Raw genomic sequence first — 72,089 nt, 5'->3', positions numbered from 1 at the left:
TTGCTAATATGCTAATGCCAGCTATGTGGAAATCCCAGATAGTGCCTATGGTAACAATTACTTGCCCTATATACCTATATAGTTGTTTAGTGAGAAGATTTAGAGTTTAACGTTCCTCAATAGGGATTTCTCTTTCATTTTTGGTGGCTTTGATGATTCATAAGTGTAATTAAGTATGAACAATTCTATATATGACAAAATGATACAGGATATAAAGTTATAAAGACTAATTAACAGAATCACACACAAACCTCAGTAAATTATCATGGGATATTCCCTTTTTTCCAGTTTTAGAACAATACTAAAGGATGAGTAATTACTGTTACCATTACTTTCACTCAGCATATGAAAGTAATGCCATTTCAGTTCCAAAAAGAAATGTAGGAAGTAAATCATTTCGGGAATGAAAGCTAATTCCCAAAATATGTTTATTTTATCTGTGAAGCAATACTATCCAGTACTTCTAAAATTTTTTCCTTTTTATGGCAAAATGATGGCCAATAGAAAATTCATAACAGTTGCACTAATTCACATTGATCTAGAAATACTTAAATCCCTCAAAATCCACCTCTATTAAAATGTGCGTGTAGTGTTTGAGGTTACGACTAGACATATCTGACTATATAAAATACAGTAAGCAGGTGAAAAGGACAGTCACAGCAACACACATTTTACAGCCACAGTTTGAAAAGCTGCTTTGCCCAAGATATGCATATCCTGACAATGTTGCTCTCTTAGCAAATCCTGGGTAAGCAAAAAGTACCAGGGAAATAAAGTAGAGGAAGGGAATAGGAAAGATCTACTCGCTAGCACATGCTGCAAACGCATGGACAGTTTGACACTGGTAGGAGAGAATCTTTTTAAAAAAAAATTAAGTTGACACAGGCTCTCAAAAACCTAGTCATCTGTCGCTAATTTATGTCAGAACTAAACTTCAGATAGTCCACCGAGTGCTGAATCAGGTATCAGTTATATAATGGGTGTTCTCAAACTTTGTTTGCCTGGATGGCCAGGAACTTGAGATTGGATAGCACAGAGACCTGGGACAGAACAAAAAATGACTGGGGAAAAAAAAAAGTCAATGAAATGATTCCTAATGATTTTCTACCACACTCAGACTGTTTCTTAGTTCAGTCATCATCAGAGAGGCTTCCTCTAGCAACGGGTAGAACCAGGTGCAGAGACCCACAGCCAGACATGCAGAGAGAGAGAGAGAAAGAGAGAGAGAGAGAGAGAGAGAGAGAGAGAGTCAAAACTGGAGGTCTCCATCAAATCCTCTCCTCAGAGATAGGGTAACCCATGGGAGTGGGAGGAGAGATTCTAGGAGTCATAAGGGACAAAGGACACCAGGAGAACATGGCCCACCTTATCAACTAAGCAGGGTTCAAATGGGCTCACAGAAACAGCAGCAGCAAGCACGGGACCTGCATGGATCTGTACCAGGTCCTGTGCATATATATTGTGGCTGTTAGCTTGGTGTTTTCATGGGGCTCCTAACAGTGGGACAGGAGTATCTATGACTCTCTTGTCTGCTCATGGGCCTCCTTTGCCTTGTCTCATCCAGTCTTGATGAGAGCTTTTGCTTTAACTTACTGTATCTTGTCTTGTTCTGTTTGCCTGTCATGTCTTGGAGGCTTGCTCTTTTCAGAAGAGGAGATGAAGGGGCAGTGGATCTGGAAGACAGGGAAGTGAAAGGGAGCTGGGAGGATGGGAGGGGGTCGAACCGTGGTTGGGATGTATAGTATGAGAGAGAATGTATTGTATGATTTTAAATAAAATAAAAATAATTTAAAATGGAATTTAGTATACAAAATTCTATGACAAGGGTAAGTTTCATGTAATAAAATTATCAGTTCCTTATAATAGTTTTATCCTAATTTTCTAATTAAAAGAAAAAATCTATCTTTTTTTTTTGCAAGGCACAGGTGTTTATTGAATCCTGGCCCAGCCTGGCCTACTGCTTTAATGGAAAGTCCCTCCTCCCCCCAATACACCATCTGGGATGGGATAGATGTGGCCAGGGCTGGCCCCAGGACAATACTGAGCCTGTAGTCTGTTACCAAAATATATATCTGTCACCATAAAAAACTGCTGCACAGCCTCAGCCCCACAGGTATAAAATCATAAATATTTACACTCTTCCACGCCTTTCACAGAACCAGGGTGCAGGGAACCCCTCACAGAGAAACAGGCTAGGATGGAGGTGGCTGTGCAGGAGGGGCATTAAGGCCTAGAGGTCAGCCCCTCAACTGGGCACAGGCAGAGGTGGGCAGAAAACAAAACTTTAGTCCAAAATTTTGAAGGTAGAAACCCACAAGTCTCAGAGAAGAAGCTCTATCTTAAAAATAAGTCAAATTAAAGTTCCTGCATATCTATTTACAAAGTTCCTTATTTTTTCAAACTTTTATGATATATTCATTATAGTTGATTAACCAGCACCACCACAGTATTGACCACTAAAGCCTTTATTTCACTGAAATGTCTCACTACTTACCTCCAGCCTGCTCTATTGAGAAGTTCATTACATTGTACCACTGTACACTGTAAGGCACCTTGTGGCTGTGAACCTATCACAGAACTTATTGCTTGCAATGATACCTTGCTCTAACAATCTGATGTGAGTAGAACATTCTCTAATTAGGATTAAACTATTGAATGTTACCATTGAACAGTTTCCACAGAGACTATACACTGAGATATTTTATATTCCCTGTAAAATATTTTATAAATACCATCATTTGATCTATAATGATAAGATTCCTGTGTTTAAAATATACAGCATTCAGTTTGAAAAGTGCATGCCTTGTTGGTAACCATCATCCACCGCTCACAATAATGAGCAAAGCTGTCTATTATTTCTCCAGGAATCGTTTGGAAAAACTAGAAGTCATTTTTCTGGCAAGACCATCTTGGCTGTCAGAGATTCCTAGATGGCAGATGGGCCGGTTCGGGAAGAATGCAAATCAAATTAGCACAGTCAGAGGAAGACTTTTGCTGACACTGGTAACTTGCATTTAATAATAGTCCTGGAAGCCAGAAATAATTCCACAGACAAAATTAATGTTAAAAGACAGCAATTCTGGGTCCAGAATCTCATTTAACAGACTCACTTCACGGTCCTAGCACTTGGCTCACAGTTCTGAAGGAATTGGCAGAACTGACTCCATAATAAAATGATGATTCTCCAGTTGAGTGTTCTCTTTCAAATGCCAGCATTCTGCCACACAGGCACAGTGCTACCCTCTTGTATTTCTAGGCACCGAATCTGTTTCCCTTTGATAAGACAAAAGCTCCGCGCATGAAAAGATGACAGCAATTGTAAGAATCAGCAACCCTGACCTCTTCAGCTTAGATTTTCTTCTTCTCATTGAGGAAAGAAACAACTGTGGTATCATTGTGTGATCACAGACTCACTTATAAAATCCCGATCCAATACTATGCGTTGGATTTCAACGGATATTCCCATGAGAAAACGTACTACCCATCAAGACTATAAGATGTAATCCAAGTGAAAATATTTCCTAGTTTATAACAAGGGTAGGTCTTAGCATTGTACATTGACATGAGATTTATGGAATTTCTAAAACATGAACACAGCCTGAAAACCACACAAGTGTATCAAGATTAAGGTTTTATTGCTTGGATTCTGCTATAAAAAGAATGAGAGCCAGGACGCCCCAAATGCAACAAGAATTATAACACAGAAAATGGACTTAAGTAGAACTTTTTTAATACAGATGCTTAACATATTTGTCACTAAAAGAGAAAGTCACACAAACATCTTATGTCAGTTTCTTCAGTGTATTCCATTCACTCTAATTCTTTTACATGGTTATAGTAATATATTTTTATTTCATATACTTTTTCTTAAACTGGAAAAATCCAGGTTTATGACATATGCAATTGTAAATGAAAATAGTCTTGGATTTTAATTATCAGGATATTTGAATATAGAATTACTGGCAAACGCCAGATTATGTCTGTCACTATGTCAGCAAGTATGTGATTATACATGTTGATGGAAACTTGGATTCGTATCCTGTGTATTTATGTCTACTCTAATAAATTAGCACTCAACATCAGCACTCTCTCAACATCCTACACTTTATATTTTATTTGATTTTTTCTTCTTTTCATTATGCCATTGTTAGTTGAAATACTCTAAGCTTTATCTCGTCCCTGTTGCAAGATGTATGACAGGCTTCACGCACTGTGTCCACACACTTATTCCTTTAAATATTTGGAAGCCATTTCATGTCTGTTTGACTTAGCACCCTAGTGTCACTTGGTGACATTACTACTGACATGTCCTAGCAATCCAATCAATAAAGTGTCCAATTATATTTCAGATTTTCTATGCCATCTGAAAGAGAATGAAGATAAGCAGCTATGCCCTGAGTTCATGTACATGTGTACTTTAAGGTAACTTTTGTGCACCTGTCTCTCATTCATCTACAGATTCATCATTTTATCTTTTAACTGACATTTAATGAATATATACATGAGCATTTTGGATTTCAGTATTGTCCTAGATATTTTATTTATCTTCCTTTCAATGAAGTTTGGGCCTAAAGGATAGGTTCTTTATAGAATAAATTTGAATTTGGGGGAACATTTTGTATTGTAATTCTTTATATTTTGAACAAGCCTTGAAGTTTTCAAAATTCCTTTTCTTCCCCTATTGTCAGTCTGATCTATGGAAGTCCCATGGGAGATGGATGCCTGGCAGCCTGATCTCCTTTCAGGAAAGATAAGTATATAAATGTCAGAATCATGTTTCAAATCACAGGTTTGCTCAGGGATGGCTTAATTATACAATTAGTCCTTTAACAATTCTTTGCTTCCTATTTGTGTGCATTTCCACATCTGTAACATTGCAAACATAATTCTTGACCTTTTAAAATGCAACTGAGAAACATCTGGAAATATTCATTTGATAATACCAAAATTATATATACTGTCCCCTTAAAAGCAGAGTCCATAGGAAAAGGCAAAGACAACCCTGGTGATAGAATCTACCTGGAATACAAAGGTACAGAATATATCCAGATATCTACCTCACTCTTCTCTCTGTTCTTGTGTCTCCTTGGATCTCTCTTTATCTGTCTTTACAGCCCCTTCTCTCCTCTAATACCCCTACTCTTTCTCATACACACACTTGAATAAATGTACATTTAAAATAAATGCAGTTTTTTAAACTCTTGTCAGTAGTTGGATAACTCTGTGTGAGGGGAAAAACACAGCACAGACATTAGCAAAAAGGACTTCATAGTCACTCTCTCGTGATATTATGGTATCACTAGTGTAGGTACCGTGAAACAATGTTAATTACTCATTCTCAGAATCTAGACTAATCTAGATTTTACCAGATATGTATTCAATTACTTAATTTCCAAATGAGTTTTACTCTTAATTAGTTAAATTTTAGGAAAACTTCACAGCTTAAGTGTTGTCTATTAGCTGGTAGTTGTGCTTTGGTAAACTCTTACAACAAACTCTCACAACAAACTCTGTTAATATTCTACAAAAGTACAAAAAAGAACCAAAAAAAATATTTTTGAGAAGTTTACAGCAGTTATTCATAGGACAGGCAGAACTGACTTCAAATATGCCTGACTTAAGAGGCACTTCTTCTATAGAACCATGGCTTAAAGTAATCTGAAAGATTTCCTGGCATTAACTCCTTCACATCTGTTGCTTAACCTTCCAATGTAGGCGCACATCCGATGAGCCAGGAGGAGTACTTTCCTGGGATCATTAGACAATGAAGACCAAACCAATAACTGGTGAACCAGTAATACCATCTGTAGAGAAATTTTAATCCATCAATATGGATGTTCTGATCACTTCGAAAGACCTTCTAGGTGTGTGTAATCCATCTAGAATACAAATATGCCATATACCTTTAATCCTTCTGGTTGGAATACAGGTATGGTCTGAATCTCAAACAATGTTAATTAAGCATTGTTTAATCTCAAACAATAATGTCTAATTGAGGGACAGAAAAAGTGGCAAAACAGAGAAAGATCTGACAGAATGAGTCATATATAGGATATACACAACTCCCAGAACAGACAGGAGAGGAAGACTATTTAAGAGCAGTGCAGGAAGAGTCAGTTGAAAGTCGGGGCAATGAGTGCAGTGCACTGGAGTTGAGTTTGTTTGCAGTTCATGCAGTTCAGTGCAGGTCAGCATAAGCAGAAGGGCCCAGAAGTTTGGAACTAATCGCCAGAGTTAGTTCTAGCCCAAAGAGAGCAATTCAGTGAGAAGCTGAGAGAACCCAGATTTGAATCAGTCAGCTTGGAGAGGAGATTGAGCAAGGGCAGATATGTTGAATCAGATAGCCAGAGTTCAAAAGGAAACAAAACGGGATTAATTTATTCAGTAGTAAGCCTGAGATGACAATTACAACCTTCCAAGAATAATTTTCAGAGACAAAAGAAGGTGTTAGAACTGAAATAAAATCACACTGGGCAAGATAATTCTAGCACTTGGGATGCTGAAACAAGAGGTTTGCATAAGGCTTCATGTTGACACTTTGTTACAAAACAGCAAGATGGTGTTGCTTGTAAGAGCCATTATGAAGGTAACTAAAAATAGAGAAGCTATGAAAAAAATAGTTCTTAACTAAATGTGTTCTAACCTTTTCCCCTTCTATTTATTCTTTTTATTTCACACAGACAATCCAGATAAAGATTGAGGTATTAAAACAGAAATTTAGAAATTGTAACAAGCATGGAAAGAATGGATATATTCTAAAGAGACAGATGTGTACATCAGTCTACCAGACAACTGAAACAACAGATGCCCTGAAATGGGGACCTCTTTTGGAGAAAGCAGAGTCCAAGTTAAGTTTAATTGCTATGGACTAAGTCTCACTATGCCTGTGAGATAGAGCTATGTGAAGGCTTTGTGTTCCTTAAGAGAGTTTTCCCTCACACACTGAACAACTCAGCAAGCTTGCCATTATAGTACACATTGCAATGTGAATGGACCCAGAGAGGCTGTTATCAGAACTTTTCAGGAAACTGTTTGGAGAAATCCTGTCTTTAGTTTCACTCAGTAATAGTGGAAGTCAACTGCAAAAATGTTTTTCTCTTAGCAGATAAAGTCCAACTTTGCAAGTACATTTTTTTTATTAAACTGTCAAGAACAGTTTATGTAGACGAGGAAATGGACTTACCAATACCACTAAAACAATCCTATCTTTAAAATTTTAAGTTTAGAAGGTATGTATTAAAATGAACTCAGAAATGACGGAACTGTAACTCAGTCATTTATTGCAGCTGTTTGAAAAAGCCTTTTATCCCTAATCAAAACGTGAATGTAGTGTGTATCTTCAAATTAGAGCTTCATTTTTATCTCTGGGAAGAAGAAATGGCAGTGAGAAAATATATGACAATTTCACCCAATTTTTAAAGCACCTCTTTTTCTGTATGTCATATCTTATTAGCAGCATCAGCTGCAATTTCAAAATGCAATAACCTTATTTTTCTCCTTTGAATACTCTTATTCAACTAAAAGCAAATTTTAATAACCTACCAGGATTCATTTTGAAAATGCATTTTTAAAATTATTCTATTTATTATAATTTGCATAACTGTTTTCAGGCACAGTAGAGTTTCATAATCTACTAATAATAACTAAAAAAATCCAGAGTGTTTCTAAAGGTGCTTAAATGTGGTGATATAGCAACAGGCAATGCTTAATATAGCCAACTTTAATAAGAGGGAGAAAAGGAGCTTTGAAAATCAAGAGCTTATCAGGTATAAATTTAACTCATAAAACCAGTAGAGAAAAGCTTCTGCATAACAGGAAAGATAAGAAGCCCAGTGAAAACCTACAGAAACTGAGCAAATCTTTGTCAAGTTACTTCTCACAGAATACATAAAGGACTTGAGAACTTAAATACTGTAAACTGATTGTTTCAAAATTGGGCAAAGGAATGGAACAGATATTTCTCAAAAGAAATGTAGATGACCCATAAATATACTAAAAATGTTCAACATCCTTAACCATCAAAACTGCAAGTGAAAAATGAGATTCTTTCCATATACAACAGGATAGCACTGATCACAGAAACAAAGAAAAGTGATTGTTAACGGGGATATAGGAAAAGAAGGAGTTATTTACTCATGATACAGATGTAAACTAGTGCGGCCATTAGGGAAAACATTATGGAGGGTCCTTACAAACCTGAAAACAAAACTTCCATTTAACTCCTAAATGGACACTCAAAGAAACACAAGTCATCCTCCAAGAGAAGTTCTGATACATTCATTTTTTTTCTTTTTCTTTTTTTTATATTTTATAATATTTTTATTAGGTATTTTCCTCATTTACATTTCCAATGCTAGAATTGGGAACAAAACACCCATGGAAGGAGTTACAGAGACAAAGTTTGGAGCTCTGACGAAAGGATGGACCATCTAGAGACTGCCATATCCAGGGATACATTCATTTTTAATGTACAACTGTTAGCAGTAGCCCAGGTATGAATGCAACCTGAATGACCACCAACAGATAAATGAATTTTTTATTATTATTTTATTAGGTATTTTCTTCATTTACATTTCAAATGCTATCCCTAAATCCCCCTATGCCCTTCCCCCGCCCTTCTCCCCAAACCACCCACTCCTGCTTCCTATCCCAGGCATTCGCCATTACTGGGGCATATGATCTTCACAAGACCAAGAAGAAGGAAGACAAAAGTGAAGACACTTTGCTCCTTCTTAGAATGGGGAACAAAACACCCATGGAAGGAGTTACAGAGACAAAGTTCGGAGCTGAAACCGAAGGAAAGACTATCCAGAGACTGCCCCACCCAGGGATCCATACCATATACAACCACCAAACCCAGACATTATTGCATATGCCAGAAAGATTTTGCTGACAGGACCCTGATATAGCTCTCCCTTGTGAGGCTATGTCAGTGCCTGGCAAATACAGAAGTGGGTGTATACAGTCATCTATTGGATGGAACATGGGGCCCTTAATGAAGGAGCTAGAGAAAGTACCCAAGGAGCTAAGGGTTCTGCAACCCTATAAGAAAAATAACAATATGAACTAACCAGTATCCCCCAGAGCTGTGTCTCTAGTTGCATATGTAGCAGAGCATGGCCTAGTTGGCCATCAATGAATTTTAAATGGTGTTACATAGTGAGGACACCTCAGTCCCACTTGGGAGGGAAAAGAAAAGTAACCACAAGGGGGAAGGGAGGGAGAGACCTGGGAGAGAAAGGGGAAGGGGGGGAAGGGGTGAACATGATCTGGTAGTGGGGGGCGGGGGAAGGACTGAAGCCCTGAGGTCCAGGAGAAAGAATGAAAACAGGCAACCTTGGGAGGTAGGATGTTGGGGGACCCTCCAGAATGTACTAGAGACCTGGGTGAGAAACTCTCAGTACTCAAAGGGACCTTAGATGAAATGCCCTACAGTAGGAAGAGGGAACTTATAGAGCCCACCTCCAACAGGAAGACAAGGTATCAAGTGAGGGATGGAGCTTCCATCCCACAGTCAAAACGCTGACTCATAATTGTTCCTGCCTGAAAGAACTATAGGAATGGAAATGTAGAGGAGCCTGAGAAAAAGAAGTCCCAGTGACAGGTCCAAAGTAGGATCCAGGTCAAAGGTAGGTCCCACAGTCTCACTATTACTGGGGCTATGGAATGCTCACAAAAAAAAAAAAAAAAAAAAAAAAAAAATCTATCATGACTGCCTTCCAAAAGACCCAACAAGCAGCTGAAGGAGTCAGATGCAGATATTTGCACCCAACCAATGGACAGAAGCTGCTGACTCCTGTGGTTGAATCAGGGAAAAGCTGGAAGAAGCTGAGGAGAAGGACAGCCCTGTAGGAGGACCAGCAGTCTCAATTAACCTGGACCCCTGAGATCTCTGTCACAGGGCCAACCAGGCAACATACACCACACATATAGAGCAGAGGACTGAGGGGTCTGGGTTCAGTCAGAGAAGATGCACCTAACCCTCAAGAGACTGGAGAACCCAGGGAGTTTAGAGGTCTGGTGAGATGGGGAGTGGGAAGGGGGTGGAGATATCCTCCTGGAGACAGGAGGCGGGGAGGAGGTATAGGAAGTGGAACAGTCAGAGGGTGGACAAAGAGGGTTATAAAATCTGGAGTGTAAAAAAGAAAGATTAAATTAAAAGAAGAAATATAAAATATTAATTTTTTAAAGTGTACTCACATAGGCACAATAGCCATCGAAGACATAGGTGGCTCCAGGAGCACACCAAGTGTGTGATGTTAGTCATGCACAAGGTGCAGTGTTAATGCATGAATAAGTAGTTCAAATAAAAGTTTAGTCATTTTACTGAACTGATGGTGTAGCCTAGTCAGTGAACCTGCCTAGCATAAAAGAGACCCTGAGTTTAATCCAGTGATAATGATGATGATGATTTTACAAAAAATATTTTGAACTGCAAGAAAATGGAATCAAATTGTCAAAAATATTGCCTGATTGGCATACAATGATACGTACAATGATACATTGTCAATAATTATACAATGTACAATGATAAATACCAAAGCAAGGCAAATTATAATTTTAAAAAATTGTGTTATCTGTCAAAAAGAGAACAATAAAATTTTGACAATCTCCCCCCAATAAAGTTGTTACATAATATCTAATGGAATTCTATTTAGCAATAAATATTACTGAAATTGTGTTGAAAAAAATTATAGAAAAAAACATTGTGGTAGGGCAATAAGGGCAAATATAAGCAAAATAAAATATATTTATTGATAAAGTATCATAATGACTTCTATTATTTTGTATGTAATTCAACTTTTTGTTTAAACATGACACAGAGCAGGTCACTTCCTCTTGGTTTGAAGATGTATCAGATTAGCTACTAATGTTCAGACCAGCAGTATGATAGAGGGCATCTCTCTAAAGTAACACTTCTCTCAAAAAGTTATTACATGACTCCAACCAGGAAAGCATGTAGGCACACTGCAGATCTTCACCTCTCCTTCCATTCCTCCAAGTCCAATCCCTTAGTCTTTCCCCAGCTTTGTAGCAGACCACCTAATAAATGGCCTCTTTTCACTCACATCCCTATTCCCAGGGGACTAAGCAGATCCTGGTAGAACACCCTGCTTTTCTCCCTGCTGTGAACACACCAGCCCCATCTACATTCCTGTCAATTACCAATGCCTAGAAACACCTTTTGCCCAGAACCTATCAGGATCCCCAAAATTTCCTACCAGGCAAAGCAAAACCACCACACTTTCCTAAGAAACAGTGAGGGCAACAGAAACCAAGGAACGTAACATCCACCCAATGAAGACAAGCCAGATATCAGCACTCACAATTACAATCTTCCCAATTGTACATACATACATGCTAGTGTAAAGGCATAATCAATAGCATCCAGGACAATATATCTCCACTAGAGCCCAGCAACCTTACTACAACAGGTCCTGAGTAGTACCAAGGATGTGTTCATTGGACCCCAAAAGACTAATCAGGAGCCAGTCTGATGCAGCCACACCAGAGTCTTTATTTGCAAGCTTGAGCTTAGTCTTAATTCACAACTGACCCAAAGGGTGTTTCCAGTGGAGGAAAGCCCTAGACACTCATAGAGAGGAGTCTTTATATAAAATGTCAAGTGAAGGGTGTGTGTTTCTAACCTGGTAAGCATCTAAATGGGGTGCTCTGTGGCCTTTAGCACAACTGGCTGGTGTAAGGAGCCAAATCATAAACTTAACTTCTTCTTTCCTCCTAATTGGTTGTTGATAGGGGCAGGTTTATAACCTAGAGATGCAGATTTGTTGGGGAATAACCTAGAAACTGGTGCTAGACCCTGGATATATTGTGGAAATATCCTGGAGATGCAGAGATTGTTGTTGGGGGGGAGGGGCGCAGGGAGGTTGCAGGCAGGAGAGATACCCTGGAAACTGGAGCTAGACTCAGGTTTTATTGGATGGTAACCTGGAAACTGGAGCTAAGACCTGGCCTGTTAGTTTAACTTGAGTTTAAAATTAGGCCATTTTTTTTTAAAGATGTAGTGTGAACCCAAAAAATTTGGTCTTTCCTAAGAACAAGAAAAGGATCTTAAAATACCTTTTTATGATAGATATGCTTAAAAAAGGAGATGAATAAATAAAGGAAATTTATGAAAACACAGGCAAATAGTAGACGGAAATGAGTAAAACAGTTTAAGACATGAAAGCAGAAATAAAATTAAATTGTTAAAATAAAATTAATTTTAAAACCCAAATAAAGAGAAATTTGGCAGAGAGAAATTTAGGAATTTGAGCAGGAATTTCAGAGGCAAGACTCACCAATGGAATACAAAAAATAGCAGAATCTTAGGCACTGGAGGTACAAAAGAAGAAATCAAATCATCAGACAAAGAAAATGTTAAATCTAGAAACATCCTTGCAAAACATGCAGAAAATTAGGACACTATGAAAAGACAAGCTTTGTGAATAGGAGGAAAAGTAATAGAGGAAGGAGAAAAAAACCCAGGTCAAATGCACAGAAAATACCCTTAACAAAGGTGATAGAAGAAAATTTTCCTAGCCTAAAGAAGATGATGTCTATCAAGTTACAAGAAGTATACAGAATACCAAATAGATAGGACCAAGAAAAGAAATTCTCCTTGGCACAGTATAATCAAAACACTAAACATACAAAAGAAAGAAAAACTATTAAAATCTACAAGGGAAGAAGACCAAGTAACATGCAAAGGCAGACCTATTAGACTAACACCTGACTTCTCAGTGGAGACACTAAAAGTCAGAAGAGCCTGGACAGATGTTACACAGACTTTAGAAGACCACAGATGCCAGCCCAGACTTGTATTCCAAAGAAGTTTCAATCACAATATATGTAAAAATAAGAAATTTTATGATAAAATCAAATTTAAGCAACTCCAATCCTACAAAAAGTGTTAGAAGACAAAAATCCCAAGCTAAAGAGGTTAGCCACACCTAAGAAAACACATAAACAAAAAACAAATAAACCCAGATTATCAAATCAAAGGAGGAAACACACACACCTATACTATCACCACAACCAAAAACAACAACAAAATAATAGGAATCAACAAACACTACTCATTGATATTTCTGAATGTCAATGTTCTCAATTCCCCCAATAAAATAATACAGACTAACAGAATGGCTATGAAAGCAGAATCCCTCCTTTGGCTGAATCCAGGAAATACACCTTAACCCCAAGGATAAACATTGCTTCAGGGTAAATGAATGTAAAATGCTATTCCAAACAAATGGATCTAACAAGCAAGCTGATGTGGCCATTTTAATATCTAGCAAATTGACTCCAGACCAAAACTAATCAAAAGAGAGAGGAAAGGAAACTACATACTCATCAAAGGAAAAAAAATCCACAAACAGAATATAGCAATGCTTAACACCTGTGCACCAAGTACAAGGGAAACCAAGTTTGTAAAGGAAACACTACTACAGCTTAAATCACACGATGACCCTCACACACTGTTAGTGGGAGACTTCAATATCCCATTGTCACCTGACAGACAAAACCTAAACAGAGAAATAATGGAGTTTCCAGACATTATGAATCAAATGGACCTAACAGATATTTACAAAACATTTCATACAAACACACTCATATACATAGATGAGAGAGAGATCATCTTCTAGGCACCTCATGGAACTTTCTTCAAAATTGACCACATACTCAGACACAAAGCAAGACTCAATAGATATAAAATAATTAAAACTACATCCTGCATCCTATCTAGCCACTGTGGATCAAAGCTGGATATTTACAACAGAAACAAAATAAAGCTTACAAACTCATGGAAACTGAAAAAAAAAATCTATTGAATGAAAAGATAGAAATTATAAATAAAATAGAATTCAATCACAATGAGTAAACAACACACACAAAATACAGGACATAATGAAAGCAGTTCTAAAGAGGCAAGATCATAGTACTACCTGCCTACATACACTGGGGAGATCTCATCCAGTAACTTAACAGCACCCCAGAGAGCTCTAGAAGAAAAAGAAGAAATCAGATCTAAAAGGAAGAAACAGCAAGAAATAATCAAACTCAAGACAGAAATTAATAAATACGAAGCATACAAAAAAATACAAGGAATCAATGAAGCAGAGTTGTTTCTTTGATAAAATAGGTAAGATTAACAAACCCTTACCAAAATCAACTGAAGAGCACAGAGACAATATCCAAATTAACAAAACTAAAAATGAAAGGGGGAGACAATGGACATCAAATAATCCAGAGATGTCTTTAGTAGCTGAATAGTATTTCATTGTGCAGATGTATCACATTTTTTTTTTACCATTCTTCAGTCTACGGATGTCTAGGTTATGTCTTTAAGCATTTGTCAGCCGTCCAAGACTCCTCCGTTGAGAATTCTCTTTAGCTCTGTACTCCAAAACCCCTTCAATGACAAAAGTCCTGGAGAGATCAAGGATGCAAGGGCCATTCGTAAACATAATAAAAACAATATACAGCAAGCCAATAGCCAGCATCAAGTTAAGTAGGGAGAAATTCGAGGCAATCCTATTTAACTCATGAACAATACAATGCTGTCAACTCTCTTCACTGTCAATGCTCTTTATACCTATTTAATATAGCACTTGAAGTCTTAGCTGAAACCATAAGACAGCTGCAGTAGATCACATGGATACAAATTGGAAAGAAAGAAGTCACTGTGTCTTAATACAGTAAGTACCTAAATACAAAGACAATTCCTAAAATATATAGATATATGAATTTGATCTAAATGAAACTGCCAAATAATGGGTGAGAGAAAGCCCAAGCTGGCCATCTCATGTCACCAAATGAAGCTGCCAGTACTGGGAATGATCTAAATCTAGAATTGTTGCCCAATGTTGTCCCATGAAAATCCCCAAACAATCCAGTCTGCTGCCAAGACTGTAGGTTGCTCTCTACAAACTGATGGCAAGGCCCCATTGCTAAATAGAACTCCTACACAACTGGTTGGACATGGAGAAATTGAGATGGTGCCTACATGAGCCTTTACCCCTATGTTCTAGTATCTGGTGCAGAGAGGTACTCTGAATAATACCAAAAGAGAAATATAAGTAAAAACCCAGCCATGAACACTTGGGTCAACGATGGTATACTGCCTGTGATATATGATAGGGAACTGGTGATACAAAGCTTATGGGATTAACCAGGTAATACCTAATTTGACTTAAGGAAACTTAATGAAATGGAACCTATATCCAACAGTGCTTGGGTGACTAAAACCCGAGACAAAATAACCCAGTGGCCCATTGTAAAACCAAATACTTTTGTTCAAAGAGCAAACAAACAAAAACGTAGCAATCAAAATGACTCCCAATGTCATTCATTAGTTCATTTTAACATGGTTAAAAGTTTTCTCAGTATGTTCAGTCTTTTATGTCAGGCTGAAAACTGGTGAACACATACATTTAAATAATTTTAATAGCCATATGCAAAGCCTTTTATTTATCTATGAAATGAGATTTTTTTCTTCACTTCTAATGGATTCTGATACATTTTTCAAAAGGTACATTCTCAAGTTAAAACAGAGATTCATGTTTTTCTTAATGTATGAGATATTTTCTTATTCAGGATCTTTTATCTTTTATTCTCTGCTGTATGATAGACATTATGTTGTATGCTAGGCATTATGCTCATTCTAGTTCTATACTTGACCTTGTAACGTAGAAAAGAGTCATTACTTAAACTTTCAATAGAGATCAAATTTGGCTTTAGTAACACAGAAGTAAAAACATCTTAGCCCCTCAAGAGGCACTTAGCTTACAACCAAAAGTATGCATGTATGCATCAAAATGCAATAATAACTTTTCTGAAAGAATATCACCACTGAAATTTATTTTTCATGCTGCCAATTCTCTGTCAGCCTATTTCTTAAGGAAAATTAAGTAAATATTGTGAGGGTAAAAACACAATTCATGAACTGAATTATAGCTGATTGCTCTCTAAGAAATGCACTTACACATTTTTATTTTCTGAAAAATACTTTTAACATATATACTGATTACAAAGAGGCTCTCTAATTTTGCTTATAGCATTAGAGACATTCTGACCCTTTTTGAGGGTCCATGTTTTATTTTAGATATTTTCTAATTTACATTTCAAATGCTATCCCGAAAGTTCCCTATACCCTCCCCCCCCCCACCCTGCTCCTGTACCCACCCACTCTCACTTCTTGGTCCTGGCATTCTCCTGTACTGGGGCATACAAAGTTTGCAAGACCTAGGGGCCTCGCTTCCCAATGATGGCCGACTAGGCCATCATCCTTAGTGAGGTAACCCAATCACAAAAGAAGTCACTTGATATCCTCTCACTGATAAGTGGATATTAGCCCAGAAACTTAGAATACCCAAGATACAATTTGCAAAACACAAGAAAATTAAGAAGAAGGAAGACCAACGTGTGGATACTTCATTCCTCCTTAGAATAGGGAACAAAATACCCATGGAAGGTGTTACAGAGACAAAGTTTGAGGGTCCATCTTGAACAAACATAATACGCTGATTTTCTTATTGTACTATATGTATAAAATTTTGTAAAATTTTTAAAAACATGAAAAAGTATTTAGAAACAAGTTAAAATAGTTCAAAAATACAAAAATAAAATATATGGAGAAAATTTAAATTTTAAAATGAACTTTTTAAAAGTTATCCTTTTAAAACCAGTCAAGGGTAGAAATCGGAAATAGACTTTTAGGACAAAGGCAGTGGCAAATGGTACTAGTAACTGAAAAAAAGACAAGAGAAAAATGTACCCATCCAGGCCTTCGTCTACTCTTTGTAATAGTTTTGGTAGTAGTTAAACAAAAAGTAATGAATAAAATGATTATAATTAACTATTTCTGAAATTCCCTAGCAAGTTATTTGAGAATATATTTAGTAAGTGTGTACTTATTTTTATTGAAAATTAAAATAAACTTCTGTTCCAAACATTCTACATCTCCTGAATCCTTGTTCACTTCCAGATCTACTCATCTCTTCGGAATCACTCCAAGATCTGTCAGACTTCTATCTCCTGTGATCTCTTTTCAATTTTGTCTTTTGTTCTCTTTGTAAAGTATACAAATGTATGACCGCCTTTTCTTTTCAAATTCTCTATATCTCCCCAGCCCTTAGAAAATTCAGCCACATTACTTTAAGATGGCCTAACAATCTTGATATCCATGAATCATGCTACTAGTAAAATTTCAATTCATTAGCAATAAACTATCAGTCTACACAAATTCTGTATGTCCATATTTTATTGCTTATATTTGCATGAAATATCTGGAATTATAAGATAGATAGCAAGCCACACACAAAGCAATTTACAGCCCAAGAATGATCAAGTGCTGAATAGGACTGAGAATGCTTTAGCCCAAGCTGCTTAGAACCATTAAGACCTTTGTCATAATTGCATTTTCTTAATGTAAGGATAGATAGCTTCCTTTGTTAGTCTCCATAGATATCGGAAAAAAAAAACATGAATCTTAGAATTGTTATTTGTAGTGCTGTTTTAAAAGTAGCAGCATGAGGCAGCAGTAGAACTGAAGGGGTTTGTAGCCTCCTAGGAGGAACAACAATATAAATTAACCAGTACCCTCAGAGCTCCCCTGAGACAAACCACCGATCAAAGAAAACACATGGAGGGACTCATGACTCTAGCTGCGTATGTAGCAGAGGATGGCCTAGTTGGCCATCATGGGAGGAGAGGCCCTTGGTCCTGGGAAGATTCTATGCCCCAGTATAGGGGAATGCCAGAGCCAGAAAGCAAAAGTGAGTTGGGGAGCAGGGCTACAGAGGAGGGGATGAGGATTTTTGGAGGGGAAACTAGGGAAGGGGATAGCATTTGAAATGTAAATAAAGAAAATATCTAATAAAAAGAAAGAGAAAAAAGTAGCAGGGTATGTAAATTGCTTAAAATACAACTTGCATTTGTTAAATATTATATGTGTGTTTCTGGGGAAATATTTTTGGAATGTGGACACATTTTTTATCAAAGAAACAGAAAATATAAGCATGACCTCTCCTTTACCCAGGAAAAGCAGGAGTGAGTGAGTTGAGGAGCAGGTGTAAGGGGCGAGGGGATAGGGGATTTCCGAGGGGAAACTAGGAAACGGGAAAACGTTTGAAATATAAATAAAGAAAATATCTAATAAAAGAAAAGACTATAAGTTTCATCCTGTGAATGAAGCATCAGTAGCTATGGATGTGAAGTATTTCTCATTTGTGCTGATTCAATTCTTTTGTGAATATACCCAGTAATATTGTAGGCAGATCATATATAAGTGCTAGTATGATGTCATTCTGCCTGGGGTCAGTTGGAATCTCAATGTTCTTTTATTTCACAATTTTCTCTCTCTCTCTCTCTCTCTCTCTCTCTCTCTCTCTCTCTCTCTCTCTCTCTCTCTCTCTCTCTCTCTCTGTGTGTGTGTGTGTGTGTGTGTGTGTGTGTGTGTGTATGTGTGTGTGTGGTGTTGTCATTTGAACTTTATCTTTAAAGGACTACTAGTTCAACTAATTAACCCACTTATAAACAAGATTATTTGCTTTTCCAGTGTATAACTTTTTGAGATTCTTTATATTTCCTAAACATTAATCCTCTTTGGAATGGACAGAGAGCATGCTGTTCTTCACTCTGCCTTTTCCCTTTTCCTTTGCTGTGCCGATGCTTTCCATTTTATTAGATATCCTTTATTGGGTATATGTCGGCAGTAATTTACCTCTGAATTTAGGCTTAACTATTTTTTTTCCTTTATCCATTCTATTTGAGCCTGATTCATATGTAGTTCTGATGAACAGCATAATGCATTCCTCTTGGATCTATTTTTTGAGTCATAATTGGGCACCTTTTAGCTATCTCAAGATTAAGAACATGTTTTCCAGAATCATTAGAAAATTAAATTGGTTCCTTAATTTAATAATACTTTCTCAACATATTCTAAGGTAAGGAAAAAAATCAAGTTGACTTTTATTTGTATTATTTTATTTACAGTCTTGTTCTTTTGTTTGTAGTTTCCTTTGTTTTCCTTTCAGCTGGGTATGTAATTGTCTGAGCTTTCTGTAACCCTTTACCTTTTATTCACATACATTTCCTTTGATCAGTTACCTTCCCCAGAATATATTTAGTAATTAAATTAAGTGAAAAAAAAACTGTCTTTCAGTTCTCTACCCTCTTCTACTCTGTATTTATAGCATCTGAATTTGAGCATTAAGAAGTGCATATAATTAGGACACAGTTCAGTCACTCAAATAAATTGGTTCACACTGAAGAGAGTTAGGTGAGCAAATTGATTCTAGAAGTTTATATAAATCTAAACCACAGGCTTTAATAAACTTTCAATTCCTTACAGAGGCAAGGAGAGAGATCATATCAGTATCTGGAATTTCAGAATGATTCAGCTTCAGTTAATGGTCTTAGCCAAGTGGTAATTATAATATTGATATGAACTTCCTATCATTACAGATTGAGTACATATTTTGTTCCATTTTAATAAATACCAAGAGTCCATGAAGCTGATACAAATGTAATGGCAAGACTTGTGAACAGGCTATATGATCTGTTTTAAAACCAAACAGTAATACAGATGTTCCTAGAGATTTTTGTAGAATGTGATTATCATCTAAAGAACCTTTGCTTATATATTCATATTTATTTTAATGTAATAAATGAAATTGTTAAAATGGCTATGAAGATAGATCATTAAAAAATGAAGCAGGGTAATCTTTTTATTTCTGTTACACCCAAATATTCACATTAACAAAAAGAAAAATTGATGAAGTGTTTATGTTATAAAACTGTCCACTGCTCTAGGTATTTGTTGTGATCATAAATGATACACATGTAAGTATATCGCATAATATGGATATATTCCTCTCAAAATGTTCCAAATCTTAAATAGTTATTACACATATCATTATATTTTTAGAAAAATTCATTTTATCTGCTACTTCCCCAAAGGAGGCTTATATAGCTTAAATCTATTAAAATGAAATTCATTTGAACAGTACATTAACCAGATGTTAAGCTAAGCTATTACTGTATAATTTAGCCACTAAATTGGATCCTTAGACATATGTTGGGTATTCAAGACCAATTTGCTCAATGTTAACGACAAAAGATTATCATGGGTAGGAACAGGTTTTGTAGCCAAAGTTATTCTCAAGTTTGCTGTTATACTGTGAACATGATTTCAGAAGGGAATTATCTTTGTCTTTTGGCCTCTGTAAAAAGACATTAATTTGGTAGGCAGGGATATGTATGTTCTGTGTTTGTTGGGTACTTATTAAACATAGAGGTCGAATGCATATGCTTAATGAATAAAGAAGCTGGTCAGCTATAATAGTAATTCGACACCAGGTTTACTCTTTAAAACCTTAAGACTCCTATTCATTGACATAAGCCATGTGAATCAATATTTATACTTCTAATAGCCTGCATAGCCTTCAGTGTTTTCAATTACTCATTCCTTTTAGGCATACAGTCTTAAATCAGCACACCTTCTGTTTGTTATTAATTCTAAAGTATAATGAAGTATAATGGTCTGAAACCATAGCTATGGAGCCTGAACACCTAGATTTTAGTCACAAATTTTTACCTTCAGCAATTTACTCTAAGGGCAACATATTAAAAGATAAGTATTCACTTCATGGTGGGTGTGAAAGTGAAATTATTAAATATATGTTATATTCTCTAATAATGTTTACTACACATTAAAAATAGTAAGAGGAAGGTTTTAAGACACTATTTAATGGTGCTATACAATCACAGTATAAGTGTGTTTCTTTAACAAAATCATTGTATACAGGCATACATGCATATGTGCATAAGGTAGTGCGCACACATGCACACACATAAAAAAGAAAAGAGAGAAGGAGAAAGAGAAGGAAGAAAATATGAAGGAGGATGAAGGGGATGTGGAAGAGAAAATCAGGAGGAGGAAGAGAGAAAGAAAGAAAGAAAGAAAGAAAGAAAGAAAGAAAGAGAGAGAGAGAGAGAGAGAGAGAGAGAGAGAGAGAGAGAGAGAGAGAGAGAGAGGAAGGGGAATGGAAGGGAAGGGAAGGGAAGGGAAGGGAAGGGAAGGGAAGGGAAGGGAAGGGAAGGGAAGGGAAGGGAAGGGAAGGGAAGGGAAGGGAAGGGAAGGAAAGGGAAGGGAAAAAGAGCACTTTGGATTTTCACTATAACTTAGATGCTTAGGAAGGAATATTTAGAATATAATGCTTGTATCTTTCACTTAAGAAAAGCAAAGGACTGGAACTATCTTATCTGATATGAAAAAATTTATCTCCTATAATCTTTATTTGAGAGATTTTGTTTAAATGCATTACAAGGTAGTGCATGGCTCTTACTCTGTATATGATACATTTGTATTTTGTTGATAATAGGAATTTTTGAGTGATTATTTGATTTTAAACTTGGCTACGAGGGAATATTGGGCCTAAATTACAGCTCAGCTGAGGAGAAAGCATTGGACAATAGCACTTCAGCAATTGTCTGATTTCTTCTCTTTGTCTGATGTCCTGTTCTCATTGTTCACATCATACCTCCTTTCAAAAGCCACAGTTTCTCTTAGCCTAATAAATCCAACTTCAGTTAAGATTGTATTTTTGTTTGAAATGTTATTGATGAAAGACTGCGTTTTATATCAGAAGGATTCAAAATCATTTTGATGGCTAGTCTTAGCTATCAATTTGACTTCATCTGAAATCAACTAAAACCCAAATAGCTGGGCTTACCTGTGAAGCATTTTTTTTTGGATTGGATTATTTGAGCAACTGTAAATCTGTTGCTCACCTTCTGGTTGTAGCCCATATCAATAACCATAAAAGAAGAAAGCCTTTGCTTTTTAGCTGCTAGCAGTTTGGAAAGTCATCTATCCTGTGTCGAGGTATTTCTTCACTGATATTAAAAGCAGCTTCCTTGGCATAACTACATTTCTGCAGAGTGAAGAGATTCTCTCTAGGAGTTCTCTCTAGGAATCCTCCAGAGCTCCAGCACTAGCTTGGTACTATTGAGGTATTCAGTCTTGTGGATTGAACAATGGAGTTATGAATTAATGGCCTTTGCACTGGGAGACAGCCTTTGTTGAACTACCTAGATCACAATCTGTAAGCAACTCCAATAAACCCCATAGGTTTGTGTGCAAATGCACATATGTAAGTATGCATGTACATATGTGTTTATTCTATCAGTTCTGTTATTTCAGAGAACACTGAGCAATTCAACTTTGATTTTATAATTTTCATGTGAATGAAAACAGAAGAGTAAATAATAAAGCACTTTGGTCCTAGTAGATATTCTGTTCATATTTCCATGACTTTACTGTAAATTTAGCATAGTTATACAATCCTTTTTTTCTGTAAGGTCACATCCAACTTTGCCTGTGATAAACTTGACAAAAAGCAGCTTGGGGAGAAAATGGCTTATTTTGCATTACAAATGACAGCTTATCATAGAGGGAAGCTAAATAAGGAACTCATGTTGGGCACTTCAGTCAGAAACCACAGAGGCAGGTTGCTTTCTTGCTTGCTAACTTTGTCTTGCTCAGTTAAGTTTCTTTTACAACTTAGGCACACCTACAGGCCTAGGGATGGTATTGCCCACAGTGGACTGGGTCTTCTTATATCAATGAGCAATTAAGAAAATGCCTCACACATGTCTACAGGCCAATTTAATCTGGGTAATGCTCAACTAAAGTTCTTTCTTCCTTCTTAGATGTGTCAAGTTGGTTTACATTAAATCAACATTTGTCATGTTCAATGGCTTTAGTCAAGAATGACAGGAGAGAAATCATGCATCCATTGCTTCTATTTGGTGAAAAGGCATAATCATATAAAAAAGATGGTTTCAGGAAGAGACAAAAATGATACATCAAATTAACCTGGTAATACCATACTAATAGACATTATATAAATGCCAGTAAATGACCTTAAAACAATCCCTTGCCACATTCCAAACTCAGACAATATTTAGAAAGTTCTTTCAGGCTCTGAACAATTTAGATGATGACAGGCTTTAGGAATTCATGGCTTCCCGGTTTTACAGAGTACTTATACCAGCCGCAGTCGATTAGTCTCATCTGTTATTCGTATAGATCTGTAAGTAACACAGTAAATGGCAGCTATAGTCAGTATTACATACTTAATATATTTGTACTTAATACTGTATTATCTGATATTTGCAGGGTTAGTTAGGAATATAGGGTTTATGGTAATTGTGCTGTCTTCAGTTTAGAAAAAAGAACATAGCTAGAGCTAGCAGGGAGAAAATCAGCATTCAAAATTCATCTCTTTCTTCCAAAATTCCATCTCCCTTCAACTCAACATTGCCACCTCTTTATTGTAGTGACATCATTCCCAAGATCTCTGAACAGAGGAGGAAGTGGGAATACTATACAAGCGGTTCTGGACTATAGTGGATGGAGAAAGACAAGATTTCAGCTTCACAGTGCACCACAGAAGAGTTCCCATCTGCAGCTACCTCTGGTAACATGTTACGCACAACACCGTGTGCACACTCAGTAAATCAGTGATTGATGGATGGTATCTGGCCACAAGCCACACTTGACCCCCATCAACTTTTTTTCTAAGCTCCAGGATTCCTTATAAGAAGCCTCGCTATGTTCTGTTTGTTCTGTTTTGCTAGTTCTTCTGTCTACTTAAGTTTCTCTGGAGCAATTTTTCAACTTTCTTTATTTGGTGATAAGACCTGTCTTCTGAATTACAGATCAAGATTATTTCATGTTTTTATTGTAAGGCCAGAATTCTGTTTTTTTTTTTTTTTTAGGAAAAAGACCAAAGAAATAGGATATAATTCTTACCACACAATTCAGTTTTAACTCAGGACAACTGGTCACTTTCCATACTGAGATTTACTTGTCTGTTGTTTCTCCTCTGAAAAAGGAGAAATGACATTTTTCTCCACTTTGGGTTTATTTTTTGGAAATAAGTTGTAGCTTCGTATAGACCCCGAAGAAATGTAGAACTGCATTATGGCTAGCTGTATGTGACATTATTTCTGGATTGTCCTTTTGTTCTGTGACTCGGTGCCCCGGCTTTCCACTTAGCAAGCTACAATATTTATGGTGTTTCTATAGCATCAATTGAAATTGGAAAGCACTTACCCTCTAGCTTTGTTCATGCGTGTCTTTTTGTGATGGTGCAGACGTGTCAGAAAATCTCAAGCATAATTGTTGTCGGGGTTGGCTTATATTACCGAGGGCATTACACTTGTCATGTTCAGTGGGCTGAGTCAAGGACAGCTGAAGAGAGGGATCATACCTCCCATTTTGATGGAAACACATAATTATATACAAAGAGGTGGTTTATGGGAGGAACAAATTTGCTACAGTAAATTAATTTGTTACATCTAGTCCATTTTGTAGCTGTATTCTCTTCATCACAATTACTGCTATCTGGGATAATCTATTAATATCCACATCAATTTTAAGTCACTCTGCATGAAATAAAAACTTTATGTTAGTGAGGAAATTGCCTTCCTTATTACTCTACTTCTGAACCATATTAAAAAAATAATAAACCAGCTGCTCCTATGTGTTTAATATTAAAAGACTGTGTATAAGACAGAGTCCTTGTTGATTTCTTCCTGATAATCTATAACAGCCTTGATAAAGAAAACACTTCTAATACTGACACCTGGTATGCAAGTCTAACTAAAGATATCTCTGTTAAGAAGCACTGACAGATACAAGAACGATGCAGATGTAACGAGATAAAACAATAAGAAAAATATAAATTAAGCCTAAATAGATGATTTTGTCCTTGTTTGTATATCCTGAACCTACCTGCATTTTCTCCCACCATGAGCATAACTGGCTTATAAGAATTCCATGGTTACTGGTGTTATCTCACTGTCTTCAAATTGAACTTGGGACCTTGCCTATCTGTCCATCAACTCTCATTCTCCTTTATGTAGTCTTTTGTGCCCAACTTGTGGAGCTGTAGAGAGGTGAGTGGATTAAGAAGACTGTTGTCTCAGGGATGGAAAAGTTCTGATGAGTGGGTAGGTGGTGGCTAGCCCATGCTAGGAGAATCATGAAACTAGAGGCTTCTTTCGGTTATTTATAGCACCTAGGCCAACCTCCCCCTTCCCTCTCTTTTCTTTCTCTCTCCATGCTCCCATCCTCCTTTTCCACACAAATCCACCTCTATAGTTTTGACGTGAAACATATTAGTCCACATGTGCTTTCGAGTGCAATTTTTAACCCACCACAGATGCTATGGGAAAGAAGAAACTCTTGTTATCTATTCAAGTGAGAATTCTAGTACTGAACCACCAATGCTTATTCACATACAGGACTGAAACTTATGAAACCATGGAACTTCTCTGTCATCTGATCATGTGTCCGTTCATATATCATGCTGGTATCTTGCCATAGCAACAACAAAAACTTGACACAGATTTATAGCTGAGTCCCTCATATTGCTTTCTGCCTGAAAACTGTTCACCAACATGAAAATATATTTATCAACATGAAAAGTCAGCACGTTCCTTCTTAATGTTTTCAGTGCAGCTTTTTTCTTTGTGTTTACAATCCTCCATAATGATCATTATTCTCTAGTTCACACACAAGCTACTTCACTAAATTTAATGAAACTACATTTTTCACCAATCAATAATTTTATAAATGAGAACTATATTAATAACTTGGAAAATTGTTTTTACTGTCTACTTTTAAAAACAAAGGTCTGCATAATCCAAGGCTCACTATTCTACTTCTATTTGTGTATGTACATATACACATATATCAAAAATATGAATATAGTACAAATATGTTTACAATGTAGAAGACATTTTATGTATATGTAGTCAAATTATTCACAATTACTTTATTTTATAAGTGAACTATCCTTGACCTGAATGCTGACAAAAATGAAATAAATAAATTCAAGGAGGTACAATATATTACAATTAACAAAGGAAAGGTATGAGAACAGAAACTATAGTGATATTCAATATAATATTGACAAAAAGGTAATGTAAGAAGAGTAAATATGGGCTGGTGAGATGGCTCAGTGGGTAAGAGCACCCGACTGCTCTTCCGAAGGTCCAGAGTTCAAATCCCAGCAACCACATGGTGGCTCACAACCATCTGTAACAAGATCTGGCACCCTCTTCTGGAGTGTCTGAAGACAGCTACAGTGTACTTACATATAATAAATAAATAAATCTTTAAAAAAAAAAGAAGAGTAAATATGTATGCCACATGTTAAGTTATGAAATATAAAAGCTAAGTTATAATGTCAAAGTGTTTTTAAAAAGACTTTAGGCAGCTTGGTCTTACAAAGATTATATGCCCAAATACAGGGGAATACCAAGGCCAGGAAGCAGGAGTGGGTGGGTTGGAGAGCAGGGTGGTGGTGGTGGAGGGGGGGCGGGTAATAAGGAACTTTTAGGATAGCACTTGAATTGTAAATGAAGAAAATATCTAATAAAAATTGTTAAAAAGAAAGTCTAATTCAGTAACATTTGTAAAATGAAAAGCAGAGGTAGAAAACTGCTCTATACCTAGTTTTAAGGTAACCACATTACAAAATGATGCAATTGTTTATAGTAGCCATCCTGTAGACCATTAATACATACTGTTTATGGTGATGATAGCCTTAAAAAATCACCAGGGCACTATGCTGATGTTTCAAACACATTGTCATTTAAAACAATTAATTGTTCTCTAATTGATGTACAGCTGTTAATGTATTTCTCTGGAACCTAAAAAAAAAAAAAAAAAAAAAAAAAAGACTTTAGATAGAAGTACACAGCATGGGATAATAAAGTTGCCCCCAAAGCCATAAGGTTATTAAAGGAAAAATTCAGTGCTGATAGCAGGAAACCTCCCTATAGGTTGTTGACTTTAGAGGGCATGTTGGACCCTTGAAACTATACAAGATATTGGCACTGGAGTGTGCAAGACTTAGAGAAATCAAGCTGTAGCTGAAGTGAAACCTCCCTCGTTGGTCATTAGTTTTCATAGTATTAGAATAGGCTATGAAAGAATATGCTTTCACTAGGTAACAAGTGCCATCAGCATACTTCTTCAACTGTGAACCCTGTGTGCTACACTATCAACCTTCCAGATAAGACGTGTCCAATGGCAACAAGTCAGAGTAAAGATCAAACTCTTTCTGGTTTGAACTGAAGGAGATTCTAGTGGAGAGGATTCAGGAGCTTTTAAATAACCCCTCATTCATGCTCCTTGGCCATGTATATTCTACTGTATTCTTAAGATTATTTTGTTTGTGTAGGTTGTTGTAATATCTTATAGATAATTTATGGAGGTCGTTCAATGACAGCCTTCTTAATGCAATGTTTTATTATATTTAAATCTTTTAAAATGCAAAGAAGATCTTGTCTCCCAGATCCATCTGAGACCAGTCTGCACAGATCAGCTCGCAAACTGTGGAGGGTGAGCAAGCAGACTGCAGAAGCAACACTGCTTCTGGGACAGGCCCTATTTTGGGCTGCAGACTTCCGGGCACCTTCCCCACCAGAGGAGAGGTGGCTGTCAGGGAGGGCCCTGATCTCCAGAGCAGTTGAGGGAGTCATCTTCTCTCCTGTATTCCTCTGAGACCAGTCTGCGCAGGTCAGCTCACAAACTGCAGAGAATGAGCAAGTGGACTGCAAAAGCGACACAGCTTCTGGGACAGACCTCCATTTCGGGCTGAGCTCCAGACATCCGGGCACCTTCCCCACCAGAGGAGAGGTGACCACCTGGGAGGGCTCTGACTACTGGAGCAAGAGAGGGAGCCATCTTGTGTTTTGGGTCCCTCAGAGACCAGTCTATGCAGGTGAGCACACAGACTGCAGAGGCAACACATCTTCTGGGACAGGCCATTTTGGGTCTTCATCTTCAGCCAGGAGGCAGGTCTGAAGGCCAGACCTCTGTGCACCTTCCCTACAAGAGGAAAGCTTGCCTGAAGAGAGTACTCTGACCACTGAGACTCAAATGAGAGCTGGACTCCCAGGACTGCTGACAGACGCTAACAGAATCACAGGAGGAACAGGATCCACCAGAGACAACTATAACAACTAACACCAGAGATTGTCAGATGGCGAAAGGCAAATGTAAGAATCTTACCAACAGAAACAAAGACAACTCACCATCATCAGAACCCAGCACAGCCCCCTCAGCCAGTCCTGGATACCCAAACACACCCAAAAAGCAAGATTTGGATTCAAAATCATATCTCATGATGCTGGTAGAGGACCTAAAGAAGGGCACTAATAACTCACTTAAAGAAACACAGGAGAACACTGCTATACAGGTAGAAGTCCTTAAAGAATCACAAGAAAACACTGCTAAACAGGTAGAAGTCCTTATAAAGGAAACACAAAAATCCCTCAAAAAATTAGAGGAAAACACAACCAAGCAGGTGATGGAATTGAACAAAACCATCCAAGACCTAAAAAGGGAAGTAGAAACAATAAAGAAAACCCAAAGTGAGACAATTCTGGAGACATAAAGCCTAGGAAAGAAATCAGGAACCATAGATGCAAGCATCAGCAACAGAATACAAGAGATGAAAGAGAGAATATCAGATGCAGAAGATTCCATAGAGAACATGGGTACAACAATCAAAAAATTCAAAATGCAAAAAGATACTAAGTCAAAACATCCAGGAAATTCAGGACACAATGAGAAGACCAAAGCTACTGATAATAGGAGTAGATGAGAATGAAGACTGTCAACTGAAAGGGCCAGAAAATATCTTCACCAAAATTATAGAAGAAAATTTCACACACTTAAAGAAAGAGATGCCCATGAATGTACAGGAAGCCTACAGAACTCCAAATAGACTGGACCAGAAAAGAAATTCCTCCTGACACATAATAAGCAAAACACCAAATACACAAAACAAAGGAAGAATATTAAAAGCACTAAGGGAAAAAGGTCAAGTAACATATAAAGGCAGGCCTATTAGAATTACACCAGACTTCTCACCAGAGACCATGAAAGCCAGAAGATCCTGGACAGATGTTATACAGAACCTAAGAGAAAAATAAATGCTAGCCCAGGCTACTATACCCAGGAAAACTCTCAATTACCATAGATGGAGAAACCAGAGTATTCCATGATAAAACCAAATTCACACAATATCTTTCCAGGAATCCAGCCCTTCAAAGGATAATAAAGGGAAAACAGCAACACCAGGACGGAAACTACACCCTAGAAAAAGCAAGAAAGTAATCCTTCAACAAACCTAAAAGAAGACAGCAGCAAGAACAGAATCCCAACTTTAACAATAAAAATAACAGAAAGCAACAATTACTTTTCCTTAATACCTCTTAACATCAATGGACTCAATTCCCCCAATAAAAAGACATAGACTAAGAGACTGGCTACACAAACAGGACCCAGCATTTTGCTGCTTACAGGAAACCCAGCTCAGGGAAAAAGACAGACACTACCTCAGGGTGAAAGGCTGGAAACAATTTTCAAAGCAAATGGTCCTAAGAAGCAAGCTGGAGTAGCCATTCTAATATCGAATAAAATTGACTTTCAACTCAAAGTTATCAAAAAAGACAAAGAGGGGCACTTCATACTAATCAAAGTTAAAAATCTTCCAAGGTGAACTCTCAATTCTGAATATCTATGCTTCAAATACAAGAGCAGCCACATTCATTAAAGACACTTTAGTAAAGCTCAAAGAACACATTGCACCTCAAAAAATAATAGTGGGAGACTTCAACACTGCACTCTCACCAATGGATAGATCTTGGAAACAGAAACTAAACAGAGACACATGGACACTAACAGAAGTTATGAAACAAATGGATTTAATAGATATCTACAGAACATTTTATCCTAAAACAAAAGGATATACCTTCTTCTCAGTGCCACATGGCACCTCCTCCAAAATTGACCATATAATTGGTCACAAAACAGGCCTCAACAGATACAAAAATATTGAAATTATCCCATGCATCCTATCTGAATACCATGGAATAAGGCTTATTTTCAATAACAACATAAATAATAGAAATCCAACATTTATGTGGAAACTGAACAACACTCTCCCCAATGATACCTTGATCAAGGAAGAAGTAAAAAAACAAATTAAAGACTTTTTAGAGTTTAATGAAAGTGAAGCCACAACATACCCAAACATATGGGACACAATGAAGGCAGTTCTAAGAGGAAAACTTATAGCCCCGAGTGCCTCCAAAAAGAAATTAGAGAGGGCATAATCTCGCAGCCTGACAGCACACCTAAAAGCTCTAGAACTAAAGGAAGCAAATTCACCCAAGAGGAGTAGATGGCAGGAAATAATCAAACTCAGGGCCGAAATCAACCAAGTGGAAACAGAAATAACTATTCAAAGAATCAACCAAACCAGAAGCTGGTTCTTTGAGAAAATCGACAAGATAGATAAAACCTTAGCCAGACTCACTGGAGGGCACAGGGACAGTATTCTAATTAACAAAATCAGAAATGAAATGGGAGACATAACAGAACCTGAGGATATCCAAAACATCATCAGATCCTACTACAAAAGGCTATACTCAACAAAACTAGAACCTGGATGAAATGAACAACTTCCTAGACAGATACCAGGTACCAAAGTTAAATCAGGATCAGATTAACAATCTAAACAGTCCCATTTCCCCTAAAGAAATAGAAGCAGTCAACAATAGTCTCCCAACCGAAAAAAAAAAAAAAAAAAAGCCCAGGGCCAGATGGGTTTGGTGCAGAGTCCTATCAGACCTTCAAAGAAGATCTAATTCCAACTCTCCTCAAAATATTCCACAAAATAGAAACAGAAGGTACTCTACCCAATTCGTTCTATGAAGCCACAATTACTCTGATACCTAAACCACACAAAGATCCAACAAAGAAAGTGAACTTCAGACCAATTTCCCTTATGAATATCGATACAAAAATACTCAATAAAATCCTCACAAACCAAATCCAAGAACACATCAAAATGGTCATCCATCATGACTAAGTAGGCTTTATCCCAGGGATGCAAGGATGGTTTAATATACAAATATCCATCAAAGTAATTCACTATATAAACAAACTCAAAGACAAAAACCACCTGATCATCTCATTAGATGATGAGAAAGCATTTGACAAAATCCAACACCCCTTGAGACCTAAAAGTCTCTGAAGAAAGAAATTGAAGAATTCAGATGATGGAAAGATCCCCCATGCTCATGGAGAAGCAGGATTAATATAGTCAAAATGGATATAGGGCCAAAAGCAATCTACAGATTCAATGCAATCCCCATCAAAATTACAACTCAATTCTTCACTGAGTTAGAAAGGGTAATTTTCAAATTCATCTGGAATAATAAAAAACGTAGGATAGCAAAAACTATTCTCAACAATAAAAGAACATCTGGTGAAATCATCATGCCTGACCTCAAGGGGACTTTTGGGATAGCATTGGAAATGTAATTGAGGAAAATACGTAATAAAAAAAATTTATAAAAAAAAGAAAAGCCATGAATAAGAAAGAAAAAAAAACTGCATAGTACTGGTACAGTGACAGAAAGGTAGATGATTGGAATAGAATTGAAGACGCAGAAATGAATCCACACACCTATGGTCACTCGATATTTGACAAGGGAGTTAAAACCATCCAGTGGAAAAAAGACAGCATTTTCAACAAATGGTGCTGGCACAACTGGTGGTTATAATGTAGAAGACGAAAGGATGGTCCATCCAATGTCTACCCCACCTGGATATCCATTCCATAATTCAGCCTCCAAACCCAGACACTATTGCGTATGTCAGCAAGATTTTGCTGAAAGGACCCTGATATAGCTGTCTCGAGTAAACCTATGCCAGTTCCTGGCAAACACAGAAGTGGATGCTCAGGGTCATCTATAGGATGGAACACAGGGACCCCAATGGAGGAGCTAGAGAAAGAACAGAAGGAGCTGAAGTGGTCTGCAATCCTATAGGTGGAACATCAATATGAACTAACCAGTACCCCCAGAGCTGCATATGTAGCAGAAGATGGCTAGTCGGCCATCATTGGGAAGCAAGGCCCCTTGGTCTTGCAAACTTTATATGCCCCTTTACAGGGAATGCCAGGACCAAGAAGTGGGAGTGGGTGGTTAGAGGAGCACGGTGGTGGGAGCATATAGGGAACTTTCCGAATAGCATTTGAAATGTAAATAAAGATAATATCTAATAAAAATGCAATGAAAAATTTCAACCTCATCAGAATTGTTGAATATGAGTCAATTGAGGACAAGAAATTTATAAAAGTGGAAAATGACATGGAAACTTTCATGTTTTTTGTATGCTATTAACTGCCGGACTGTGATAGGCAGCCTATTTTGGTTGAATGAGGCTTGCTCCAGCCACCCAGTTGAAAATTCTACAAGGGAAGAAAAAGTAAGCTACATTCCCAGAGTCGAGTGCCTGACACTACAGAGCCACCAACTCTATGATTCTGTGACTATAAGTCATGCAGACAATGTCCCAAGCTTCTGGCATTTTGGCTAGACTCCACCCCCACAGTTACTTGACTATAGCCAGGTATGCTCCTCGCAACAGTTACCTGATAGCCCAGCACACTATAAAAGGAGCTGCTTGGCCCCTCCTTGCTCTCTTTAACCTCTCACATTTCTTACTCTCTTCTCTAGCCCTTCTTCTCTCTCTTCCTTCTGCCCTCTCTCCACATGGCCATGGCCAGCTTCTCTCCCTCTTTCTACATTCTCTCTCTTTTCTTCCTGCCTTTCTACAATAAAGCTCTAAAACCATAGACTGTCTCTGCTCATCAAGGCCCACAGTGCTTGAATGATGGGATAGGCTTTCCCTTAACGAGCCCCATCTAACCTCCAGCCAGACGGCCTTCCTGAGCTCCAGCCACGAGTGGACCACAGACTCTTACCCATGTGGGAACTACCCAGTGCCTCCCTCTCTTCCTGCCCTATCCTTCCTTCAGCCGGGGGCTGATGCTGCCACTGGGGCCCATATTCTGTTCTCAGCTCTTCCACAGTATCGAGCGTGGGATGCTGGAGCCTGAGAACCTGTTATCTAGGACTGCCCCTTGTCCACACCCCGATCCCTACCCCTAACTCCCACCCCCACCCGCACCCCTGCAAACTGCACATGTCGGCTCCACCTCCATTACTGCCTAGCCGTAATTCTGTGCCACCCTGCACTGAGTCGGGTTGGGCTGGGCAAACAAAAATCTGACTAGCCAGTGAGGAGTGCAGCAGGACCTCAGGTGGCACTTCAGGATAGCCAATCTCTCCTCAAGTGTTACAACTCTTAGGGCAAAGACTCACAAAGGCTCGGACCACTGAGTAGTTCTTTCACACCTTTATTCCCTGGATCAGACTTTATTCCCTGAATATACAGTTTAGGGGATGACTCAGGGTTTGACAGCAGGTACTTCTCATTGGCTTGGACTGAGAGTTTGGGGAAACCTTATTTGCATATGGGAGGGGCTTAGTGCAGCTACTACATGATTGATGTCCTTACCTCTCTTGGGGGTGGGGGGTGGACTGTGGAGGCTGTAGTTATGTGACAGGAGCCAGGTGCCCATAAGGCGTGGCCGAAATCCTGCCATCCCATGCAGGTGGAAATCTCCGCCCACCAGGGCTCCAAAGTTCAAGACCTATGCTCAACTGGAGACCAGGCTGTCTGTGTGTAGCTCACTGCCCCACAAGCAACAATATTGATATGGAATCTTTGTTGGTGCAATAGCTCTAGAAATCTCTTGGTTAGTATTTGTAGTTTCTCACATACACATAAAAAAACTACAGGAGAATATTAGTCTTTGTAGCAATGTTTAAAATAAAAAACAGAAAACCATCCAATTTAATTGAAGTAAGATTTTAGTCACAGAATTAAATCTTCTCTATAATTTGAAGCTAATGAAATCCACATCTTTGCATTAGTACTGAAATTTTGCATGTGTTATACTGAGGAAAAATATGGGGAGCATGTGCAGTGTAAGATTTAAGTATATATTAAGGACACATTTTTAGGTTTTGAATTCCTCATAATCTGTATGCATGTAAATAGGGACAAGGCAGAAAATAAATGAATGAAATGGGTCCTGAGCCAGAGGCTATTGCCGGGCTGAAGAAAATTACTAGTGGGATTTCTCATTAAAAATATTTTATTGATGAAGGAGAATCTAGTCTGCTTTGAAGAACCAAGGTCAGCCTGGAAAAAAAAATTGGACATTGAGAAAATGATAGCTTAGTGTAATAACATGTAGTGTAAAAGAAGCCCTTGTCTCTCAAAAGAGCTCTTTTGCTGATTGGCCAGTTCTTCAGGCTTGTTGTAGGGGTGTTTTAACTCAGAGACTAACACATACTAGGCAAGATCCCCTCCACTTAGACATATTCCCAGCTAAGCTTCATTCCTAAACAGATAAGGAGTAAAAGTACTTCATAGAGAAAGATGCATGATATAATTGATATGAGCCACTTGGAGCAACAGAAGTCCTAGCAGGTAGTGCCATTACTGGACATGATCACAGAGATGTGCTTACGAAGTTATCCCTTTCTAGGTTTCAAACACTCCAGGTTTTCCAAGTCTGTGAATATTCAGGTGTAAGTTGGGCATGAGGTCCACAAACACAGGCTGCAAAATCAAGACTTGATGAACTGACCTCACACTGAGGGAAAACTCCAGTTTAATGATATATGTGTACATGGCTCCCAGTTGGTCACAGAAACTCTCTATTTCTACCTACTGTCTTGAAATGTGGATCTACAAGGGGGACAATATGAGGGTTTTCAATACTTAATGGAAAGCACGTAACATTCCAGAATGACTTCCCGTATCTGAGTTCATGTGTACAATGGTGCTGCTAGATCAAACAGAAACCTCTGGTTCTTACTTCCTCTTTATAATTACGATCATTGATCCTTACTGGGAAGGGGTGTAAGTAGATGTCCAGTTTAGAGCCAAGCACTCCACAATCTCTTATTCTCTGAATGCTGACCAGTTGTGGATCTCACTCAGGGTTAACGAATATTTGCTGCAAAAAGAAGCTTATCTGATGAGCCAGTGTAAGAGGATGCTGGAGCAGTGGGGGCGGAGAGGGTAGATGGATCGGGAGCACCTCACAGAGGCAAAGGAGATGGGGGAAAGAGTGGATGTGGAGTGGGGGTGGGGTTGTGTAAGGATAACCAGGAAGTAGGGTATAATTTGAGATGTAAACAAATGGAATGATTGATAATAATAAAAAAAAGAAGTTGTTTCTCTGATAAAGTTGAAGAAGGGATAATCTGTGGATGGAAAGATGGGGACTCAGGGGCATCTTATAAGGACTTAGCAAAACTAAGTTGTCAGCTAAGATCTATGACCTAACCATCCATGGATTTTTAAACCTAGGTAATGTTGATCGGCATTAGTTCATTCATGTAAAGAAAGTAAAAAATCCAATCATAAATTAGTTGAATACAACAATAACCTTCTTGGCACTATTGTAATCGTGGTATATCTTGAAAGCTTTGTCATTAACCTCCAGAACTGTACAGCAAGATCCTATTGTTTAGGAAACCACATTCTTGAATCATAGGACATGGGGAATACTAACAGCTGCTAACATGGAACCTTGATCTATACTTGCTATTTGATATAATGCTAGAAGGCATTAGACATGCTATCAGAGGAGAAGAGAAATCAGCAGTCTAACTTGGAGTCATTTCCCTTTGAAGGAATACAGCATCAACGTCATGATAAAAATCATTATGCTGAACATAAAAAGATAACATTTTCCTTAAAATACATTGAGTATCAGACTCTTGGGATTAGACTGTATGAATAAACTACAATATTTTCATGTAAATAACTCAATGCCATCTTGCCGGAAATACACAGATTTCTGAGAGAACACCCACTATTCTGCATTTTGCCATTTTTATGTCAATGGCCTCTTGTTTGTTAATACAGCTCAGCTGTAATTTCAGCCTAAGAAAACTGACTCTGAGATACAAAGAAAACAAGCAAACTGAACTTCCTTCTTCCCTCAAAGCCTGAAATTTCATGATACCCGCTTTTGTCAGTTTGCTCTATCTAATCATCCTAGTGGAACCAAGGAAGATATAAAATCCACAGAAAGAGTTGGAGAAATGTGAAATATAATAGTAATATACTTTTTAAGGTCTCCATAGCAACTGAGAGCAAATTATCTACCCTAGCATTAAACATTGATATTTATATTCATATTCCTTTTTTGTAAAATATCTTCCATTTTCAGCCATGTAATCATAGAAGATTGATATGCTAATCCCACACCAATTGTAGGCAGTTTATCTCTATCCAATTCTTAGTGTACTAAATTATTTGGGGTTTCCAGTATTTTAAATTTTTCTCCATGTTCTGGTTACTTGTGTCATCTAAAACATCATTTTGGGAAGTCCAATGAGCCAAATCAACATGAAATAATTTGAGTTAGAAACTATTTATAAAAAAATTAATGTTCTGTTCCCATGATCTAGATATGTCCAGAATGTGCATGTGTACATAAAGACCTGTGGGCATAATAGTAACTTTCTAACCTGAAATACTTCGGAGATGAGCTCAGGAAACCCAGGAAGCACTGGAAAGAATTGCTAGTTATTATTTCCACTCCAGGCTACTATGATTCAAAGACCTGAATGGAGCTTTTGTGGGGTTATACTTTTAATTTGTTTAATATTTCTTCATTGTGGGTCCTGTGTTTATTCTTTACATGTTTTAATAGAAATAGAACTACATTACTTTCCTCCATTTTTTTTCTACCTTCCTGTCCTGTCCTGGTACCCTCCCTCCAGCCCCTCCAATGTCTTTCTCCCACTCTCAAGTTGGTAGCCTTTTTGTCTTTGATTATTACTTCTACATTTAACTTTATTTTATTATTATTCCTACACACATATATGTAAATACAACCTGCTGAGTCTGTTTTTGTTTGTTTGTTTGTGTATATATACTTTCAAAGATGACCACTCTGCATTGGACAACCAACAAAGAGGGATGCATAATTCCCAGAAAAGGCTAATTTTTCTCACAGCAGTCATTAGTTGCTGATAATTTTTTGTCTGCGGGTGGGACACCACAAATTTTTCTACCTTTCATATTAATATGTCTTTTGACATTGCCATTTGTTCTAGCTTTGTTTATGGAATTCTCTCTGGGAAACTTTTTCACAGCAGACTTCCTGGTATTCTGGATCTAGTAATCTTCCTGTCTCCTCTTTCACAATATTCTCTGAGCTATAGAGACGGAAACTGGGTAATGTAGATGTATCTACTGTTGTTATATTCCCCATGCTCTGTCTATCTCTACATGGTGTCCATGTGTGGTTTCTTGAATGACCTGAATTTGCTACTGAGAAAGTCTTATTTGATGAGGGATGCTAGCCACACTTCTTTATCAATATAAGGGTAAGATGTAGAACTTAGTAAGGAGTTGTGCTGGTTTATTATAGTGGTGGTAGTATATTCTTTCTAATGCCTATGGCCTCCCTAGCTCCAGGAAGCTAGCTAGGTTTTCAATCCCAAACATAATTCTCCTTCTGTAAAGTAGGCCTTAACTTTAATTATACAGCTGTTGGCTTCCAGTGACATGTGAGGGTGACTGTTGCATTGTTATGTATATATTTCTGTTCTCATCATTGTTATAGTGCATAGGTAATTTAACCAAGTAGAACTGCTGATGTCTTTCCCTCTATTGTCAGCTTTGTACCACAGAAGCTAGACAGTGGGATCTTTAACACAAGGAAATAGCAGAGGAATAAAGTACTTGAATAAAGTACTATTCTTTCATTGGTTCTCAGTGAAGTATACTGCATGTAACTGCATGTGGCTAAAAACTTTCCACCTTTACTTTATTTCTTTGCATGTTTTGAAATCACGAGTTTTTGTTATAATTATATCCATAGAGGAATCTGTTCAAGGAGAGAACTCCTGACTATAGATGCAACATAGAGAGCTGCCAGGGTGATTTCCTCTCCACATGGGCTATGAGTCAAGGAAAAAACCTTCCTTCCTCAAGTCTCTTTGTCAGATATCTGTCACAGAAAAGAAAAAGGCATCTGAGACCAAGACAGGGTATGTATATATGACTTCACAATATGCATACATATCGTTTGAAACTGCATAGTAAAGAATAGAAAAACTTGTAATGAGTTTGGTGTTTATACTATGCTGTGTTCATCAAATGTCTTTCCTTGTACATATAACATCTTCTGGTCACATTTTATTCTGTCTCTAAAGACTTTGTTGAAATGAGTCTATTACATATCATTAATTCAGAAACCTTACCTATAATTATTACTGTCTCCAAAGTTTTTACTTTTTAATCTAAGGTGATAGGAAATTTGAAAATAGAGGTTACATAAATTGTAGTATTGCCTTTTGTAACTGCCAAAACACATACAGAATATTATTCACACTTGTTAAATATAATTACATATGTTCTAAGCTAAAAATAGTGTATATTTCAAAAGATAATGAACTTACTGTTGAAGTCATCATTTGGATTCAGACTTACTGATTAATAAAGCCTGATGTTTTTCAGATAGTCTCTTTTTGCCCTATTTTTTACTGAAATGTGAACTTTTTATGCCAAGGTTCAGAATAAACCAAAGAACATCATTATGATTAAATGACTTTGCCTCAAAAATGAAATAATAGTGTTTAAAGAACACTTTTCTAAACCTATGTTTCTAGGCAATGTGTGGCTGACTGACAGTTTTCAGGGTTCTTTGAGAAGATGGTCAATTTCAGCTTTCAGCTTTGCCATTCTCTTAGTTAAACAGGAAAGGGGACTCTAGCTCCCTTTTAGAGAAAGACATATGGGTTTCTCCTTTTAATATGCTTTGCATTAGTTTTGATAACTATTTTAGGGCATTAGAGGGCAAGACTTCAGAAAGGCAGAATAATGAGTCTTTCTCAATGTGGCATCAAAGTGAGTAAGCACACGTCCAAACCAAGAGAAGGCCACTGTACATTCATATCCAAATGTAAATTTTTCATTTGCTTCACCTCTTGAGATTCTTTATTTTTCCTCTTTAATTCTAGACAATTAAAGCATTAGCTTACTGTAAGAAAGACAAATATACTATAGGCATTGTGGTGATTTTGTACCAAATAACAACATAGCTTTAGTAACATAACTCCAGACATATCTTTTATTTATTTATTTTTATGTAAGTACATTGTGATTAAAACATAATGAGTTCTACTGTATTTTCATTCATACATGTAATGTATTTTGATCTCACTAACTTTTGGTCACTTTCTGTTATCCTCCTCCCCTTTCTGATCATGTTTGTCTTGATCTGTGTCCACTTTCAACTGCCAATGCTCACATGAGCATGGGAGGCAGAGGCAGGCAAATGTCTGAGTTCGAGGCCAGCCTGGACTACAGAGTGAGTTCCAGGACAGCCAGGGCTACACAGAGAAACCCTGTCTCAAAAACCAATAGATAGATAGATAGATAGATAGATAGATAGATAGATAGATAGATAAGAAAAAAAGAATGGAACTGTCATGTAATTCTGGAGCTACACTGAGAATTATGATTTAGTCATTGTAATGACACCAAAAACTGCAAGATATAAGAATTAAAAGTCTGTTTCCATACCCAGGGATCTAAAGGGGTCTGCAGCTCTATAGGTGGAACAACAATATGAACTAACCAGTATCCCCAGAGCTGGTGTCTCTAGCTACATATGTAGCAGAAGATGGCCTAGTTGGCCATCATTGGGAAGAGAGGCCCCTTGGTCTTGCAAACTTTATATGCCTCAGTACAGGGAACACCAGGGCCAAGAAGTGGGAATGGATGGGTAGGGGAGTGGCGGGAGGAGGGTATGGGGGACTTTTGGGATAGCATTTGAAATGTAAATGAAGAAAATACCTAATAAAAAATGTAAAAAAAAAAATCTGTTCCCATTTTCAGAGGAGCAGTTTATTTAATTCACAAATAAGGAGTAATTTCTTACACAGTTCAAAATGTGGAACCATAGACTCATAAGAATTTGAAAAATGGGAATGTTTCCATTAACCAATTTCTATTTGTCTCCTGACTAAGGACATAGTTCTCAGAGGGAAAGAGTGCCTGCCCTGCCTAGTTTGTTTACCCATACCACTAAACACAAAGACAAACAAAATGTATCAGTTTCCTTTTCTCCTTTTAAGTATGCTACTTATCATTTCATTGAATGGCCTACATTTTAGCTATTAACATAAAGAATTGAATTTGTTCCCTGATCTATTTGGATAAATAGATCTCCAATATAAAGAAAGGTGAGGAGATGTCCTTGAGTTGCTAGTGTTTCAGAATTGAAATCCATACTACTGATATTGGTGTGTCTTTATAGACAGTAGCCTGCAGTGTAGTTAGGACAAAGAGTATTTGTCGCATTCGCTCTCTACCAGCAAGAACAACAGGACCACCAGTTCTTCTAACAGCAGTTTATTCAGCAAGCTTCAGTCTTCATCTCTCTCCCTCTTCATCTCTCTCTCCCTTCATCTTTCTCCTCTCATCTTTGTCTCCTGAACCCTGTGCCTCGCACTCTTATATACTCTCACCCCCCATCCACTCATGGCAGGCCACAGTGGCTTCAGCCAATCAGGGCAGCAGGGGCGCGTCTCCACCAAATATAGACTTGTTTATACCACCAGCATCATGGTGCACCTGCGCAGTTCTCACGATGGTCATGGCTTATTTTCAGGTGTATGAGGAAATCAGGTGCAAGTCATAAAACATAGCTGCAGTCCCGGACACCATCTTGGGACTGCTGCCACACCTGCTCCTCACAAGTATTCTGTAATCACAGTTTAAAGACAAATGTATTGAGATGTCAACCTTTTAAAAAGATTATTTAAAGTAACTGTTGAAGTGTATCATCTCTACTCTTTGGTCTAGGAATCCATTAAATTGTAAAATTTTAAAAAAGAATCCATTTTTATCATTGGCACTTAATTTTACTATCCCATATAATAAATATGGCAGAGTCCACATAATTAACTTCTCCTAATTTTCAGTCTTTTTAATAGGTTAGAATTAAAACTTTTCTAAAAAAAAAATTCTATGGGATTGTTTTTAGTCTTAAAAACACACACAATACTACAGTCCTCCCCATCCAGGCTAATGATTGTTTTCATAAAAAGCTTAAGCCATTGGGGATTTAATCATCTGAATAGTTTTAGGTGTCTCTTGATTCTTTTTTTTCCTGGATTATCATATTTTGGCAGATGGACTATTCCTGTCAAGAAGAATAGAAATGGGCTGACTGTTCTGGCAGAATTGTTGAAAATTTGCATGTAAGAAAGAGTGTATAATCATTTTAATAATGATGCATTCACGGTTCATCCCATTTCATAATGTGCAGCCCCAGCTGTCTCCCCCTAGGTCTTCTGTTTAATTAAGTGGGTGAGCTGCATACAGAAGCAGCCAGATCTGTATATGATCACTGGCCAAACTTCATGTTTGATTGTTGAATATTCAAACACAGGTATGTTTCTAATCAAGCTGAATTTTTCACTAATGAAGAACAAATAATAATCTCGAAGATTTAGCTAGAGTTTTTGTTTCACTACTTTATTTAATTCTCAAGTTCACCATTTCTGTGTCCACTGACATAAGATGTATCTCCCTGAAGATAAAATCAATCACCATTATATGTAATAGATCCATCAATTATTTCTAAATTGTAATATATCATTTTATGATATGTGTGAAAGAAGGGAGATGAGAGATGCATTTTTGTTATTCAGGAAAGATAGGATATGATTTAAAGCTCTGCAAAATGTAGATGTGGTTTTCTGAAGAACTACAGTGGTTTAGCTATGATAGTTATGCACAATTGCATGGATAACCTTAACATGCATACTGCTATTTTACATGAGGGTGCTTTTTTAAAGTGACAGAAAATCTCTACTCCTCATCAAACTACTATTGTTGCAAAGCTAAAGTAATCAATGTGTATTAATCTAAATCAACAATTTTTAAAACACTTTGGAATACTTTTGAAAGAAACATGAAAAGAAAAGGAAATGAAGGACAAAGAGTGACAGAGAGAGAGAGAGAGTCAACGGGAAGACATATGAAAAGAGGTAGATATAGACATATAAATGAATTCTATTTACTTTATTCATTTCTCCCTTTCTGTATCCCCTAGCTTTGCATATTTATATTAGTGAGTATTTATCAGGCCTTTATTATACCTGGAATATTTATTATTTTCTTCTCAGTAATCTCCTTTTGACTGAAGAACCATCTCATTGGTAAAATGAAACACTGAAATAATGCTAAAACTGCAATTAATATTAACCTCTGCTATTACACAGTGTGTAATAGGTATGTTATACCTATCAGGACTGTGCTTGCAGATATGAAATTTCATACAGGAAGAAATTTAAGGTGTATTCTGCAATCTCTACAGGGCTAGATATGAATTAATACCTGTGTTTTCCTATTCCTGCAAATTTAAGTTGATAATACACACATACATATAAGGACTTTATTAAAATATATGCACACAACTTTTTTATAAATTGAACATCATCAGTAAATATCACCATGTATGAAGGGCAGGCATGTTTTATTATTTTCTGAAAATTAAAAGTAAGATAAACTTCTTTTCATAGTTCTGCATCGTGATGTATTCTGTGACCTATTTTTTCAAACCTCTAACCTGTAACAGTAAATTAATCTGCAATTATTCATTGCTGTAATCACATTTTCATTGCACAAGTTAATTTCAATTCCTGATAAAATCTCAAAGTTTAATAAATATTTTGTTTACCCAGATAAGAGTTATTAAAATGTAATTATGCTCTATTATGAGCTCAGTTATATACTATAAACTATGTTTATTGATGCAAATAAGTAATACATTTTAAATTATTTTATTTCACGAGCAACAGTGTTTTCCAGTTCATTTGACTGGTGTCGTTGGGGGTCAGAAGAAAGTGTCTCCTCCCCTGGAAATGGAGTTGAGCACACTCAACACATGCCAACACATGCCAACATATGTATAGCAGAAATAGAACTTAAGTCCTCAGCAAGAACATCAGTGCTCTTAGATCCTAAGCTATCCTACCATTCCATTAGTAAGTAATATTAAATATAAAAAGTCAGGTCATAAATTTATTTTTTAAACATTGTAAAAAGCATTTAAGTAAGATATAGAACAGTGTGACCTTTGATGAAATGCCTAACAGTCGGGAGAGGGAACTTGTAGACCCCACGTCCAGTAGAAAGACAGGACATCAAGTGAAGGGATGGGCTTGCCATCCCACAGCCAAAGACTCTGACCCAGAGTTGTTCCTCACTGAAAGAACTGCAGTGACAAAAATGGAGAAAAGCCTGAGGAAAAGAAGATCCAGTGACAGGCCCAAATTGGGATCCATGTCAAGGGGAGGCTCTAAGGCCTGACAATATTACTGATGCTATAGTGTGCTTACAGACAGGAACAGAGCATGGCTGCTCTCTGAGAGGACCAACAGGTAGCTGACTGAGACAGACAGAAGCAGATGCTTACACTCAATCAATGGTCAGAAGCCAGGGAGCCCTGTAGTAGAATTAGGGAAAGGCTTGAAGAAGTTGAAGATGACCCCATAAGAAGACCAACAGTCTCAACAAACCTATACCCCCGAGATCTCTCAGACACTGAGGCACCAACATACAACATACACTGAGGCAGCATATACCAGTTGAAGCCCCTAACACATATACAACAGAGGACGGCCTGTTCTGGCCTCAATGAGAGAAGAGGAACCTAACCCTGGAGAGACCTAAGGCCACAGGGAATGGGGAGACCTGGTAGGGTGTGAGGGGATTTGAGGTTGTGGGAGATGGGGAAGGAGGAATGAAGTGAGGAGCTGTCAGAGGGCAGAAAGGGAGGAGGTCAACTGGACTGTAAAAATGATTAAAGATAATAATAATAATAGCAATTAAAACTGTGTAATTTAAGTGAGACAGGGGATTTTTATGTAAAGATCTAAAGTATATAAGTAGCTCTTTTTCCTAAGTAACATTTTGAAGTGTCAGCTTTACCTTTTTATGGAAATGTTTCAAAAGACTATTTTATTTTTAGGTCTTGTAGCTTTGACTCTTGTAGAAACACCATTGCAGTAATCGCAGAAACATTGTTATATTGTAGGCATTCATTCATCAAAAAAACAATCACACCTATTATAGGAAGCATTCAATCTCAGACATGCATTTTAAGTCTTGGTATTCTTTTGCATTATTGGGGAAAATGAGGCATAATGTTTCATGACTTTATCACTATACTGAGGTTAACAACATTCTGAACTTTTAACTTCTACCCAGCTTCCCTGCTCCTTTTTAAAAGACCACTTTAGGACAGAATAATTTCTTTTTTCCTTGTTTATTCATTTTCTTATTATTTAAAATTATTCTACAAATAGACATGACAATCTAGAAGGTAGAAAGCCCATGAGATGCCAACTCTGCAGAAAGAACTAATAGCAACCAAGGAATGCTGAGAGTGGGTGAAAGTCTTATTTAGTGACAGACTCACCAACTTGTTATCCAATACCAAATTGTTAGCCTTGAAAACACATACAAGTGACTTTATATGGACCAAAAGGTTGCATTACTATTTTAGGAATATAAATATAAAGTATATTCTATAGCATATATGCTAATTAATTACATTTAATATGGAAGATCACTTTTTCACAACAGCAAAGTAATACAAAATGCCATAGGTAGGAAAAGAGAGAGATGTCAATATGATTGTTTTAATACCAATAACATTTGAACCAATTTATGCTTTTTTCTCAAATGTTTATATATTTATAAATATACATATATGTATAAGTACATATTTATACATATGTGTATATGTATAAATGTTTGTATGTTATGCTTATAATTCATACATACATATTTATTTATCCATTCATTTTTTTTTTACATCCATATCACAGTTTCCCCTCTCTCCTCTCTTCCAACACCCTTCTGCACCTCTCTTCTGCCCTCACTTCATCACTCCTCACCTTTTCTCTTCAGAAAAGAACAGGCATCCCATGGTTATCATCTAATCATGGCATATCAAGTTGCAGTAAGAGTAGGCACCTCCCCTTATATTGAGGCTGAAAAAGGCAACACAGTAGGAAGAAAGGGTCCCTAAAGCAGGGGAAATAATCAGAGACAGCCCCAGGACAGAATAATTTCACTTGAGAACAGGATGTTTTCTGATTTATTGAATATTCCTTAGAATATTTAGGATATACTACTATAGCAATTATCATTTCTAGTTGTTCAGATAAGAAACTTCATATGGTAGGAAAATTTTATATCCATCCTCTTTCCAGAGACATTTCATTCCTCAAGGCAGGTATGACAGGGTAGTACAGCCCATCTGTGTTCCATGCGGGCACACTAGGCAACTCTTTATTCACACGTCATGGCCCAGAAAGCAGAGGAAGTGGAGTATCAAACAGAAAGAAGTAAACTTCAAGATTCCTCCACCATGACCTACTTATATCACCTCTACCTCACATTCCAAATCCATTGCCATCAAAGCAACCCTTATGCCTGAAAATGTAGATTCAAAACATGGGTAACATTTCAGATTCATACTGTAACATTCATCCCAAAGACACCTGCTTTTCTCATAATGCAGGATGCACTCTGTTCATGTGCCAGCCAGAGGTATCTGAACTTGTGGGATCAGAGCTGCATTGTTTAGTCTCTGGTTGCCTTGCTGAAGATGCTTAAGGCCTTGTTTCGTTAAGCTGTCTTTTTCCAGAACGGAAATTCATCATCTCTCTCTATTCAAATGAAAGTCTTTTGAATGTTATTTGCATTTTTATAATTCCAATCACTCAGTGGTAAGGCACCCGACTCTCAATCACCTCTGCTCTTTCCATTCTCAGTTTATAGCTTCTCTTTAGTGATGGTAAACTACTTAGCAATTCTTGCCACATTAAACATAATTCTTTTCTTGGCCAAAGTGTTCATGTCAATATCTTTCTTTTTTTACTTTTGGCCTATATATTCACTGTAAATGACTTAAAAGTAGTCATGAATAACCATGCTTCAGCTTGCATATTTTGCTGTCTAGAAATTTTCCCCCACTAAATACATTAGTCTACTACTTTTGAAATCCTACCTACTTAAATTTTAAATACACAGGCAAAATATAACTAGTTTCTTTATCAGAAGGTGGCTGGATGTGGATGGACTTTACTCCACTTTCTGGTACTGCCCCATTCTCATCTAAAACCTTGTAAGCACAGTGTTTACTGTTTACATTTTTGCCATTCTAGCCTTCTACACTGCCTTTCCATCACCATACTACCTGCATGCATGTAACCCATGTCTTCTGTAACCCATATCCTCCTGAAAAGCAGCTGAAAAAGGGCTGGTACATCATCATCTCATCCCTCCCTTCTCTGGGACCAAATTTCTGAATTAGTTATATTTCTAGTATTTCTGAACAAAATACTGGACAGAAGAAACTTGAGAGAGAAAAACTTCTTTGTGCTTAATTTCCTGGGGCTTTTGGCTCATTGTGAACTGACGAAGGTAGGCCCAAGCAGCTCCATCTATGATGGCAGAACATAAGTTTGACATATTCACATTAAAATGCATGAAGCAGGCCAGTGTCAGGAGTAGGTATGACCTTCAAGGCTCTCATCTCGTCACCTACTTTCACTACCCAGACACCGTCTCCTACACATTAAACACAGAATCATAAACTGGGAACTGAATATTTAGGACATGAGCCTGCAGTGGATGCGTTATATTCAATGCATAATTACTATCAATCTCTTAACATAGAATGTTCATGTCTACCTCATAATGTGGAAGTTACTTAGTATGTCTCAAAAAGCTGATTGTGCTTGTTGCTAGACTAATCACCAATCCAATCAAATTTCCTCCTGGAATCAGGTAAACTTTTTTGTTTGGTCCAAATAGCTCAAAGTCAAACTCACATATTATTGATAAAAGGGTAAATGTTTCATTCCAAAATAAATTAAAAAAAAAAAAACAGAACAACATAAAAGACTGGCCCAACATAATACAGGATGCCTACAGAGAAAGTACCAAATACTGCACATCTATTTCTGATATCTGTGATTATCAGGGTTTTGACAACCCCCATTACTATGCCCTTGTTAGGTTACGGTTCACATAATATTTATTTTGAACAAAGATCTCTCATTGTGTGTTCCTTTGGGGAACATAACATATTCCTGGGAACTCTGACTTGATATCATTTTTCAAGTAGACTGTAAATTCACACTTTTAGGTTGACATACATTGCTTTGTTAGGGGCTTTCTATAGAGATCATAATCCTGCCACTCAATGCATGACTCTCCAGTTCTCCTTTGAAATCTGAGCAGAAGCTTCCATGCCCTTATAACCTCCTTCCTGTGGCTAATATAACTAACATCAAGTAAAATGTTCCAAGGCTTGGTACCAAAGGAACACTCATATGATCACTTTGGACAATGGCTTCATCAGTCTCAGAATGCCTGGTCATCAATTTCTGTGCAACTTCTTTCTTTGAATATCACAGCTATAGATTACTCTGGGGAGATCTGAAAACAAAAATTCCCATGGGAGTTTACAAATTTATATAGTTCTATTAACTTATTATCTCACATATTACATCCTGACTGCATTTTTCCTACATCCCTCTGCTTATCCCCCTCCTACACGCCCCTTATACCACCCCATCCACTCCTCCATCATTTCCCATCAGAAAAAAGGGCAGTCCTCCCAGGTTATCAACTAAATTTGGAATGTCAAGTTGCAATAAGATTGGCGCCTTCCCTCACATTAAAAGTTTATATTCTTGAATGTTTTCTTTTTACATTCTTGTTGATGCCCAAGATGCTTGAGACAGTCTTCCTATTATCCTTTCACAAATACCTGACTTCATTTTAGTCTTTTCACAGCCACAGTTGCCTTAGTCCAAACATTACACATTCTTGTCTTCTAGCCAAACTACATGTTTTATTGAAGATTAGGTGCTAATTTTTACTTCTTCTTCTCACTATAGATCTTATTAAATGTAACCAGAAACATGTATGGCGCTCTCTAAGGTGTTCTGCTGTGAACTTTTCCTCATCACACTAAGTTCTTAAGTAGTTTTGTTCAGCCTCACACAAAACCTCAGGTTACAGGTAAAATGGAGACAAGCACTTCACCAAAAAATGACACAGATGGCCTCTAATGTGATTCCAGGGAAAGTTCCACTTACAACTAAAACCCCACTCCCTGCTGGACAAGCTCATGTAAATATTTTTGCTTTCTTAGACTCATCAATCAACCCAGTCTACTGAACTCTAAACTTGCTTAGGCTTATTCATAGCTATTTTGCTAATTTGTCTTTAAAGCTGTTGCAAATGTGTCTGAAATACTTCTCATGGCTAGTGGCAAATGCACATCCATCCACCATCACTTCTCTCTGGATATCATCTTTCCACTGCTACAACAACATACATGACTAGAACAATTTCAAAAGTTTGCTTTGGCTTATGTCTTCAGGGTTTTAGTGCATGGTTACTATATTGAATCAGTGAGGGCCACTCTGGTGAGATACAACAGTATGACAGAAAGGTGCTGTTGAGAAAAACTGCTCATCTTTGGTTAACAGCAAACAAAGAGAAATGAAGTAACAGTTGGTAATCACAAACGTACTTAAAAGCATTCCCTAGGCGGTCTTCTTCACCCATTTTAGCCCATGTCCTAGTAAATAACTCTAAGAAATACTCATCAATAGATTAATCCATTTATGAAGTTACTATCCTTATAACCCAATGACATTTCAATAGTGACATCAGCTCAGAACCAAACTTAAACATACAAGCCTACCTTGAATATTCCTCACATTCATACTATTGAAACCCTAAATATAACTGTTTTTAAAGACAAAAACTGTGGTGTGAAATTGGCCCTTCCTGAACTCACCTACACTTCTTGGCCTCTTCTGCTTGATTCCAGTTTTTTCGTGATAAACATGACTCAAAACACACTGGTCCCATTTATATTCTTAGTTATGAGGCCACTTTCAGTTACAATTCACTCTCTTTTGAATGCATTTACTTCACTGGTCATATACCTCATTTTTAGGTTTCATTCAATGAATACATTATACTATTCTGTTTGATCTCTAGAATCTCTTCTTTGTGTGTAGAGGAGTTTGATCAGTCTATTGCCTTATCTGTAGAGAGTCTATAAAGACTTAAGAGAAACCCTGTCTCGAAAAACCAAAAAAAAAAAAAAAAAAACATGTTCTATACATAATGGTTGAAAAAATGAATTAAAAACTTACAAGGCACTCTTTCTAAGCTGGCAGTCCTTAAGGATGAAAACATGTTCAGCTGGAGCACCAAGATTGTGAAGCCCAATAGCCAGAAGCAAGATGAGTTCGAGTCTGGCATCTCTCATGTGCTGCTCGAGCTAGAGATGAACTCAGATCTCAAGACGCAGCTGTAGGAACTCAACATCTCGGCAGCCAAGAAAATTAAAGTAGACGGTGGTCCGAAAGCTATCATAATTTTTGTAGCAGTTCCTCCTCTGAAGTCTTTCCAGAAAATCCAAGTCCAGCTAGTTCATGAATTGGAGAAAAAGTTCAGTGGGAAGCATGTAGTCTTCATTGCTCATAGGAGGATTCTGCCCCAAGCCAACCCAGAAAAGCCAGATGAAAAATAAGCAAAGGTGCCCCAGAAGCCGCACCCTGACAGCAGTGCATGATGCCATCCTTGAGGAATTGGTCTTCCCAAGTGATACTGTGGGGAAGAGGATCCGTGTGAAACTGGATGGCAGCCGGCTTGTGAAGCTCATTCAGACAAAGCAGAGCAGAACAACGTGGAGCACAAGGTGGAAACTTTTTCTGGTGTGTACAAGAAGCTCACAGGCCTCAGGGACTAAACCACCAACCAACGAATACACATGGTGGGACTCATGGCTCCAGCTGCATATATAGGTCCTGTGAAGGCTCTATGCCCCAGTGTAGGAGAATGCCAGGGACAGGAAGCCGGAGTGAGTGTGTTGGTGAGCAGGGGAAAGAGGGAAGGGATAGGAGGTTTTCAGAGGGAACACCAAGAAAGGGGGATAACATTTGAATGTAAGTGGAATAACTTACGACCTCTCCTATTGCTTTCAATCCTAACACAAACCCTCATGACCTTTATCAGATCACTGATATAAAAAATAGCATTTTAAGAATTTATGAGTGTGAATATGTCACTTGAGCCCTTTAAGCCATCAGAAAGTATTCAGAATAATTGATTTAAAGGTGGACGTGAAATTACTCATTCAAGCACATAATCAAAGTGCAGGAAGTCAGCCATAAGAAGTCAACCTGCTGAGAATAATCTGAGGACTGACACTAGGTTTCGTTAGGGTTTTCTTCTGCAGTAGTTTAGATTAAGTGTAGGTTAAGAAAATAATGAGTATAATCAATTTGATAATTCAAATGAAGCTCTATGCTCAAGTGAACCCAATCCAGAAATAAAAATGTGGAAGTTTGTGATTTTTTTAACATTAAATCAAATTAACACTATTCGATTCACAATATGGAGAAGCACAGACTCCTGTGACATATCTCCAATTTTCTGAAGTGAATTTTCTGGGTAAAATGCCCAGAGCTTTGAATTTATATTAACCTCCATCTCAGAATCTAAGGCCAATGATAGATAACAAGCAATGTGAGAGAACAATACTTCTGAAAGAACAACTTCTAGGTTTTCACTCTCTTTATGTGACCGGTAGCTAATCTGTTCTGCAGTAAGCAAAGATTAATGCACCCCGTGCTACTTCTTACAAAACCGATATCACCTGGTAAATCTACTGGTTTTTCACTCAGTTTCCTAAGGCATTGCTGTCTCAACTCCAGGCATTCCTATTGCACAGTGATTGCTTGCCATGTCATCAGCAAATCTTCAGACTGATCTCGTGGGTAAGAGTCATTATGCATTTCTAAGACAACTGTCCTTAGAAAACCTGCTTAAAAGACTGGCTATTAATAGTGGCTGGACACTAGGAGTATGTCCCCAGCTTCATAACTAGGAAGAAAATCTCACCCTACCTAGATTTTTGCACAAATAGCATCATTCACCAAGAAACCTCAATGTCCTTCTAAACTTTCTAACACAATGTTTTCTTAACTTTCTAACACAAGTTAAAAGTGTCTAAAATGTTGCCTTATATTAAAGAAGATTAAGTTTCTATGTGACTGGATCTATTAAGATCCTTGATCAGTGAGTCTCAGTTGAGATTCAGGAGTGGATAACATTATATGTGTGAGCACAATTCATTATCAGAGAAACTAAGTGAATTCCTTGTGACTCTATTGAGTAGTCTACAGGACCTGTGCAAGTTTATATATATTGATGTATTGTACCAAGTGACTTTCCTGTGTTCTGACTTAACTTTGTCATATTTTTCCATCCTAAATCATATGATGAGTTCTGCACATCACCCTAATTACATAATAAATCTGGGCTTGACCTTAGAAATCCCCAGAATGGCAAAGCAATGGTTTCAGTCTTGTTTCCATAAGAATAAAAAGCAATGAAAATGAAAGGCAGGAGCTGCATGCAGAGTGCAACTACATTCTACTTACAGTGTGATTGCTTTCCATAACAATGCCAATGATGAGGTTTACTAAGTACACTTTCAAACTTGGATTGCATTGTTTGTGTGCCACTGTTAGATAGTAAGGACTTTTCTCTGTACCACAAAAAGTTGGAAATGTAATGTTATGCTGGTTGGTAGTTATGGAGGCTTCTAAATATTCTCCTGAATTAGAGCATTGGGTACTGGACGGAGTTTTGATTACGAAAAGTGATGAAAGAAGGTTGCTGTTTTAAGCAGTGCTCTACACCTTTAGAAATATCACAGTCCCCAGCACAGGGTTTATCGTGAGGAAATATATTATGATAGAACATACTGAAAGGTGTTTGATTCATTAGAAATGGAACTGTTGGTGTAATGTGTGTGTATGTGTGTGAAACAGACATTATACAGACAGAGAGACTGAGATGGAAACTGAGGGACACAGGGAGAGAAGAGTTAGAAAGAGAAAGATTAATTTACTAATCTTCACTATTGACACATAACCAGTAAGTTCTTCAAAGGCCCCAATAATCTCATACCTGCTAATATTTTACCTCTTAATATTCAACTATCTCCATTAGTGACATAGAACATGACATTTGAGTACAAATTTGAACATGTAACAGATGTAAGCTTAATATTTATATACAGAATATCTGGTGATGAGATAATTAAAATAACAAAAGTATTTTCACTAATTATCACAGAAATGAGGTGGTAAAGGACCTGGTAATAAAGGCTATCTAAAAGGAAAAAGTTCCTGAATTTGGACTATTTTTCCATATAGTATCTGTCTTGGATACTTCTTGCTTTACAGAGATGACAAGAATAAATAGCTAATTCAGAAGAGAACATTCACCTAGTGACTTTTAATTTAATATCTAGAGACACTTTTTTTTTAATTGGATATTTTCTTTATTTACATTTCAAATGTTATACCCCCACCCCCACCCCAGAAACCCCTTATCCCATTTCTCTTCCCCCTTGCTTCTATATGGGTATTCCCCCACCCACCCAAAACACTCCCACCCTCAAGTTCCCCTACACTGGAGCCAATGGTTTCGCCTCCCATTGATGCCAGACAAAACCATCCTCAGCTACATATGTGGCTGGAGTCACAGTTCCCTCCATGTGTACTTCTTAGTTGGTTTTTTAGTCCCTGGGAGCTCTGAGGGTTTCTGATTGGTTGATATTGTTCTTCCTCTGGGGTTGCAAACCCCTTCAGCTCTTTCAGTCCTTTCTCTAACTCCTCCATTGGGGACTCCATGCTCAGTCTAATGGTTGGCTGAGAGCATCCACCTCTGTATATTTCAGGCTCTGGCAGAGCCTCTCAAGAGACAGCTAGATCAGGCTCCTGTCAGCAAGCACTTCTTAGCATCCACAATAGTGTCTGCATTTGGTGACTATGTATGGGATGGATCCCCAGGTAGGGTAGTCTTTAAATGGTCTTTGCTTCAGTCTCTGCTCCACACTTTATCTCCATATTTCCTCCCATGAGTATTTTGTTCTCCCTTCTGAGAAAAACCAAAGCACCACATTCTGCTCTTTCTTCTTCTTGAGCTTCATGTGGTATGTGAATTGTATCTTGGGTATTCCAAACATTTGGGCTAATACCCACTTATCAGTAAGTGCATACCATGTGTGTTCTTTTATGATTGGGTTACCTCACTCAGGATGATACTTTCTAGTTCCTTCCATTTGCCTAAGAATTTCACGAATTCATTGTTTTTAACAGCTGAGTGGTAATCCATTGTGTAAATGTACCACATTTTCTGTATCCATTCCTCTGCCGAGGGACATGTGGGTTATTTTCAGCTTCTGGCTATTGTAAATAAGGCTGCTATGAACATAGTGGAACATGTGTCCTTGTTATATGTTGAAGCATCTTCTGGATATATGCCCAGGAGTGGTATAGCTGGGTCCTCTGGTAGTACTATGTCAAATTTTCTGAGTAAGCACAAGACTGATTTCCAGAGTGGTTATAACAGCTTGAAATCCCACCAACAATGGAGGAGTGTTTCTCTTTCTCCACATCATTGCCAGCATCTGCTGTCACCTGAATTTTTGATCTTAGCCATTCTGACTGGTGTGAGGTGGAATCTCAGGGTTGTTTTGATTTGCATTTCCCTGATGACTAAGAATGTTGAACATTTCTTTAGGTGCTTCTTAGCCATTCAGTATTCCTCAGTTGAGAATTCTTGGTTTAGTTTTGTTCACCATTTTTTAATGGGGATATTTGGTTCTCTGGAGTCTAACTCCTTGAGTTCTTTGTATATATTGACTATTAGCTCTCTATTGGATGTAGAGTTGGTAAAGATTGTTTCCCAATCTGTTGGTTGCCTTTTTGTCTTATTGAGAGTGTCCTTTGCCTTATAGAAGCTTTGCAACTTTATGAGGTCCCATTTGTCAATTCTTGATTTTAGGGCATAAGCCATTGGTGTTCTCTTCAGGAAGTTTTCCCCTGTACCAATGTGTTTGAGGACCTTCCCCAATTTCTCTTCTATTAGGTTCAAAGTATCTAGTTTTATGTGGAGGTCCTTGATCCACTTGGACTTGAGCCTTGTACTAGGAGATAAGAATGAATTGATTTGCATTCTTCTACATGCTGACCTCCAGTTGAACCAGCACCATTTGTTAAAAATTCTGTCTTTTTTTTCCCTAGAAGGTTTTAGCTCCTTGTCAAAGATCAAGTGACCATAGGTGTGTGGGTTCATTTCTGGGTCTTCAATTCTACTCCATTGATCTACTTGTCTGTCTCTGTACCAATAGCATACAGTTTTTTTTAATCACTATTGCTCTGTAATATTACTTGAGGTCAGGGATGGTGATTTCCCCAGACGTTCTTTTGTTGTTGAAAATAGTTTTTGCTAACCTAGGTTTTTTTTAATATTCTTTCAAATGAACTCACAAATTCTTCTTTCTAACTCTATGAAGAATTGAGTTGGAATGTTGATGGAGATTGCACTGACTCTGTAGAATGCTTTTGGCAAGATGGCTGTTTTTACTGATATTGATTCTACCAATCCATGAGCAGGGGAGATCTTTTCATTTTCTGAGGTCCTCTTTGATTTCTTTTCTTCAGAGACTAGAAGTTCTTGTCCTACAGATCTTCCACTTGTTTTGTTAGAGTAAATCCAAGATATTTTATATTATTTGTGATTATTGTGAAGGGTGTAGTTTTCCTAATTACTTTCTCAACCCATTTATCTTTGAATAGAGAATCCCTCCATTCTTGGTGGGATTTCAAGCTGATTTGTTTTATTGGCTACTGATTTGTTTGAGTTAATTATATATGTGGCCATTTTGCTGAGGTTGTTTATCAGCTGTACCAGTTCACTAGTGGAGTTTTTGAGGTCACTTAAGTATACTATCATATTACCTACAAATAGTGATATTTTGACTTGTACCTTTCCAATTTTCATCACTGTAACCTCCTTTTGTTCTCCAATTCCTCTGGTAGAACTTCAAGTGCTATAATGAATAGAGAGAGACAGAGTGTGCAGCCTTATCCAGTCCCTGATTATAGTGGGATTGCTTCAAGTTTCTCTCCATTTACTTTGATGTTGGCTACTGGTTTTCTTTATATTACTTTCACTACATTTAAGTATGGGCCTTGAATTCATGATCTTTCCAAGACTTTTAACATGAAAGGATGTGGAACTATTTTTCAGCATCTAATGAAATGATCATGTGGGGTTTTTTTCTATGAGTTTGTTTATGTAGTTAATTACATTAATAGATTTCTGAATATTGATCCACTCTGGCATCCCTGGGATGAAGCCTACTTGACCATGGTGAATGATCATTTTGATGTGTTCTTGGATTTGGTTTGTGAGATTTTTATTGAATATTTTTGCATCAATATTCACAAGGGAAATTGGTTTGAAGTTCTCTTCCTTTGCTGGGTCTTTGTGTGGTTTAGCACAATTGTAGTTGCATAGAACACATTGGGTAGTGTTCCTTCTCTTTCTATTTTGTGAAATAATTTGAAAAATATTGATATTAGGTCTTCTTTGAATGTCTGATAGAATTCTAAACTAAAACCATCTGGTCCTGGATGTTTTTTGGTGGGGACACCTTTAATGTCTACTTCTATTTCTTTAGGGGTTATGGGACTCTTTAAATGATTTTTCTGACACTGATTTAACTTTGGTATTTGGTAGGTCTAGAAAATTGGCCATTTCCTCCAGATTTTCCAGTTTTGTTGAGTATAGGCCTTTGTAGTAGGATTTGATTTTTTTTTTTAATTTCCTCAGTTTCCATTGTTATGTCTCCCTTTTCATTTCTGATTTTGTTAATTAGGATAATGCCCCTGGGCCCTCTTGTTAGTCTGGCTAAGGGTTTAACTATCTTGTTGATTTTTTCAAAAAAAAAAAAAAAACAGCTCCTGGTTTGGTTGATTCTTTGTATAGTTCTTTTTGTTTCTACTTGGTTGATTTCAGCCCTGAGTTTGATTATTTCCTACCTCTTGGGTGTATTTCTTTAAGGGAGTTATTCATATCCTCCTTAAAGCCCTCTATCATCATCATGAGAAGTGGTTTTATATCCAAATCTTTTTTTTCCAGTGTGATGGTATATCCAGGACTTGCCATGGTGGGAGTACTGGTTTCTGATGATGCCAAGTAACCTTGGTTTCTTTTGCTTGTGTTTTTATGCTTAACTCTTGTCATCCTGTTATCTCTAGTGCTACCTGTCCTTGCTGTATCTGACTGGAGCTTGACCCTCCTGTAATCCTGGTTGTGTCAGAACTCCTCAGAGTTCAGCTGTCTCTGTGGTCCTACGATTCTGGGATCCAGAGATCCTGAAATTCTGAGAGCCTGAGATCCTAGGTGTGTCAGAGCTCCTGGGAGTCAAGCTGTCTCTGGGATCCTGAATTCCTGGAGCAATCAAGCTCCTGAGATTCTGTGGTCCTATGATCCTGGGCATGTTAGAGCTCCTGGGAGTTGTGTTTCCTCTGGATGTTGTGGGACTGGGTACAGAGCCCAAGGGCACCAGCTCAGACTGAAAGGAACCCATGCCACTTGCCAGGCAGTGTTCCTGTGTGCCTACATCCTGCTGGGACAGATGTTGTGTCCTCCTCACCTATGATCCTATGGTCCTGGGCATGTTAGAGTGCCTGGGAGTTAGTTGAGCTTCCCCTGGGTGTTGTGGGACTGAGTGTGGATCTAGCACCCTAGGTCTGCTCCTGTAGATCCTTTTTAAGATGGACAAGTGCTTACAATTTTGGAGTTGAGATACTCATACAGTTTTTCATTAAGAGAAAATTAACAAAAGTTCCAAACAAATTAGCCTACAAGAGCATTTTTTTTCCTCTGTTCTTGATCATCCTTACCCTGAAATCCATATCCAGTGCATGGGCTCCTGTCACAATGTCTTCCTCACTGGGTAAGTAGAACTACTGGTCTTCATGAAATTCCTTTATTGTTTCAAGTTGTTATTACTTGAGTTTTTGCACTTAAAGATTCTCCCATGGGTTTCTCTGCATCCATGCATGTCTTTAATCAGTTATCTCTCCCAAAAGGAGGCTTTAATCCTTGATTTAAATTACAAGCCATTCCAACCCCTGCCTCCCTGATATTTTACCTCCCTGATATTTGCCTTCCTGATACTATACCCTGATATTTCACCCTGATATTTTAATTACCATGTGCTCCATCTCTATTTCTTTTACTTAGGCTTGTATGATTAAAAGTCTGTTGGAATGGCTCAACGGTTAAGAGCACTGACTGCTCTTCCTAAGGCCATGAGTTCAAATCCCAGCAACCACATGTTGGCTCACAACCATCCTTAATGAGATCTGACCCCCTCCTCTTGGGTGTCTGAAGACAGCTACAGTGTACTTACATATATAATAAATAATATCTGTTGGAAAAATAATATATTTTGAAATAAATATTAAGCTGCATTTTGAGGTGATAATGTTTTATAAAAAAGAAAATATTATAATCATTTGTATTTGAGTTTCTTCACTCATGTTCTAAAAATCAAGGTTAATGTAAAACATGTACAAGACATATATGATAAAGTACTTATTGTTCTTTTTTAAAGTTTCCAGGAAGTTAAAGGACTCCTACAAATGTACATGCGAGGACTCAAGCATCAGAACAACCAGAACTAGTATTTCATTAACATGGATGGTTATACTCTGTTGACTGTTCATTAGACCCTATCCATGCCATGAGGTGCTGTTGGATACACTGTCTAGGGGAGTTCTTCTAAGAATTTACTTTGTATCTACATATATATTTAGGGGATCTAAAGCATGTAATAGCACAATATCCCAGCCCAAAAGATATGGCATACCTAGAAAGTGATGTGAAAGGAACTCTGGTCTTAGCTACTTGTTCTTTCTGAAATATTATCCACACTTTCTATTCTGCTTCTCCTCTCATTACTGTGTATCTACCCATGTTTATCTGCACAATTAATACATAACTACATAATCAATTATTGGCATAGATGTTGATTGAATATCTTTGGATTATTTGCCATTATAAAAATCTATTTCTGATAATGAGATGTTGTTTTCATAAACATATAAACTCAGAGAAAACTCCCCTCGAGTCTCAGAAAATAGCCACAGTTAATGGAACAAGCTCCATTTTGTTCTTAAGCTATAATAACCTCATTTTCATTAAGCTTCCTTTGAGGGGAAAATTATATTTTTCCCTGTTGAAATGGACTTTCACAGTGTCATAATAATTACCTGCCTATTTCTCTATAAACAGCTGAAGCAATGCAAATAAATGAGTCATGTTTTATGAGAGTGAATCTAACACAGATGTCACAAGGGATAATAAAATATTTAAGGGGTTAGCATTTAACATTAATTGACTTACCTACAGACTGATTGGGAACAGGAAGGAATATTCCATTCTGGAATTTATTTCTCTTTAGGATTCATTTAAAAGATATATTTAATTATGAAATTTATCTTCAAATATATTGGATAACCAAAGCAGAGTATTTCTTAGAAATGATATGACTTTCTGAGGAAAAGGGCTAAGTATTTAGCCAATTGATCTGTTTTAAAGACGTCTACTGTTTGAGAGTTGAGAGTCTGCAGGAACTAATTATAAGGGAGTTCATTTTGTGAACTTTATTTTCTGAATGGGATACAATAAAGATTACCTTCAAGCACTAATCCCTGAATCCTTGGAGTTGTCAAGAATTATATTCACCTGATTGACTGATCGGAATTAAGGAAACTATTTTGTCATAATCATGCTACCTCTTTCCATGAGAATCTAGTTATCATCATATCAAAGCATTCCCTCATTTTCTATCCTGCAAAGCTTAGAAAAAAATATCAATAGTTTAAATTAATCTTTCGGATTCTCAAGTGCTGTAGAAAGACATGAATGGAATGATTCTGCTCTATTTTGTGGTGTGACAGGAGCAGTAATTGTATGGTCACTTTCCATCTCAGAGAAAAAGACTTTCCTGCAAGCCTGATTGCTCTTCTTCAAGCCATTTTTTTCTGTTAGTAAGTCTCATCAGACTAACATATCCAAAGGTCTCAGTACTGTCCTCTAAAGTGCATTCTGGATAATTCTAAGGAGGTACTGCTCCTCCACACACATGCTGCAATTCCCACAACCCTGCAAAGGCTTTTTTTGTCCTGCCCCTATACAGCCATGTGCATCAAAAGTTCTGAGATGAGTTTGACTTCGCTTCTCACCTCACTTAAACTACTGCAGAAAGGGAAAAGTTACTTATGGGAAGATTCCTGAGGCACAATTTGCTGGTAATATTAACTGGTTGGTTTTATGAATCCTTAAGAAAAATTTTGCTTTCCTCATAAGTAAATGCAAAAGCTATTTCAGTCTTGAACTTTTCATTATTATTGGATGAGTCATAACTAATACCTTGGAAACAAAAGCAAAATTCAAGATGACTAAATTGTATGTCTTCCCAAAATATTTTTAGATACTGAGCTAGTTTAATGTTTAGAGTAAGTCTTAAAATCGTGGTGGTATTTTAAAATAACATACATATTCCCTATACATTTATGGTGAAATATTGGGTTGAAAGGCTATAAATGAAGGACTTATCACCAGGCTGTGCAGTAACTCTGATTCTCTTATAAATTAAATTTAGAGCCATATAAGTAATATTTGTTGGAGGATGTGGTGGTGACATTTTTGTCATCAGTTTGATCCACTTTAGGCTTTCAGAGAGGTTTAACAGAGAATGGAATGTGTGTTCCACTCTACCACTGCTAGGATTGGAAGAAGAATAAAGACAAAAGAGAAGGAAAGCTGAAGACCAGAGTTCATCTCTCTGCCTCCTGATTAGAAACACAAAGCAAATAACAGTCTCATACATCTGTCACCATGACTACCTTCCATAACAGACTCCATCCCTTTCTAAATTGTAAGCCACTATAAACATGCCTTTGTCTAATTTGTTTCTGTCAGTGTTGTCTCACAATGATGAGAAAATAAGTAATGCTCATATTTAAGGTATTGGGTCATTACTGAATTTTGTTGGTTACAAATAATTAATAAGAAAATATGAATTTGGTATTATTTCAATGTTTTTGTCTGTTTTACATTAAAATAAGAAAGAGGCTTGCCTTTTCAAACAATTGAAAATAAGTCTATATTGTCTGCACCCATATACATATCAAATGTATATGTGTATGATAGTAAAATATAATTGTTAGAAACTGTAAATACATATGTGTGCTTGTGAAGAATAATGCACACATGTGTACAGCTGTTTAGAGAGTCAGTGAAAGGGTACTGGATTGGATCCCTTTGAAGTGGAGTTACAAGGGTTGTTGAGCCACTTGATGTGGATTCTTAGAACTGCATTCACATCTTCTCTAAGACCTGCAAATGTTCCTAACTGTTGATCCATCTTTCCAAACCCTGTAAACATATTCTTTACCTAAAATCTCCAACATCTACATATGGGGACATCCTCTTGAGAGAACAGGAGGAATGGGATGAAGAACTGTCGGAGAGCAGACCAGGTGAGGGATAATGAGTGGACTGTAAAAAAGATTAAAGATAATTTAAAAATATATCATAGAAATTTTATTAAAATATTGTACTAATTGAATAAATTATGAGTAGATATTACATTTTTCTTTTTTAATTAAATCATACCTGTAAAAGGATGTTTACACAAACAAATAAATATTATTGCAATTCAGTGGTATCCAAACTTCTGGCTAGAATTCATTTCAGCAGAAATTTAGCCCCATGGAATCTGGTCTTCCTATAATTTCCCAATGTTATTTTTGATTCAAACTACAACTCTACTTTTCAATATGTTTAATATCCCTTTCTATGCTTTGTGCTCCTTCCAGCACTTGTGCTGAAATTTACCTTCTAGTATCACACCATTCTGTGGTAGGACCCTAAAGAGGTGAATAATTCATGAGTATCTCTTCTGAATAAATGAATCATGTTATCATAAGAAAGGGCTGGTTACCTTGAGAGTGAGTATTTTTAAAAGTGTTCGACCAAATTTCCAGCCTGTCTCATCCCTGCTTTTATGTCTTCATAATACTAAATGCCAAACTGCACATGCTGCACTATGAATTCTGATTTGTTTCTATGGGATTTTGTAGACTAGAGCATATTTTAGTACATATTTATCTTTAAGAGTTTAGTTCCAGGAAAGTAGATCAGAGCAGCTATGGATATTTGTACAAGAGTGGCCCCTCCTACTCTCCACTATAGGCAGAAAAAAAAAAAATCCATGATGCCACATCCCTTCTTGGGTAGCTAAGAACTGTAAAAAGTTCATATTGTTGTTCCACCTATAGGGTTGCAGACCCCTTCAGCTCCTTGGGTACTTTCTCTAGCTTCTCCATTGGGGGCCCTGTGTTCCATCCAATAGATGACTGTGAGCATCCACTACTGTATTTGCAGGCACTGGCATAGCCTCACTCGAGACAGCTATATCAGGGTCCTTTCAGCAAAATCTTGCTAGCATATGCAATAGTGTCTGGGTTTGGTGGCTGATTATGGGGTGGATCCCCGGGTAGGGTAGTCTATGGATGGTCCATACTTTTGTCTTAGCTCCAAACTTTGTCTCTGTAACTCCTTCGATGGGTGTTTTGTTCCCTATTCTAAGGAGGAATGAAGTATCCACACTACCCCCAGAGCTCGTGTCTCTAGCTGCATATGTAGCAGAAGATGGCCTAATCGGCCATCATTGGGAAGAGAGGCCCCTTGGTCTTGCAAACTTTATATGCCCCACTACAGGGCCAAAAAATAGGAGTGGATGGGTAGGGAAGCAGGGCGGGGGGTGGGGAGGTATAGGGAACTTTCGGGATAGCATTTGAAATGTAAATAAAGAAAATATCTAATAAAAAGAAAAAACTGGGAAGAAAAGAAGTATGGGATGAAAGATTTATGTATCATGTGAGAACCTGCCTCAGTTACCATGTACATACATTGAGTTGATTACCAAGTTCTGTGAAAAGATGTCCAAAAAAAAGTTTCTGGAGGAAGAGATGATATTTTCCCTAATGGTGTAGCCACTGGGGAACTAAAGTAAGGAGCTTGAAATGGAGAAACTGAGATGACAAAGAGGAATGGAAGATATTAACAAGTTTTATAAATGAGATTGTCAAAAAGGGAAGAAAGAGTATACTTTGGGAACAGTTTTTCAATGCTCATCATCAAACTCAGAGCTCTAATCATGCTTGCTAGACAATTACTGTACCACCAAAGTATGTCTCATCTCCACCTCTACATCTTCAATCCCTCATGTTTCATTGTAGATCACAAACAACTTCTTAAAATGAATGATGAAATAAGTCAATAAATAAGTAAATCTCATGTCTTCATGTCTTAGTAATGGTTTTTCTCTTACTGAAAATGCTGATTTTTCCCCCTCAGTACCTCCCCAATTTCTCATCGAGCCTCAACACTCAGATTACATAAAAACTCATTATTTTACTTATAAAATATGGGCTAATTCTTTCATAGGAACTTAATTGCTTCTCGCGTCTGTGCTGAATAATGTAACTACATTCATTTTATATCTTTTGCAAGTATGCAAATGGGTAATTATCCTAAGAGGTTCATTTCTTTTATTGATTCCACTTACTTGTAAAAATCTAAGAATTTGAGTAGTTAGTATTGATTTCATGAATACATTCCATAGCTAAGTAGTTTTATGGCACAAATAAACAGTATTTTCAACTTTTAAGGGTTTGTGTTCTCGGAATCTGAAAATAAATAAATATAAAAGAATATATGGATATCCATGGCCATACATCTGTTTACACCAGTTTCTTTGTATGTGTAAGTTCATGTAAATGATTATCTATTAAAAAAATCACAGCTGTAATTTGCAATTTTACTTATAGTGAAGAACCAACCTATGCATAAATACCGAAAGTAATGCTATTCAGTACTACTGCAGGTTTAGAAGAAAAGACAGACTGTGAACAAAGTTTTAAATCAAGGTCACAATTATAACAGAATCACATAGGACTAGATACAGAGAGTAAAGGACTGCAGCATGCTAAGGCCAATATGGGACGTTTATTTTCAAACCACTTCTCCCAGGGCTCTGGAATCATCATGGAAACCAGGGATACTGAGTGACTACAAAGAGATGGAGTTTTCTACACACAACAGGGAAGTTGCACATATGGACACACAGCAGTTGTAACAGCATGCACAAGACCCATGCAATCTCCACACTGAAAGACTCCAGCACAAACAATGTGGGTAAGGATGAAATCTCACTTCAAGCAAAGAAGTTGCTAGCAGCTGATACTTCCTGGGAGAAGAAAAGCCAGTTTTCTTTAAGATTGTGACCCGTCCTACATGGGTGTGCACCAGGTCATCCGCATATATAGTATAGCTTTCAGTTTAGTATTTTTATGGAATTCCTGAGTGTGTGAAAAACTGAGTCTCTATTGTGCCTGCCCTTGAGCATTTTTTTCCTTCTGTTGAATTACCTTGTCCAATTCCGATGTCTTGGTTTTTGCTTTATCTTAATATAACTTTATTTTGTTATGTTTTGTTGTTGTCTCTTATGTGCCTGTTTTTTTCTAATGAGAGACAGAAAGAGAGTGGATCCAGATGGGAAAGTAGAAAGGGAGGTACTGGGGAAAGTAGAAGGAGAGGAAACTGTAATCAGGATATACTGTGTAAGGAAAACAATATATTTTCAATAAAGGGCCATTTGACATTCTAACAGTTTGAATTTTAACTACCCTGTGAAGGAATGCCTTCTTTATTTTATATGCCTCTCATCTAGTGAGTAATTGCCAGTACATAGACCATACTTTCAAGACTTTTCTCATTCTTTTTCTTCTTTTGTGAAGAGCATTGTGTTCTTGGGCATAATAGCATCCTAGTTAAAGGGATCTCTCCAAAATGTACATCACAAAGACATAAGAGCAACAGAGCTTCACAATTCACAAAAAGGCTACTAAATATAAGGGAGAATACTAATTACACTGCAGATTATGTTGGTGGTTCACATTTCAGAATTAGAGCATTAGTTATTTCTAGGTAGTGTCAGAAGCGGGAGTAGTGCTATTACTCCTTTTGCCTTTAACATACCTTGTTCCAGGTTTTTCTATGTCCACATATTTTTACATAGTTCGGCTTTTTATTTTTTGCATTAATTTAACATTATAAACATTTCCTCTAATACTACATTGCTTGTGACTTTAATTCTTAGTAACTGTGTAATAATATGTAAAATATATGTTAGGTTAAACTTTAATCCATTATAAAGGTAGTATTTTACTCTGTAAAATAAATGGATATTTTATATGGCAAAAAAAAAGGCTATATATCCAAGACTGTATGAAGATCACAACTTGGATTTGATAGATTTCTTTTTTTTTTTCTCTGTTTTTTTTTCATTACATATTTTCCTCAATTACATTTCCAATGCTATCCCAAAAGTCCCCCATACCGCCCCCCACTTCCCTACCCTCCCATTCCCATTCTTTTGGCCCTGGCATTCCCCTATATTGGGGCATATAAAGTTTGCAAGTCCAATGGGCCTCTCTTTCCAGTGATGGCCGACTAGGCCATCTTTCGATACATATGCAGCTAGAGACAAGAGCTCCGGGGTTCTGGTTAGTTCATCATGTTGTTCCAACTATAGGGTTGCAGATCCCTTTAGCTCCTTGGGTACTTTCTCTAGCTTCTCCATTGGGAGCCCTGTGATACATCCAATAGCTGACTGTGAGCATCCACTCCTGTGTTTGCTAGGCCCCTGCATAGTCTCACAAGAGACAGCTATCTTTGGGTCCTTTCAGCAAAATCTTGCTAGTGTATGCAATGGTGTCAGCGTTTAGAAGCTGATTATGGGATGGATCCCTGGATACGGCAGTCTCTAGATGGTCCATCCTTTCATCACAGCTCCGAACTTTGTCTCTGTAACTCCTTCCCTGGGTGTTTTGTTCCCAATTCTAAGAAGGGGCACAGTGTCCACATTTTGGTCTTCATTCTTCTTGAGTTTCATGCGTTTAGCAAATTGTATCTTATATCTTGGGTATCCTAAGTTTTGGGCTAATATCCACTTATCAGTGAATACATATTGTGTGAGTTCCTCTGTGATTGTGTTACCTCACTCAAGATGATGCCCTCCAGGTCCATCCATTTGGCTAGGAATTTCATAAATTCATTCTTTTTAATAGCTGAGTAGTACTCCATTGTGTAAATGTACCATAATTTCTGTATCCATTCCTCTGTTGAGGGACATCTGGGTTCTTTCCAGCTTCTGGCTATTATAAATAGGGCTGCTATGAACATAGTGGAGCATGTGTCCTTCTTACCGGTTGGGACATCTTCTGGATATATACCCAGAAGAGGTATTGCTGGATCCTCCGGTAGTACTATGTCCAATTTTTTGAGGAACCGCCAGACTGATTTCCAGAGTGGTTGTACAAGCTTGCAATCCCACCAACAATGGAGGAGTGTTCCTCTTTCTCCACATCCCCGCCAGCATCTGCTGTCACCTGAATTTTTGATCTTAGCCATTCTGACTGGTGTGAGGTGGAATCTCAGGGTTGTTTTGATTTGCATTTCCCTGATGATTAAGGATGTTGAACATTTTTTCAGGTGCTTCTCTGCCATTTGGTATTCTTCATGTGAGAATTCTTTGTTCAATTCTGAGCCCCATTTTTTAATGGGGTTATTTGACTTTCTGGAGTCCACCTTCTTGAGTTCCTTATATATATTGGATATTAGACCCTTATCTGATTTAGGATAGGTAAAGATCCTTTCCCAATCTGTTGGTGGTTTTTTTGTCTTATTGATGGTGTCTTTTGCCTTGCAGAAGCTTTGCAGTTTCATGAGGTCCCACTTGTCAATTCTCGATCTTACAGCACAAGCCATTGCTGTTCTATTCAAGAATTTTTCCCCTGTGCCCATATCTTCAAGGCTTTTCCCCACTTTCTCCTCTATAAGTTTCAGTGTCTCTGGTTTTATGTGAAGTTCCTTGATCCACTTAGACTTGACCTTAGTACAAGGAGATAGGAATGGATCGATTCGCATTCTTCTACATGATAACAACCAGTTGTGCCAGCACCATTTGTTGAAAATGCTGTCTTTCTTCCACTGGATGTTTTTAGCTCCCTTGTCGAAGATCAAGTGACCGTAGGTGTGTGGGTTCATTTCTGGGTCTTCAATTCTATTCCATTGGTCTATTTGTCTGTCACTATACCAGTACCATGCAGTTTTTATCACAATTGCTCTGTAGTAAAGCTTTAGGTCTGGCATGGTGATTCCACCAGAGGTTCTTTTATCCTTGAGAAGAGTTTTTGCTATCCTAGGTTTTTTGTTATTCCAGATGAATTTGCAGATTGCACTTTCTAATGCGTTGAAGAATTGATTTGAAATTTTGATAGGGATGGCATTGAATCTGTAGATTGCTTTTGGCAAGATAGCCATTTTTAAAATGTTGATCCTGCCAATCCATGAGCATGGAAGATCTTTCCATCTTCTGAGATCTTCTATAATTTCTTTCTTCAGAAACTTGAAGTTCTTATTATACAGATCTTTCACTTCCTTAGTTAGAGTCACGCCAAGATATTTTATATTATTTGTGACTATTGAGAAGGGTGTTGTTTCCCTAATTTCTTTCTCAGCCTGTTTATTCTTTGTGTAGAGAAAGGCCATTGATTTGTTTGAGTTAATTTTATATCCAGCTACTTCACCGAAGCTGTTTATCAGGCTTAGGAGTTCTCTGGTGGAATTTTTAGGGTCACTTATATATACTATCATATCATCTGCAAAAAGTGATATTTTGACTTCATCTTTTCCAATTTGTATCCCTTTGATCTCCTTTTGTTGTCGAATTGCTCTGGCTAGGACTTCGAGTACAATGTTGAATAGGTATGGAGAAAGTGGACAGCCTTGTCTAGTCCCTGATTTTAGAGGGATTGCTTCAAGCTTCTCACCATTTACTTTGATGTTGGCTACTGGTTTGCTGTAGATTGCTTTTATCATGTTTAGGTATGGGCCTTGAATTCCTGATCTTTCCAAGACTTTTATCATGAATGGGTGTTGGATCTTGTCAAATGCTTTTTCCGCATGTAACGAGATGACCATGTGGTTTTTGTCTTTGAGTTTGTTCATATACTGGATTACGTTGATGGATTTCCGTATATTGAACCATCCCTGCATCCCTGGGATGAAACCTACTTGGTCAGGATGGATGATTGTTTTGATGTGTTCTTGGATTCGGTTAGCAAGAACTTTATTGAGTATTTTTGCATCAATATTCATAAGGGATATTGGTCTAAAATTTTCTATCTTTGTTGGGTCTTTTTGTGGTTTAGGTATCAGAGTAATTGTGGCTTCATAGAATGAGTTGGGTAGAGTACCTTCTGTTTCTATCTTGTGGAATAGTTTGTGAAGAACTGGGATTAGATCTTCTTTGAAGGTCTGATAGAACTCTGCGCTAAACCCATCTGGTCCCGGGCTTTTTTTGGTTGGGAGACTATCAATGACTGCCTCTATTTCTTTGGGGGATATAGGGTTGTTTAGATCATTAACCTGATCTTGGTTCAACTTTGGTACCTGGTATCTGTCCAGGAACATCTCCATTTCATCCAGGTTCTCCAGTTTTGTTGAGTATAGCCTTTGGTAGAAGGATCTGATGGTGTTTTGGATGTCTTCAGGATCTGTTTTTATATCTCCTTTTTCATTTCTGATTTTGTTAATTAGAATACTTTCCCTGTGCCCTCTAGTTAGTCTGGCTAAGGGTTTATCTTGTTGATTTTCTCAAAGAACCAGCTCCTTGATTGGTTGATTCTTTGAATAGTTCTTCTTGTTTCCACTTGATTGATTTCGCCCCTGAGTTTGATTATTTCCTGCCGTCTACTCCTCTTGGGTGAATTTGCTTCCTTTTGTTCTAGTGCTTTTAGGTGTGTTGTCAAGCTGCTAATGTGTGCTCTTTCTAGTTTCTTTTTGGAGGCACTCAGAGCTATGAGTTTTCCTCTTAGAAATGCTTTCATTGCGTCCCATAAGTTTGGGTATGTTGTGGCTTCATTTTCATTGAACTCTAAAAAGTCCTTGATTTCTTTCTTTATTCCTTCCTTGACCAAGGTATCATTGAGAAGGGTGTTGTTCAGTTTCCACGTGAAGGTTGGCTTTCTATTATTTATTTTGTTATTGATGATCAGCCTTAGTCCATGGTGATCTGATAGGATGCATGGGACAATTTCAATATTTTTGTATCTGTTGAGTCCTGTTTTGTGCCCAATTACATGGTCAATTTTGGAGAAGGTACCATGAGGTGCTGAGAAGAAGGTGTATCCTTTTGTTTTAGGGTAAAATGTTCTGTAGATATCTGCCAGATCCATTTGATCCATAACTTCTGTTAGTTTCACTGTGTCCCTGTTTAGTTTCTGTTTCCATGATCTGTCCATTGGTGAAAGTGGTGTGTTGAAGTCTCCCACTATTATTGTATGAGGTGCAATGTGTGCTTTGAGATTTACTAAAGTTTCTTTAATGAATGAGGCTGCCTTTGTATTTGGAGCATAGATATTCAGGATTGATAGTTCCTCTTGGAGGATTTTACCTTTGATGAGTATGAAGTGCCCCTCCCTGTCTTTTTTGATGACTTTGGGTTGGAAGTCAATCTTATCTGATATTAGAATGGCTACTCCAGCTTGTTTCTTCAGACCATTTGCTTGGAAAATTGTTTTCCAGCCTTTCATTTTGAGGTAGTGTCTATCTTTTTCTCTGAGATGAGTTTCTTGTGAGCAGCAAAATGTTGGGTCTTGTTTGTGTAGCCAGTTTGTTAGTCTATGTCTTTTTATCGGGGAGTTGAGTCCATTGATATTAAGAGATATTAAGGAAAAGTAATTGTTGTTTCCTGTTATTTTTGTTGTTAAAGTTGTCATTCTGTTCTTGTGGCTGTCTTCTTTTAGGTTTGTTGAGGGATTACTTTCTTGTTGTTTCTAGGGCGTGGTTCCTGTCCTTGTATTGGTTTTTTTCTGTTATTATCCTTTGAAGGGCTGGATTCGTGGAGAGATAATGTGTGAATTTGGTTTTGTCCTGGAATACTTTGGTTTCTCCATCTATGTTAATTGAGAATTTGGCTGGGTATAGTAGCCTTGGCTGGAATTTGTGTTCTTTTAGTGTCTGTATAACATCTGTCCAGGATCTTCTGGCTTTCATAGTCTCTGGTGAAAAATCTGGTGTAATTCTGATACGCTTGCCTTTATATGTTACTTGGCCTTTTTCTCTTACTGCTTTTAGTATTCTATCTTTATTTAGTGCATTTGTTGTTCTGATTATTATGTGTCGGGAGGTATTTCTTTTCTGGTCCAGCCTATTTGGAGTTCTGTAGGCTTCTTGTATGTTCATGGGCATCTCTTTCTTTAGATTTGGGAAGTTTTCTTCTATAATTTTGTTGAAGATGTTTGCTGGTCCTTTGAGTTGAAAATCTTCATTCTCATCCACTCCTATTATCCGTAGGTTTGGTCTTCTCATTGTGTCCTGTATTTCCTGGATGTTTTGAGTTAGGATCTTTTTGCATTTTCCATTTTCCTTGATTGTTGTGCCGATGTTCTGTATGGAATCTTCTGCACCTGAGATTCTCTCTTCCATCTCTTGTATTCTGTTGCTGATGCTTGCATCTATGGTTCCAGATTTCTTTCCTAGGCTTTCTATCTCCAGTGTTGCCTCATTTTGGGTTTTCTTTATTGTGTCTACTTCCCTTTTTAGGTCTAGTATGGTTTTGTTCATTTCCATCATCTGATTGGATGTGTTTTCCTGTTTCTCTTTAAGGACTTCTACCAGTTTGGTTGTGTTTTCCTGTTTTTCTTTAAGGACTTGTAACTCTTTAGCCATGTTCTCCTGTAGTTCTTTAAAGTCCTTCTTGATGTTCTCTACCATCATCATGAGATATGCTTTTAAATCCAGGTCTAGTTTTTCAGGTGTGTTGGGGTGCCCTGGACCGGGCAAAGTGGGAGTGCTGGGTCCTGATGATGGTGAGTGGTCTTGGTTTCTGTTAGTAAGATTCTTACCTTTACCTCTCGCCATCTGGTAATCTCTGGAGTTGTTATAGTTGTCTCTGTTCAGAGGTTGTTCTTCTGGTGATTCTGAGTAACCTCTGTCAGCAGACCTGGGAGACAGGCTCTCTCCTCTGAGTTTCAGTGGTTAGAGCACTCCCTGCTGACAAGCTTTCCTCTTAAAGGGAAAGTGTACAGATATCTGGCATTTGGACCTCCTCCTGGCCGAAGAAGAAGGAGGAAAACAGGACCTTTCCCAGATGCTGTGTTGCTTTGGCAGGTCACAGAAGCTGTAGGCTTCTGTGGTACACACTCTCAGCTGTGCAGACTAAGTTCCTAAGTTCAGTGGAGTCCTGGATCCAAGATGTGCTCCCTGCTCCTGAGGCAGAGGGCTCCTGTGCAGGGCAGACCACTGTCTTCCAGCTAGGAGGGTGCCGGATGTCTGTGGCCCCAAAAGGGTGCTGCCTCAGCGGCTCTGTGGCTCCCGCCTGTCCCAGAAGCTGTCTGCCTCTGTGGTCCTCACTCTGACCTGTACAGACTAAGTTCAGCGGAGTCCCGGAGCCAAGATGGCGCTCCCTGCAGGGCAGGTCACTGTCCTCCGACTGGGAGGGTGCCGGATGTCTGCGGCCCCAAAAGGGTGCTGCCTCAGCGGCTCTGTGGCTCCCGCCTGTCCCAGAAGCTGTCTGCCTCTGTGGTCCTCACTCTGACCTGTACAGACTAAGTTCAGCGGAGTCCCGGAGCCAAGATGGCGCTCCCTGCAGGGCAGGTCACTGTCCTTCGGCTGGGAGGGTGCCGGATGTCTGCGGCCCCAAAAGGGTGCTGCCTCAGTGGCTCTGTGGCTCCAGCCTGTCCCAGAAGCTGTCTGCCTCTGTGGTCCTCACTCTGACCTGTACAGACTAAGTTCAGCGGAGTCCCGGAGCCAAGATGGCGCTCCCTGCAGGGCAGGTCACTGTCCTCCGACTGGGAGGGTGCCGGATGTCTGTGGCCCCAAAAGGGTGCTGCCTCAGCGGCTCTGTGGCTCCCGCCTGTCCCAGAAGCTGTCTGCCTCTGTGGTCCTCACTCTGACCTGTACAGACTAAGTTCAGCAGAGTCCCGGAGCCAAGATGGCGCTCCCTGCAGGGCAGGTCACTGTCCTCCGACTGGGAGGGTGCCAGATGTCTGCGGCCCCAAAAGGGTGCTGCCTCAGCGGCTCTGTGGCTCCCGCCTGTCCCAGAAGCTGTCTGCCTCTGTGGTCCTCACTCTGACCTGTACAGACTAAGTTCAGCGGAGTCCCGGAGCCAAGATGGTGCTCCCTGCAGGGCAGGTCACTGTCCTTCGGCTGGGAGGGTGCCGGATGTCTGTGGCCCCAAAAGGGTGCTGCCTCAGCGGCTCTGTGGCTCCTGCCTGTCCCAGAAGCTGTCTGCCTCTGTGGTCCTCACTCTGACCTGTACAGACTAAGTTCAGCGGAGTCCCGGAGCCAAGATGGCGCTCCCTGCAGGGCAGGTCACTGTCCTCCGACTGGGAGGGTGCCGGATGTCTGCGGCCCCAAAAGGGTGCTGCCTCAGCGGCTCTGTGGCTCCAGCCTGTCCCAGAAGCTGTCTGCCTCTGTGGTCCTCACTCTGACCTGTACAGACTAAGTTCAGCGGAGTCCCGGGATAGATTTCTTTTTAAAAAAAAATAAAAGGACTATTAATTGGATGGGCAGAAAAATATGGCTGTAAGAGGAGTTGTGGGAGAGGATAAATAACATCAAACTGCATCATGCAATATTCTCAAAGAACTAATAAAGTGGGGGAAATAAAACTTTTCTCCCAAGAAAATCTAAAGAAAAGAAAACTCAGTTGAAAATCTCCCACTCTGATGACAGAAAGAAGACAGCCCTTACTCTAAATTCATTTGATAATTTTTTAACTAATGTCCCCCCCCCAATAACTAATTCGAGTTCTTATTGCTGAAGCTATCATATACTTTGGACATAGGACCAAGAAGTCTTGAACTGTATCTGACCAGAAAGTTCCCTTCCTCAGGAGTAGCTTTATTGGTACCAATAAGTGATATGCTACCTTCCCAGAAAGAAAAGCAACTGATAACTGATAAACCAGCTATGA

At 38.0% G+C, this 72,089-nt stretch overlaps 1 pseudogene; it reads left to right on the top strand.

Annotated features, from left to right (window-relative positions):
* Window positions 1–49,292: 49,292 nt before the first annotated feature.
* On the top strand, window positions 49,293–49,850 carry LOC110297946 (small ribosomal subunit protein eS7 pseudogene; annotated as a pseudogene).
* The last annotated feature ends 22,239 nt before the right edge of the window (window positions 49,851–72,089 follow it).

The sequence above is a fragment of the Mus caroli genome, unplaced genomic scaffold (assembly GCF_978045245.1).
Source record: "Mus caroli unplaced genomic scaffold, Mus_caroli_1 scaffold_8, whole genome shotgun sequence".
Lineage (NCBI taxonomy): Eukaryota > Metazoa > Chordata > Mammalia > Rodentia > Muridae > Mus > Mus caroli.
The sequence above is the reverse complement of the archived record's forward strand: the minus strand, read 5'-3'. Positions and strand labels throughout refer to the sequence as shown.